General features: G+C 33.4%; 2 protein-coding genes across 2 annotated transcripts; both read right to left on the reverse strand.

The window, feature by feature from the left end:
• Positions 1-26,759: 26,759 nt before the first annotated feature.
• Positions 26,760-28,977, reverse strand: LOC127839706 (uncharacterized). Its single transcript, XM_052368090.1, has 2 exons — positions 28,844-28,977; positions 26,760-28,557 (listed from the first exon to the last, which is right to left on the reverse strand). The coding sequence occupies exons 1-2, from the start codon at positions 28,975-28,977 to the stop codon at positions 26,760-26,762; spliced, it is 1,932 nt and encodes a 643-aa protein (XP_052224050.1).
• Positions 28,978-29,314: 337 nt separating this feature from the next.
• On the reverse strand, positions 29,315-31,336 carry LOC127839707 (uncharacterized). The gene has a single exon (XM_052368091.1). It carries the CDS (start codon positions 31,334-31,336, stop codon positions 29,315-29,317), a length of 2,022 nt encoding a protein of 673 aa, XP_052224051.1.
• Between the last annotated feature and the right edge of the window lie 40,753 nt (positions 31,337-72,089).

Consider the following 72,089-nt stretch of genomic DNA (forward strand, 5'->3'; position numbering starts at 1 on the left):
GAAAAAAATAACGATGATTTTAACGTTTTCCGGTATCACCCACAAAGTAGGTCCCTTCTAAATGGTGAAAACGTTTGTAATGATCGAATAAGTTACTTTCTGCTGGCTAAAAGTTGTTTAAAATAGAATTTAAATTGAATTTTCTTTCGGCTATTTTTAGCATATGTCACCGCTCTGAGGCTACACACCACGTTAATTGCAAAAATGTAAACATTTCTTCTAATTATGAAACGGGTTTATCTTCCATAATTCTTGACAACGTTGTACCTAAGCTGTTTTATTAGCAGTTTTAATGCAAGAGTAACTGAAATCCGGTAAAAATCAGACCAGTTGATATGTATAATAACTAGATTAGTCACCTTTATAGAGCCTTTAATTTACTTTTAGCTTTTAGAGCCTTCATGAGAGTTCGTCAAAAATTAACGAAAAGGAACCCCCAGTGGTAAATACTATACCTAGGTATGTAAAACTATTAACTATATCTACAATGTGTCCTTTGTAATAATAATTGAAATTTTGTCTATTCTGGTCGCCTTTTAAACAGAGGTTTTTATAATTCACATTAGCACATAGCTTCCGTAATGTATAATACTGCTCTAATAAATCTAATCCATTTTGTTGCCAAGATTGAGTGTTTTTTTTTCAATAATATGCATTCCCTTATTTTAAAAATGGCCAAGCTTGATTATTTCTAGTTTGAAATTTAGCATATAATGGGCTAATTTACAGTAAGAACAGTACATATGTAGTACACACTGCTTGAATGATTTCACTAAACGTAAGACAATTATACCCGATATTAAACTGACCACATAGGCAAAGTAAAGCAATTCCCGTAACAATATTAGTCATTTTCTTACGTTGCGTTCATCCGTAAGCTAGTGTCTGATTTTGTGTCTCGTGAATTAGCTTAAGGATATCATGAACCTTATACAATTAATTTAATGTATTGAAATGACCCCAAAATCCAAGCAATATAGACAGTTTCAACTAAAAAACTGTCTTGCAGTCTTCTTATGTAGATTCCCTGAACAATAAATCACCCCCTCCCCTTAACAAAGCGCATGGGATGTTGGGATCAAGGTCACTGCTACGTAACAAAAAGGAAACGAACGTATTTCTTTTTATTTCTCGATGACAAAATGAGTTATGTTAATGAAAATGCATACAGCAATACTCCATATCTGTATCTAGCTCTTAATCGCAAATATAATTCGTTATGTAAAAATGGGAAATATATTTCTGCTGGAAAATTCTATAATAATTTTATTTTTAAAATATATAAATACCTTTTATATAGTCCTCGATAGGGTCGCATGAGGTTAATGTTACAGTCTTTTAAATGTATTAAAATATAATCCGCTTTATTAAAAAACACAATTGTCTTTCAACAACATTTGTAGATGCTTACCATAAATACTCTATAATATAAAATGGCAAACTTACAAATCCATTACAAAAATGACGTATATACTGTTATATTCATAGTAATTGCTTATTAAAGGACCTTAACTTGGCAAATATTTTATCACAGAAATGTTTCAATGCTTTAGAAACTTGGAACATTTCAATAAATGCGATCCAATTAATCGTCCGATGTGGCAATTGATGATGGCAGGACCTAGGATCAATTATTAGGCCACACAATCGGTGTCGAAATCGTGGGAACAAATTATGTCAAAAAATCAATTTGTATTTTAGGCTGCCACTGATACAAATTACAGGAGAAAAACATTTATTTTAGCCTCCGTTTCGTTATTAAAAAGAAAGTTTTGTTGATAACGCGACATATATCACATAAACAAAAATGTAAATGTCATATAATAAGTCATTATACGCCGATTCCAAAGTACTTAATATACTGAATATATGCTACGCGATAAATTCCATGTTTTCGCTGATTTAATCACCAACGTCTTTATATGGCTAAGTTGTAAATCTTTTTGTTGTTAAAATTAAAAGTTTCCGACATTTTTGCCTATTGTGTTGCTTAGGAACTGTAAAATACTTTCACCATATTCTACGTCATCCGACCTATACACACATTGACTTCCGATAAATCTTTACAAGAAATTGCGCATTATATGTATGTGTAAAAAATGTATATTTATTATTAATTATAATAAAAGCCCACACATAACAGTAATACATGTTTCACTTACATACACGTGTAAAGCATCAGATAATTAAAGTGTAGACATATTCAAATAACTTTATATGATAGGTTAGGTAACTTTAGTACAAAATGTGTAATAATCCATGACCATTTTTACGTCTTGAAAATGTACATTAAGCTATATTGACAGGTAACAGCTCTTAAAATTTAATATTTAGACATCCTTAACAAGCACCACTTTACAATTAGAACGGATTCCACATTACTTCGCGATAACATTATTCATTGTGAATATAATACAATTAACTGCAGTATATATACCTAATTGAACATTTCATATAGGATTGATTGGAATTAGGTTGAGGTCACGATAACAAAATACAGAAAGAATGTTTCTGCTCGGTGACTTTGAAATTTATTTTTTTTAAACTATGTATTTAAATATATACAATCCAACAACGTTATGGTTGCTTGTGATATACATGCTGTCAGGGTCAAAACATAATATAATAAAAATAGACCGATGCCATCCGCTCATTTATTCAAAAGCAAATTAGGTTTCTGTCATGCAGATACATAAATTGATGCATTTTATGTAAACTTTATTTCACACTTTAGAATTGGTAAAGGTAAATGTAAATAAAATATAAATATATTGTTATTGCTAAAATATGCCATAACATATTGAGTTATTGTAAATTAACTACGTACATAAATGTCCATAATATTCTGGGATTGCACATGGTGTGGGTGGAGTCAAGCTCAAAGTTTCTCAACGTATTTTTTTAATACTTATTTGTAATTTATAATTTGAAAACAAATTGATCAATTGAAGCAAAAATTGATACAAAGATTCCTTTGATCCAAGGATTTCACATGGGATTTGTGTAAACAAATTCATATTCACTGTGGCTATATATGAAAAAAATGGATTTGCTTAAGATCGCAAGAACGACTTAAGTTATAATGATGAAAAAAATATTATTATTGTACGTCAACTTCATTTGTGTTTGCCCATGGGGCTCATTGTGTCAATTCAACAGTCAGGGTCAAGACCTATTTAAGTAAATTTAGATAATGTGTTTCTGCTTAAAATCCAAGTTTATATGATTTGGACATATTTTTAATAAGATTAATCTAAATACCTCAAAAGCGTAAGTAGCCTACCTAATGTTTATAAATAATAAGGTTTAAAGAATAACCATGACACTTAGACAAGAACAAAAAAGTCGAGTTCACTGTCTTCCGACGTATTGTTTATTGTTAATAAACAAGGTTATGGTAATATGACTATCTCTGCTGATGTTTCATTATTCATGTATTTTACTGCATGGTTTAGACTATCATGTTCGAAAACATACGTTAAGTGCATTCTCAAAACTGTTTTACTTAATAAAAATGTGCAAGTTATCAAAAGCTTTATTTTGTGTGCTGTTTTGGCAGAAATGCGCGAACACGATTTATGTTTACGACTGTCATGTCATGGTTAAATGTTTCATCTACGCATTTGGTAGTTTAATAAACACACTTGCCAAGTTGCTAACGCATTTTCTTTAAATTATGCGACAAAAATAGAGTTTGTACATTCGATATCAAATAATAGAAGTAAATCTATAAACGGTATGCAGTGTAACACCATTAGCTTCGTTAACATCGTTGCATCCATAAACGGCTAAACAAATTCCATATTTTCAAATTTGGTTAGAAAGAAGTCTTAATTACTAGTGTGGTATGAGCATGCGATGTTTCCAACTATCAGACGCAATTATGTGCAATAGTATCTGGGCAACACTAGGTCTAGTGGGAGAGACTTTGGGATTATTCTGTCATGCTTGCCCACGAAAGAACCGGAAATAAGTTGCTTAAAACCATAAACATGTCTGATGATATAATATTACTCTTTGTGTTGATCATAAAAACAAGACAATCAATTTTAAGTCACTATTATCGAAATTGTTACTGCTATTTTTAAGAATGAAAGCGACATAATGTTTTGGAAAATGCTCTATCTGCACCGATAAAAACGTATGTTTTATTAAGGGCAAGCTAGCTGCATACGATTATGCGATTTGAATCCTTAAATCGATTAAATCATTGATCATTTACATAAAAACAAAAGTTAAGCGTACTATTGACAGCTGAATATAGACATTCACAGTATGCACAATCTTACAATGCGGGTGAAGAGTGTGCAGGTTAGGCCTTCCAATATGATGTAACAAGAGCTGCAAGAGAAACCATTGATATCATGAAGGCATTAACACTGTACAGACGATAGTAATAATGTTACTTACCATTTTTATATGCTAAGTAACCTCCTTTCAAATGTATTTATGCGTTTATATTTGCGAATACCAGTACAAAACCAAAACTCATACAAAATGTGTTTGACATTGAACACGAACAATCTTGTCCATGAATATACTTTACTGGAAATCACATGATTACTTGTTCATTTACTAATAAAGTTTTGCCATCAAAAATCTGACTTATGTTCTACCTGATAAAGGTAAGGTTTTAAAATAATTTGTGTGATGTTTAAACGAATACGTTTTACCATGATTCAGATATATGTATGTTGACAAAAAACAAGGGAACGTCTAGTCTGAAACCTCGTTAGTTTTATGTGATTACTATACCTTGCATTTTTGCCCTGTCATAGACATTGCTATACTCTCTTTTGCGAACATTTATTTGCTTTTTGTAGTTTCTTTTGTCTGTTGTTAATTAAACGTGCGTTGCGTGGAGTCATTCGTACAGGAAGGCCAAATTTCAGGCTTAAATTTGCTGACATGGCGATCAAATCGAGTACCTCATTCGTCCGTAACTTCAATACAATAACGGGATAACCGTTTCGAACCTTATGCAGGTGTTTCGTTACAGACTTGTGCTCACATTGTTACAATTTTGACATTTTAATCGTGAAAATATATTGTTATACCATTGTTCTCCTTTGTCTTTTTTAACATGAACACAATCTTGATACTTATTAAATAAATTTAGTGAAAATGATCGAGAACTTAACAATTAACACCGAACATATGTTTAAGTTCGGCGAAAACAAATGACTTTCCGGTTAGTGGAAACATACAAGATGTTTACGCCTGATATTAAATCCTTTACCAGATCGTGTATGAATCAGCATGCAATTGCGGTTACGCATTGATTCGTAAACAAACGAAATGTTTATCCAATTACATTTTCTTGTAATTCAAACAAATTGTATGTTTCCAATAAACGTTTTATGTTTGTATTGTTTCGTTTACATTACCCAATTGGATGGCAATCACCACTCAAGAGTACACTGCTACCAGCGTTATGACTTTTGAAGATAACACAACTGATAAACAGCATACGTTAAACATTATACTTACCACGATGTTGTTCTCAATGATAAAACTTTCATTTTACGTTTTTATAACAATCATTAATTTATAAGCATTGTAAGATGACATGTCAACATGTTCTTAATATATCAAAAGCATAAACTGAATATACATAAAATACGTTTTAATGAAAAAATTAAAAGGCGGTTTTATTTTACAAAGCAACAATTCAAAGACGTGCAAGTGAAGGAGATGTTGTTTATTGTTTTTGCAATTACATTTGTATAAAGTGGTACCGATTTTGTCTTGCTATTCGAAAAAAAAAGTGTGCTTTGAAGTAATTTTCTAAACTCTAAGCCCAATTGACAATTGTTGTCACCTACGATCCGATCACTGGCATAGATTCTTTTCTTTTTTTCATCAGTGTCAAAACATAGGACGATAATATGAGAGTGGATATTCCAGGCAGGCATATCTAATATATGCGTTTAATCCACTGCTTAACCTGAGGGGTCTAGACGGATGTACGGGCTTCTAATGTGGTTCAACCCATCATTCTCTATCAAGGCATTGTATGTGTGTTCTCGGTGTTTTTCTTAAATGATTTTTCCCTCAACGTGATGTGTATATATAGTAGTTTGATATTTATTTGGTTTTTATCAAAATGTACACGCGGTATTTGATAAGACGTGAAATAAGTCTGAAATTGCTTAGTATTAACATCATCAGTTTCACTTATCAACACGTGGGAAAGCTTTCGTTTATGATTATTTTTTATATAACAGAGAAGTAAATGGGATAACGTTTTTCTTTTTATGTCCCGAAGTCTATACTGGGGGCATATTATTTTAGTATATGAATTTCGAATAACACAAATTAAAGTTATAACTTCTTTATTTTACCTTTCTTTTGCAATAGCAAATGACTAGAACATATGGACTAGGTTAAAATAATTAAACGTCAGTAAGAACAAAAATTTAGTTGGAGAGGATGAGCCACAACATCAAATATACGAAACTACATGTCAATCAGGAATGATTACACCCAGTGGCCTTCCTGATTTTAAGTAGCTGACAGTCAATGCAAAATTATTATACGCAATAGTGAGCAAATCCGCAATGTTATCTAAATCCGCAAATTAATTGCAATGTTATCCAAATCCGCAAAGTGTGTATTTAAAACAACTAATCAGTGTACATGTAAAGTCGAGGGAAACAACTGGAATAGGATTACGTTACTCATAGAGTTAAATCATGGGTAACGTCCCTTGAAATCTAATTTTAGCTTCTGTTACCGATTAGTTCCATATCGTGGCTCCAAATTATTTATGAAATATTACAAATAACTTTTTAGTGCATTGTTAAACCACCTTTTTTATACATATTCGTGTAGGGCGGGACACAATCTAAAACTTTGCCGCTGGAACTTCATGGGCGTTTTTTTGTGTGAAAGATTCAGACATTCCAACGTCAGTATGCACCTAGTGCTCAGCTTACTGCCAATGCCTGCTTTGTTGTTTGTGTGTACTGATAGTCTATGTTCCTTAATATGCTTTTAAACAGTCCTATCTATGCGCTTAATGTTTCGTTCCTTATGTGCTTTAAAATGTCTTAAATATGTGTATATGTGCTATGTATTTGTTATTCATGTGCTCTTATATGCTTTTAAACAGGTATTTATGTGCTATAACTGCGGCTTTTGAATGACTTAGAATAAAGCTTCAAATTCTGATGGTAAATTTCATCATTTTTAAAAATAGTTCAATGACGTTCATTAATATGCATGAGCTTTTTCCAACCCGCAAATAAAAACGCAGCTATACATATCACGCGAGGTCAGCGTGTCAGCCGGGACTAGACGGGCGGAGCGTAATTGTCAACAAAGTCGGCGTTTATGAATCGATTGTTTCGTAAGAGAATGTAATCAAAATACGATATTTATATCAAAATAAAGAGAATGCAATTTCCTTTACAATAGTATAACATTTGTTTTCACGAGACAATATTGCATACAGTAAAAAACAGACAAAAGCAACATGGGTATCTGCAATCTATCGATTCCTAGGATTATCAACAGATAATCACCGATAAGCTGGGGTTGCTAATTTTACAATCTATGTTAAATTTACAAACCGGTTGTTCCAAATGCGTTCTCGGAGCTGCATTGAAACATGTCCGAAGACTTCATCGCTCGTATAACGAGTTCGATCAAAAGTGAAACTTGAGAGTGACCCAAACGCACCACCACCACCACACCCTGTGACCATATTGGGAGTTGAGACAGATTGAACAACATGAGATGTCGAGGGAACAATATTCAAATCACGAGTAATCTGCTCAAAATCAATGATATTACCGCAGGTTTTTCTATCGCGGGCTCCATCAATGCTGCTCCATCTCTTTCGCAGGCGTCATTCGCTTTCGTCCTCGCGGCATTGCAATAAATTTCAAAATTGCAACAAGTTTCTTTAGCGCTGGAGAGAAAAGGAAGTGGAATAGGCTATTATTTATACCGTTCCCGAATAATTTCGTCGTTGTCAGCTAAATTGTTTAGTGCCGAAGGTATATGCTAAGAGACGAAAAAGTTCGAAACTTCAACAAAATAACCCGGTTTATTTTTTAAACAAATAAACCACATTGTTTTTGCCCTGTCTGTTTGTTGGTTTGTTGGTTTGTTTGCGTTAAACTTTAATATTGGCCATAACTTTTGCAATATTGAAGATAGCAAGTTGATATTTGGCATGCATGTGTATCTTATGGAGCTGCACATTTTGAGTGGTGAAAGGTCAATGTCAAGGTCATCCTACAAGGTCAATGGTCAAATTATTTTTTTTCGAACCGTTATGTGTAATAATATTTTATTTATTCCAGCACTTTGCTTGGCAAAGTCTCCATAAAAGAGGATGCTTATAACAAAGAATGATCATACTGATTCGATCCGATAGCATTATTGCACTTTTAAATTAGTAATTCAACAAAAAAATTGATAATGTTTCAAGGGGCTAATTGGTGATGACAGCGTATTCCCAGAATTTACAGTAAATTAAATTGGTGGACTGATATATCGGTCGGTAAAAAACAAATGTCTTTGAACGGAACACCTACTATGTTTGTTTGCTATTGCGGCCGACGGCATAAAACTTTGCAATGTATTCGCTCACGACCCTACAGTTAATCAGTAGTTTTTATTGTTTAGTTTTTGTAAGGGTTTGACTTAACATGTCACATTGTGTGAAAACTATATTAATTCTCTAAGAAAATGATACATTTTGTATAATAATTATTTAAAAAGTTTCCTTCCATACACCTTTTGTCATTAAGAACGTAAATAAAGTAATGCAACATGTATAATCAAAACCCAGACAGAACCTTGAGTTTTAAATGTCTGCTTGATTCCAGACATTGTCTGGTCATAACCTGTCGTATGGGAGATTCATTAGTATTGTGTTTCCTTATTCTACGTACCAATAAGAACACTATTATATAAAATTACATATTTATGAAAATACTTATCACGACTTCCGACTCAAGTAACGCTGTTTAATAACAAATGCTCTGATGCAAGGTATCAACTACGGCGATGACCTTCGCACAGAAGTCCGGATGACATTTACTAAAACGAGTTTCTCAACCAGAGTCGCATTTCTTTTAAACATAATGATCACATATTATATTTCTGCAGTGAAATATCAGCAGTGAAAATAAACAAATTGTTATTTTCACCGGTGAAAATTACAAATTTTCGGTACCACTTTTTCTATTTTTAGATTATCATATCAAGATTATCATATTTTTTTATCACGAGTGAATTAAAATCGGTATTTCATCGAATCTAACAAATTTTCTTTTTATTTTATGCTTTTTTCACCATTTATTTACATTGTAAAAGATTCTAACTGGAGAATTTCGCTAGAATAATAACGCCATTTTGTATATTGAAATGTATTGATGAGAGAAAGGGTAACTTTTCAGCGAAAGGGAAACATTTGTAAATTATTTACTTGAAAAAAAGGCATAAAAGAAACAGAAAGTGTGTTCATGTCAGCGTAAGATCGTTTGTCATTTCACTTGTGATCATAGAAAAAATAATATTTTCTATGATCACTCGTGAAATAACAACCGATCTTACACTGACATGAACAAATATCCTCTATTCTATATCTTACTGCTAAAATTCGAGAAGCGAAAGCAATGAACCGTTTCTAGGATTGAAATAAAAAAACGTTAAATGATTAATATTCGATTGATACATTATTCATGTGTAAAACATTTTAGTAAATAAGAATGTAGCTATAGTTTATATAATCATGTATACCAAATATCCATGACAGGTCAGGGTCTTGGCAGCTTGTATTTGTTGTCGAAAATTCTGACAAACAAAACACATTTTCATTTCCAATTACCTTTTTGTGCGTTTATGCACACATGACATGCACGCATGACATGAACTCATGCAATCCGATTTGGTATCAATTTCGGTTATAAACTTCTCACAGAAATCCGGATGACATTTACTTAAACTAGCGTCTTAGTTAGTCTGCATAAATTTGAGAAGCGAAACAATGGACCGTTTGTAGGATTGAGAGAAATACGTCTTATGATTTATTATCAATTGATACCTTTGTAATGTGCATTTGAATATTTAAATTATTTAAAATAAATAAGAATGAAGTTATAATTTACATCATCGTGTATATCCTACATCAACTGCCTTGTCAGCGTGTTATCGGAAATTCTGAAAAATAAAACAAATTACAATTTCCAATAACCTATATGTGCTTTTATTCACGCACTCATTCAATCCGTTTTGCATAGTCCAATTACATTGCATTATTTACAAATAAATAGAATACTCTTGTATCACACTTAGTTACCCGAGTAAGTGATGTTTAATGTTAAAACATAATTATTTCAAGACTAGTAATAATATTTTCCTATAGTACAATATTGACAAAATGTACAATTGCTAACAACATACTAATTGTTTTCCTTTTTATATCAACTTTCTACAAAACGACCTTAAATATCGTGCATTATACACTTCAAATACACTCGTTTTGTTCACATATTATTTGTTAAGCATTCGACTGTATTATTGTGGCAGAGAAATTACTCATAAACGGTCAAGGAGGTACGCAATTCAAGTTCAAACACACTTCCTAGTTTGTATTTAATGCATTTCATTCCCATAAAGTATACAGAACATTATTTTTGTAACAAATTTTCTAAAATTATAACTCATGTAAGCACGATCATGATAAATTGACATTGTTTTACCTTAACTTCAAACATACTTCTAAGCGTAGCGATATGTCGAAAGTTAATGTCTCAACGCATTAACCATTTGACAAATACCTAATTTGTTCTAACGTATCTATCAACTAATGGGGCATTAATGTGACAGTGGGTATTCCAAACTGGCATTGATAATGAATTAAATGAATCCAGCGATTAACTTGATAGATAAGAAATGATCTGTCGTTGACTGGTTCGTTTGAATAAATCATTCGGATCAATCAACTTGACCTTTAGGTTTCTAAAATTTGTTTATGAGATTATTTGTTGTGGTTTGATATTTTTCGCTTTTATTCAACTTGTTACAATAAATAACTTATAAAATTATTCACACGAAATAAAACATGAATGGCTAATAGTTCTTGGAAGGTGTTAATGACGTGAATGCATAAAAGCAAATCAAACAAATAATTTCCACAGTACAAAATGAGAAATCAACAACAACATTTATTAGCTTTTAAGCATAAAATTGCTTTTTAGCCATTACACAAACTATGCAATGGAAGAAGTTAACTTTACTGATTTATAACATAAGATATGCTTTAACATCGATAATGACAGTTGGTAATAAAATCATGTGACACAAATATTTTACTGATTTATAACATAAGATATGTTCCTTTAACATCGATAATGACAGTTGGTAATAAATCATGTGACACAGAATACATTATTTTGCGACTTTAACATCGATACGTATCAGTGCTCATCGAATTCTGAGAGAAAAAATTAGTCTACGTAGATTAATTAATGTGTCTCTAAATTGTTCCGTTCGCAATGATTTCTTTTTTAATCATTCAATTGTTGCATTCTTTCATTAAAAAAAACACAATTATTTATGCACAGATTATGCAAACAGGTATCTCAGATTATGTTTATGTTTGAAATCTGATTTGCCGTAAACGAGCATTCAGATACCAATGAAGGCATTCTTAAAGCAAGAAGATACTATTTGGTCAATCTTCTTACGAGCAAGCTCAATTGAATGCAACATTTCTTAGGTCATTCTAGGTCTCTGTAGAGAAAAAAAGATTAGTGGGTTAGACACTTGATTCCTACACAATGAGGTTTAAATGAGACCTTTAACCATTCAATCTCGACCTAAGCGTGATTGTGTGTAAATTGGGTACATTTCTCAAAGTGTTTATTTTACCTTTCAGTATGGCATACAACAACAACAAATGAACTTGAATATGCCGTATTTCGTATGGATTTAATTAAGATTAAATATTTGGCTTTGCTATAAATACTTTGAATTTGAGAAAATGTTGCAAGATTGACCGTGATTATTTTTTATTATTCGGTTTAAGGTTATCACTATGTATTCATTCATAAGTAAAGTGACATTTTAAATTGAAAACTGCATTTTTCCTTAAAGAACAATAATAATGTATCAATATTCTAGAAAATATGCCTGTCAATCAGACTCGTCTACTACTTTAGTTACTTTTATGAGTTTTTTGACAGGGAATTCTTTTTCATTCTTTTCTTTAGCTTTAAATAAGTATTATTGTTAGGTCTTGACTGAATTAAGTTTTACAAATGAAGAATACACATAAATAATAGCATTAACAATGTATGCAATATATAGAACATTTGTTTAAATAAAAATATTTCATTCAAATGATACAATTGTTTTGTGTATACATTATGAACACCACTCATTCACTCAGAATATCCACACGAATGTAATGTCGATTACGACATCAATTATGACAAAATATATATGCACACAAGTTTGTTTCCTCAAAATATATAAAGTTTTGTTTGCAACAAATTCTGGAAACTGTGAATGTATTAAACAAATCTTAAGAATCGAACGTAAACATTCAAATTTAAACTCTTCTAATACATATCTTTAAAAAATGGGAAAACATGAGCATGTGATTTCATTTCTTATTTACAGTACAGCTCACGCAAAACACATTTTTTTTGTTTTCAAAGTTACTCCGCATCCACAACGAGTATTCCCTCGGCATCATGCCGAGGCACTCCGCGATAATTTGCGGAGTTTCGCCGCGTCTGTTCCTGCCTCGGCATTGATCCGCGGCATCACGCCGCGTCTTGAACACGGAGGTTCGCCGAGAAAAAATATACAAATATTTATTTGTTACTATAACAAATGTTAAACAATTTTTAAATAAACGATTATTACAAACAGATAAAAATAATACGTTGATATGTTTACTTCTGCGTGATTGTGTAAACCTTTCGTCAGCTTTTCTGCATACGGAATTACATACATAATGATTGTGTAGGTCAGTATAACCACATAACTTGCTTTAAACATCGAAAACACAATATTGATTTTCATAAGATTTGCGAAAATACATATGAGAAACAAAGAGCTATACACATAGAAAACAAATATAAAATAATGTTGACAATTTTAATAAAAACATATGTTCGTTTATATTTAAAAATGATTACTTTCACTTCGTCCCGATTTTCAGAAATGGACATGTACATGTTGCATATAAATTTAAATTTACACATTGCATCAGGTGATATACGCGTGTTAGCCGAGAATACCACCGTCTCGATTAGTCTGCCATTAAATAAAACAGTCGCATGAACAAACTGTTCAGGAATATTGACAGAATTTGCTTTTAAAATGGCAGTCGTAATAAATCGAATTATCGGGCAATATAATAGAAACATTAAACCCGGCATAAATGTGACTACCAAAATAATATTGTGACGCAAAACAGTATCATTATTGTGACAATAAAATACACTTGTAAATCTGCAGATCTCTTAGAATTTGCGCGAAAATAAAGATGACTTGTGTAATATCACGTTATCCGCCTGGAAAGCGTGAGCATTTTCATTGTAATTTTAATAATGGAATTTTATAAACGTCTAATGCACTGTTCCAAACGTTCCTATACATTTAATAATTATGTAGAGAAGTGTGCGTGTTCCCCGATTTAGAGCGTGGAGTTTAGACGATATTCAAAGCCGGTAATCAATATATATAATTTGTATTGATGAATGCTAACGATATTTTATACATAACATACCTTTCCTATCACAACTTTGATATCTTGCATTGCCATTTCTAATTTTGTAAATATAAAAGGATGAATCATATACTAGTGATACTGGTGTTGTTTTTTTTTAATTTCAACACTCATTCCAATATCTTATTTTGCCACGTAAACAAAGAAATACGTTTGCGATCCAGGCAAATAACAACAAAGTCGTGAGTTTATAATACTTTTTCAACAATCAACACATATAAAATAAATACACTCTTAGCCATGCTTTCTTTTCATTCGGCAGTATGGAAGAAAATAATGTCGGTTTGAAGTCAAGTACTGCTTTCTGAAATAAAAGAAATAAATGTTTAAACATTTAACAACAAAAATACGAGTGATAAATAAAACGTTTCTTTCCTTAGCTGTTCGTCAAAAATGACTTATTTTTCAAGCGTTTGCATCCAAACCATCCAAACCATCCAAACCATCTACGTGCACTGGAATGTTAGTCAATAAAACATGCCAGTTTGGCTTAAGTGGTATATACCTGTGGCATACATACATGTTTTGCAGCACCATTTTATTTATTACCTTTATGATATTTATCGTTCTCTTACAACCGTTGTCTTCTTCTGATGTTTTCTGAGATCCACATGTCACTTAACATTCAAATTATAAAAAACATATTTGTGTTGATTATATATTTTATTTTCTTAAAACAACTTGTATCTTATTATTGTGTGCATGAAAATTTGGATGGAGCACCAAACTTAGCTGCTAAAATAGAAAATTCAATGTTATAATAGCAACCATGCTTAATTCATAAGCATATTTCGTACATCGTTAGTGCATAAGCAATTTTCGTACATCGTTAGTGAAAATTGTGTTCGTCTAGCATTTCCGTTCTTTATACAGACACTGTAGAAATATTACAAGTAGGGTAGCACTTGTCGCTTATTTTCGGTACAGAAATAATCCAATTTAGACATTCCGTGCCTGGATGAATCGTACAGATTGGCATGGTCTTACTTTGTCATGTTAAAAGGTTAAATGTTATTGATTCTTGTGTGGTTTGTGTTATTTCTTGTTCATTTGTGATGTTTGATATGCCTTTCTACCGGTTTTAGTCACATTGGTGATTTTTATCAACCGTTCAAAAGCAGTGATCCCGGTTTAAATTATTTTTGTTTATTATATGTCTAGCTGTGCGTACTGTTTCTTCTATGATATTAAGTTATCAAAAATATTTCTTTATAAAAATATTCCTATGGATCGTATGTTCAAAAGTGTCAATCTGACTAAACGTTGACAACTCTATCACTATTGAAATAAAAGATAAAACACGTTCAATTGTTCTGTTTCTCGCCACACAATCTTTTAAGTGACTTTCTATTCTCTGGCGCAAGGATAATTGCAACGGACAGACACTGTCGCAAGATATTAAGCAGTGGACAGAGTTTCCGATTCTTCTCAAATAAATGTATGCCAATAGATCTGTTAATGTGACTGCGGATATTCCACGCAGGTATTTATAATCAATGTCATTAATCCAAGGATTATCTTGATGGATAAGAAAAGAAATATCGCTGTCTGCTGACCGATCATTCTCGAACAAGGGTTTCTTTGCTTGAGCATAGTTTTGAAACATAAGAAACTTTGAAGAGATTTCAGTATGCAGGATAAATTTTTGTGTTTTTTTTCTTTATATGCTCAATTATTACTCAGAATGTAGATTGCGTTCTGATGTATAAATAACTTCCAAATATATTTTAGAACGTTTTAGACTCTTAATAAGAAGGTTTGCCTAAAATGCTTTGTTGCGAAATATTTGTTTTGCTTTTGTAAAATTGTATTCTCTCAACAGCTAAAGTTTTGTGCTCTAACTGAAATTAATTGGAATGATTTTATAAAGGTGCTCAACAACGGGTAATTCATTTGTTTGCTTCACGTTTGACAAAATATTTTTTTTATCTACTGAACTCATATAATTTTCAAAGAGTATTAAACCATCAGAAAAATACGTTTTACATTACGCCACGAACACCTGTTTATATGTAAATAGCAAATACACTAAAAGAAACAGAAAAAACAACAAACGTTTCAGAAAAACAGCGAGCAACTATAAGACAAACACAAACAACATTAGCACAATTTCAACAAACACAAAGAAAACAGCAAACAAAACGACAACAACCATGATTTCTATACAATCTATGTTTGCAAGTGCCTGTTTTTTTATTTTCTGGATTGATGGATAAACAGTTTCCCTCCATGGCAACATAGATAAATAAGCGGAGACAGGCCGAGCATACATGAAGAAAACAAGTGTATGTGACCATGGTCTAGTACAAAGAGAAAACTAAAAAACTCCGGAGGCTACCAGAATTGTATAAAACAATTTTCCGCTTCATTTTTAATTATCAAGCACAATTATGTTCAATAGTTCTCTACGTAATAATCGGTCATATGGGAGAAAAACATGTTTTTAAATCTTACTATGTCTCGCCAATGGCCATAGGCAATGGTGTTTTGGAAATTTTGAAATATGTCACGGTCACCAATGCTCCTTGAGGCAGAGGCCGGTTACTTGGATAATTATCTATTTGCATATCCATGTGTTATTTGAAAAATACACCGACGAAATAAGCGTTAAGGTTGGTTATTTTATGTTATTGAGCATGTTTGTCTCTTTGTTCACGATTCGATAAAAAATATCGACATCAACAATGTTCTATCTTTTTTAAAGTTAAATGTAAACCTATTTACTTTTGATCTGTGGAATCTAAAGCCTAAGGCTGATTTAAAAAGCTTTTTAGTCCGTTTTCTGGGATTAGAAGCAGTCTGTGTGGGAGATCTTTGAGGAACGTTCCCACAGTGGGGATCGAACCCGTGAACTCCCGGTCGCTAAACTGGCACAATATAAACTACGCCACGGCAATCTTCTTGCTTTCAAACCATTTATATTTAAAAATGGCGTAACTAGATCAATTTGCTATAATAACAACGCATAACGGCGATATAATGACAAATATTCCCAGACGAACAGTAAGCATATTTTGTTAATATTTGCAGTATTTTTTTTCTATAAAAAAGAGTAAATAACTATTTTAAAGTCACTGATATTTTCCTATAAATCAAAGGAGACCATAAAATACAATATCACTTAACCTGTCAGAAATCTTCGGTACATCACATTCCGCCATTTGCGTTACAATTAAATATGAAATAAACCAAGGCCATAATTGTCATGATCAATATTGCTTCTTTTATATTGCCACTCATGCAATGTAGACATATATTTAATGCTATGTCTTGTTTCAGGATTACATGTGCGTGGCGGCCAACTCAACGAGAGTGGTTCCTAGATTATAGCTACGGAATAATGGATTGCATTGTCAACAAGAATGTCGAGGTGGTATGTTCAATTGTTAAAATAACTGTTTGGTTTTGAACTAAATGCATTGATGACACGGTCTCTCTTAGTATTTATTATATATATGAACATTTTGATGTATGTGTTTTCAGGACAATAATTGCTCGTATCATTAGAACTGACAGCAAACTATAATCTGAAATGTAACTACATGTAGTTATCAAACAATAGATAACAAACACTAAGAGTATAAATGTTAATACATTGACGGTTCATTAAATACATATTACATACATAACCCCAACAATAGCGTTATAATTGTTAAGTACAGCCGTTTTGAATAAAGTCAGTGATTCAAACAGTGATCATGTTTACGCCGTTAAAACGTATCCATTAAGGCTTTGATTGTGCCTGGAATGCGCACAAGAAATTGCCCTTTGCGTCAGATGGACGTTACGAACATTTCCTGCAAAACATGACTTTGATTCAAATAACGAGCTTTTTGTGAAGAAATTTAAAATGGACCCATGTTAAACGTTTCATGTTATCATTATTATGATATCTAAAAGTTTAGTAAGCTTTTATAGCTAGAGCCTTTTTTTACTTGTTTAATAAAATAAAGTTATTTATGTTAGAAAACTGTTAAATCCTAATTTCAGGTTGGCTATTGACAGTTATTTGATGATAAACAGTACAACAATGTATACTTTTTAAGAAATTAGTAACTTAAACACGCAAACGGATGTCTGTCATTGGATGCAAATATTGGAACTGAATATGTTTGGGACAAACGAATTTAAAGGCACGGGGTCACGGGGACTCTGGTAATCAGGTAAAAAGTAAAAACCAATTTATATTTAAATTTATTATAATGTAATCATTTAACATATTCATAGGGTAAATATTGCCAATTTGTTTTTTGCTCAAGGGAAAAGCTTAACGAGTCTAACCATGCTGGTAAAATGTGCGTTAATTACCTTTTAGCGAATTTCTTAAAATAGTTTACGAAGCTTATAAAAAAAGTACACGGAACTTGTGAGAGGCCCACCCATCGCATGTATTTGCCTCATTATATAATTAAACTGAGCTAGGCCCATGTTTAGCTAGGTATAGGTATATATACCAATACGAATATAGGTATACGGCATGTCCAAAGTTGTTAGTTTTCATAATCCGGTCTACCAGCGGACGCGTTCGCAAACAGTCTTTGCACCAAAACAGATTCATATTTTATGCCACAACCATGCCATCGTTTGTTGAGTGAAAATGTTTTGTTATGAAAAGTGTATAGGAACATCACGTTCAGCATTCCAATATAATTGACGTCTTTTTATATTATAGCCGAATAGTAACGGATAAAAATATAACGTAAATCAGTAACCACACATCATTTACGATTATCACATTGTGGAAGTGTCGTGATCTCTGCCAGCCATACCTGAGCGCGACTCTTTTATTTTAAAAGTTGGAAAATAGCACTATTTAGAATCATGTAAATTATTATTTAAAATATTAATATGTACAACACAATGTCTCCACAGAAAATTAGTACTGGTATCAACTGTTCCGTTCACAATTTCAAAAACGTGCATGATTATTAACTGAAAGATGTATTATCATTGGATACAAAAGTAAAAAATATCGATTAACAAAGCACGCACGTTACATTATTTGCAAGATTGTGTGCTATTTAAAACGGAGTAAATGCGAATCTTGATTAATCATTCATTATAATACACGAAGAACGATTTATTACAGTGCGTCGAGTTCAGAAAAATGACTAAATTTTTGGTATCACAAAAATGTTTTTTATGCGTCCAAAGTGAAACTTTGCAGTACAACTGTAAAGTGTACTAATTAATTAAGCATCCATAAAAATAAGGCGGAGAACCTCCGGATATCTGATTATAAGGCGAATGATTTATGTCGTATCATGGGCTATACGGCGCATTGCCATTATCTCTGCAAGCCATTTGTCATTGTTAAATTATATAATAGAACTAACGCAGCGAGAGTTTTATCAGAAGAAGGACATTTTGGAGCATGTTTTACCCATCCGGGGGCCGTTTCATAAACGATCTCACGTCAGTTTGAACTTACAAGAGAATTTTGTAATTTTAATAAGTAGACGAACTAGCTCGCCATGCTCGTCAAATATATACGGCGCTTGGGATGCCAATGTAATTAATTAAGTAATGAAAATTTATAATCATATGATATTGACGTTAACAATTATGTATCTTCGAAAAATGTATCGTATCGTAAATGTGTACTACGATGTTTATTGAAACGGTCCCCTGGATATCAGAATAGAAATCAACTAAATTTTAAATTTTAAGAATCATTCTTAATTAGTTATTTCACCCTAGCCATGGGGTTTATTACCGGAGTTTGGCGTATGAGGTTTACTGGAAGCATATACATAAAGGAAATTATTGCCAACATATAATTTTCTGCATTAATAATCTTCAAGCATCATCATTTAGTTCACACAACTGTTTATAAAATATGTGATTGGTTAATGGGAACATGTACAACCTCAATCAAAAAATCCTGCTCTTTATGTGTTATTTATTTACGTCAAGAAAATGCAATTATTCATAACATTTTAAATACTGGTACTGCATTCTTTAATGTTGAATACACTATGGTTTTCAAAATTGTGTATTTCAAAATACTGTTAGTGTGTTAATATAAATGCATTTTTTTTATCAAATCTTAATTAACACACATACCATAACTGTGCATGTATTATTCATATTTTTAAGTTGCTCTATGAACTTATTGTAATATTCTTAAGTTTACATTGATCAGAAGTCTGAACGCATAAGGGAAACAACCATGTCAAATACTGTATTTTCTTTTTTCCTTTCGCAGAAGTTGTCTACCTTGAAAAAATGTAAGCTATACATCACTTTAAATGAAAGGTATGAACTTCTTATTAAGCATATGGTTTCTTTAAGCGTTGACTTGGAAGCTCAACAGAAATAACAGCAAGTATTTATAATTGTGTTATTGAATCTTTAGAATTTCGGACTTTAATAATACTTGCGGGTGAATTTATAATTAAAAAAGATTTGTTTGTGAAACACTATTTCCCCCCCATATATTTGACCTTTGACCTTGAAAGAGGACCTTGACCTTTTACAACTCAAAATGTGCAGCTCTATGAGATACACATGCATACCAATAATATTTCAAACAGTTATGGCCAATGTTAAGTTGACGCAAACAAACTAACAAACTAACAAACAAACCAACAAACAGGGAAAAAACAATATGTCCCACAGTATAGACTTGGGACATAAAATGAATGAATACATAATTACTATGTAGAATTTGAGGTACAATATTAAGTTACTTCTATAAAAGAAATTCATTTATTAGTGAACAGAATATCGCAGTGAACAGTATATCGCTATCCTTTATGATTTTTAAAATATCCGCTTTTGAGTTGGTAAAACAAAAGAAATTCACTTATTAGTGAACAGAATATCGCAGTGAACAGTATATCGCTATCCTTTATGATTTTTAAAATATAAGCTTTTGAGTTGGTAAAACAATAATTTAAATACGACCTGCCTTTGCCTTTAAGCCAACATTTAATGGTCTTCGTAAAATTCGAATTTAATGGATTAAAGCATTGTATATGTTCCAAGCTAAGTTAACATTATTTGCCACTTGCCTTCGATAAAATAATAATATTTATATTTTAATGTTTTTGGAGATGAATTAATCTTTAAATAAGACTGCAGCTAGGCAGTTTTAATAGCATGTATTACATTGGCTAACCTTCGAACAATTAAATTAAAACATTGTGGATGTAAATCTCGTAATGGGAACACGAATACCAAATAAAGTGAAGTTGTACTTAATTACCGTAACAATGTATGTGCTATGTATATATGGTATGAACCCCCAAAAATCGCTATTGATACGATCTGGTAGCTGCAATTATACAAAGTATTGCGCTGTCATACCATAGCATTCTTGTTATGAGAATGTGGCGATGTTAAGTTTAATATATGCAGTAGGTTAACGAATGCAAACGGATAAAATAATGCACAATGATAAGAAGTAATCCCCAAGCATATTGATTTTATTATGTAAATCGTTTTTGCATTCGAAGAAAACCTGATATTTGCGTATAATATCTACAGAAATAGCTTCTCGTATTTTAATAGGGGTTTACAGAGTACATTAGCACAGTGAATTAAAAACCATTTGTGTTTTTTCACTGTATCAAAGTTTGTTAATTGATCAATCTTTGCTAAATATCAAAGGTGGTATCGTCTCCGCACCTAAATATATCGCTATGATTGATTTTCACAACCTTTTGTCACCGGCAAACTTAGTCGATATGCTAAGACTGTTTTCAATAGAGACTGGCGGTTCAGTTGCAAAATGCTCATTGGGTATCATGCCAATGCAATCGCTATCGATTCCTGGCCACGATTGCACGGTTAGATGACGACTTTGTTTGTCTCCTTGTCTATTTTCAAGTCATAATATCGATTTCGACGTTCTTTTCAGCTTGAAAGCAATACACACCCAAAAGTAGAAACAAGATACTACATTAAAGGAATTCTGCCGTTTTGTTTAAGCGGTCTAGTGTGCTGGTCGATCAAAATATACAGTATCCAAACGGTTACTATGGTTATGCTCATTGAAAAAAACAATTAAGATTGAATTGAATTGTTATGATTCTGTTCATTTCTGTTGTTTGTCATTGTTATTATCCTTAGGCGCCAAATATATAGGAAACATTAAACTTCAGAAAATTAACTGGAGATTTATTCGTGTCCTCTACTGTAGACAAATGGCAGTTCAACTATACAATACAAGGACATACAAACAGCGCGACATTAACTAAATAAAACATATTGAAGCCTGGATAACCGCCTTTCGAACGATCAAAATAAAGCATTTGTGATTTCAACCAGAAATACGGTATGCATAAACTTTCACTCATCCCTCGCAATAAGACATTATTTTATAACACAGAAATTACATAACAGACACACATAAACCAAAACCCGAAAATATAAGTTTTAGGGCCGCCTTCTTAGAACGGTAAAATGAAAATCACATAAGGAACTTAATTCTGATGTTTAAAAAACATACTCGAACGGTAAACTGCAAATAAAATATGTTAGAATAGCAATTTAAATTTTAAAAAACTAGACAATTTAACTTTGATTGAATTTATTTTGTCAATGGTGTAATATTCACCACTGTGACAACAGCTTTCTGAGGACTGATGCCATGAATAAAATTATCAGCGAATTCCCTCCTTGGCGCATCAGTTATAGTAAAACACCCAGGTCTTCATTATGTAAAGAAGAAGACGAAAAACAAGGTATACCTTGTCCTTCCTACATTACGTGTGTATATATGCATATCGGGAACAATGACATAATGTTAGGTGTCTATCTAATGTGGAATTTACCAAACAGGTGTTTGTATTTGTAGAAAAACAAGAAAAGCGAAGGCGCATAGTTTCACAGCCCAGGGTATTTTCCTAAATATATTTGATGAACAACCGAAGCTGCAGTTATACTTCTATTGATAAATCAGATTTTGTTAGAAACTCGCAAGTGTGATTTTATGTGTCAAGAATAACGGCATGTTTAATAACAGTAGTAGTGCCCAAGTTCTGAATGTCTGGTGCTATAACGAGTTTTATCATTTGCTTTCCTTGTTTGTATAATTCCACAGCTTATGATACATTGCCCTCCATAGATGGGATTGACCTTACATATACTTGTATACTGCGTTGCCTTTCACAAAATCAGCAGAAATCTTGATAATTTGCGATCAAGTACACCACGTCTAGCGCGATTTCTGCCATGCACCTCACTCCTACCGTGGACAATTTTTCGTGAGCGTGGAAAATCACCACGATCGGAAGGTGTTTCCATCATGATAGATCGCGTCGACAGAGGCTGAACACCGCGGGCGTTATCGGGAAATCGATCTCACGATGGACCACCATGATCGCGGTGGACCACCGCGGCCTCGCTGGTTCGCGGTGAAATACAGGTAAATGTGAGAACATGTATATTTCGATATTGCAGACCGTATAATTTGTGCAAATTTCTAGAATGTTTTGTTTCATTTGTATGTACATGTGTATACATTGTAACTTGATTGTTAACAATCGTAATTATTTTCTATTGTTTACCCTCGTTCCAGAATCATTTGACATGTCGTACATCCAGCGTGATGAGATTTATGTTTTGTTTCTACAGTTTCTGCGTGACGATTTACTTGTTGTTTATTTAAAAAATTGTTTGTTTTTGTTAAAGTTACAATGCATACAAATGTACATACAAATGAAACAAAACATTCTAGAACTTAGCAAAAATTATACGGTCTGCAATATCGAGATATACATGTTCATTCATATTTACATGTATTTCACCGCGTACCAGCGAGGCCGCGGTGGTCCACCGCGATCATGGTGGTCCACCGTGAGATCAATTTCCGGATAACGCAGAGACTGACACCGCAATTCGCCTCTGCGAAATCACCGTGGTCAACGGTGTATCGTGGTGAGATAGAAATTGTCCACTCTGGGCTGAATCACAGTGATGCGATGTGGATGGCAGAAATCGGGCTTAAAAACATATGATTGAAGATTAATAACCTGCACGCAAGCTACATTTTTTCCGCTGCATTTGAATGTCGCCATTTCTAGAAAATGATACAATTGTTCAATTTAAACGTATTTCTCTCTTAATCCGTAAGGCCAATATGTTAAATATTTGATTTGTTACCTCTTATAGTGGCTTTACCTCTGTTGCTTCGAGTTTCACATGGTCGTATATTGGGAATCCCGTTTAAATTTTCTGAAACAGTCACTCTCTTAACCTTCATATTCGGTCTGTAGCATCTTCATTTGCCCTCAACCAAATGTATTCATAAAGACCTCCATTGTTAGAAATTGGCCTCGCTTGTGTGTTTGTTTAAAATATATTAAGTAGACTTGCATATTATGATGCCCTTATTGTCAAAATGAGCCGCAAGCCAGTGGCCTGGAATATTATACCACTGAGCAACATTTTCTCAGGTGAGCGTTCAAATATCGTATCCTTTTTATTTCCCCCATAGAGAGGCATATAGTTAAGCACTTCTGCCAATTAGTTTGTATGACCGTCAGTCCGTCCGCACGTTTTGGTTTCCATTCAACCAGTTTTTTATTGATTCTTTCACAACGTTTTGCAGATACGAATTATCATAGAACAGTATACAAGTTCAATAACCAATCAAATCTCACCAGAAACTTCAGAATTAATTTCTCAACGTAGGGATCTTTGATTATTTTCGCTCTCGATCTCAACCACTTTTTTGTTATTTCCGCAATCGTTCTCAACCAGTTTTCATCTTTCACCAAACTTTCTTTTAAATCTAAAATGTTTTTTAAGACGACGGGCTAGGTGAAAACCCCGTCTCTATATCTCTTAGTCAAGTCACACTTTTTAAATATAGCAATAAATAAGCCTGAAAACTTCTTTCTCAGCCATGAACGTGCCACATATTCATGGATTTGAAAATAAATTGGCGAGGTAGTTTAAATACAAAGCTCCCAACCTCACCGCTTATAGTTCAAAGGTCGAATTCGGCATTTAAACGGCTCCTTCGGTCTGTAACGTTGTCATTTATCATGTTCTTTTATAATAACTCTCCACGAAAGACCACCATGGTGTGACTCAGGGTAGCATATATTTAACGTCTCAGTTCTTAAAAGGTAAAGGTCCCACTAAGAGGTCAAACGTCACATTTAACCTCAAACAAAGCTTTTGTTTAAGTGTAGTTTTGCGGCCTAAGTGGGCAACATTCTGAGTAAATGATCACACGATTTCTTTATATATGTTAAAAATATATCCACAGACGCGAATAAGTAATTTATATTATACAATGTGCGTGACGAATTCTTCCATACGAAGTCTTGCATTGGTGCAATCGGTGTTGGCATGCAATAACGCTCAACGACATTGCGTGACATCATTAATGCACTAATAATGTTCGTCAGATAATTTTCTCAATTTATGGTAGTTTTTGATATCAGTGATATGTCCATATTCTATAACAATATTGAATCAACCAGAAAAACGAGCAAGTATCATATTATTCGAAAATAAATCATTAATCTCAATACAACAAATGTTCGTAATTCGCATTAAATTAAAAAAAAAACATATGCAATGTTATATTGAAAAAGCTTATAATCTAACCAAGCTAAAATTGAAGTTTTGCTGAACATTTTGCACTTAAACGTGTTTGAAATTTGATATCCAAAACACAAGAATTCACGCTGAACCACTTGCCTCACATCGATTTCGACCATTAATTTGACACGTTTCGGAATATTTGGCGTGTATTATTAATATTGTCAATAATATTAGTGAATCGTAAAGTGTACATACTTCTCAAATATACTATTATTTATTATAATCCTAGGTGGATTAAATATTATACGTTGTAATAATTGAAAAAAATGCTCTTATTAAAATTTGATGCCAACGATTTTCTACCCACTTCTTATGGTAATTTTTGGTACTAAAAATCATGGAAAGTCAAACAGATTCATCATCATTACTTTGACAAATGCTTATAAAGCTGCTAGGCGGCCATGTTATATGTATTTAGATAGACTACGTCTTTAATGTGTTTGACTATTAATTCATTTGTGCATTAACAATTTAAATTTCAAAGATGCAATGTTTGTATATAGCACAGGTCATTCTACCCTGAACATCGCATTGAAAACAACTGAGGCGAGGCTAATATATAATTGAATACTAGTATCTGCGTCTTGCATAACACAAATTATGGTTAGTTGTCTCCGAATTGAGGTCTAGCAACGTGGATGAAAAGACATATTATTGCGATTCTTACATATTTAGTTTCGGTTCAGACAGTGCATTTGCGTATTGCAATTATTAAAGAAACTTAATCGTTTGAAAAAGCCAAAAGAGGCAACTTCTTTCAAAAATCGACATTTGACAAAACCAATAATGGTTACATTTTGCTGTATACATTAGTTACATAGATATGTTTTTTTATCCCTCGCAAAATGTTTGAAGACCAGAAGAGAAAAGAAAATAAAAATATATGGTTTGCCAATATATTTTCTGACGCGAACTAATTATCTAAATGCATTAACTTTCCGGTTGATATTGCATTTGGAAAGATATTAGGCTTTTGTTCGTCCGATTTTTTTAAGGGTCTACGTTGGCTTCCCAAAAGTTTCAAACATAAAGCTTTTTAAATTTACTTAAATTACCTACACGAAAGAAACATTAGTTTGTATTCACCCCTTCATTGCAATAAGGTTGTTGGGTATTTTCACGAAGGTATACTGGTGTACTTTGAGTTGATATGCAAAACACGACTGTTCAGGTTCGATCCTTGAATTCAACTGCCCGTCAACAACAATACAAATCTATATGACGTCAAAATAATAATAATAATAACGTGCTCATTCGCGGCAACCGCCAATCAACGTTACGTCTAAAATCTCATATAATATTCACGACATACTGGGGGCCGCAAAATGATAAAACAGAGTTTTCACATAAGTATACGAATACGATAATCATAACAAAATGCTTAAATATTTAAAAAAAAAAAAAAACAGTCCATCAACAATATCATGATTGTCCATCAGTTTCCATTGGCACTTATCACTTCCAGTGGATAAAGTTTTGCTATTGGCCTAAGGGTATACAGTCCGTTACTGGTTCGCACTTTGGCCGCGCGAACATGCCCGTCCCTTCCGGTTACAACATCGACGACCACGGCAAGTTTCCATCGACATCTAGGGCCATCATCATAGATCTGCACCACGTCCCCGGTGTTGATCGGCTGCGTGTTGGAACCAGACATTCGGTGGTGCTCGCGGAGTGACGTCAGGTACTCAGTCTTCCAGCGTCTGTAGAACTGTTGTATGAGCAGCTCACGTCGCCTTGCCATGCGGTTAAATGCAGCATGGTCGGCTGCAGCGACAGTACTCCCGGCATCGACTGTGACGTCATCGTGAGGCAGCGTTGTAACTCGGCGACCGTATAACAGCTGTGACGGCGTGATGGGCGCGGGGTCGTTAAGATCTGTTGATGCATATGTCAATGGCCGATCGTTAAGTACAGCCTCGATTTCTGTGACGATTGTCTGTAGAGACTCAAGTGTGACGTATGCTCGACCAAGTACTTTTTTCAGAGCGACTTTCGTTAAACCAATAAGTCGCTCCCACCATCCCCCGTACCATGAGACGCGTTGTGGAATGAAACGCCACTTTATTCCCATACCGCTCAATGTTTCTTGGACTGATGTAGACTCCATTAGCGTCTTCAAATGGTTAGACGCTGCTACAAACGTGGTAGCATTGTCGGAGATTATTAATTTCGGCAGTGACTTCCGGTTAACAAATCTTCTAAATGCGCATAAAAACGATTCCTTTGTTAGATCGGTGACAACTTCGAGATGGACGGCTCGAGTAATAGCACAAGTGAAAAGAAAAATGTATGCTTTTGTTTCATTTCCGTTTGTCTGCTTTACGTATAGAGCGCCCGTGAAATCTACCCCCGTTACTGTAAAGGGCGGCGTGTCTTCAACTTTCATCTTCGGTAATGGCGGCGGCTCGGGGACTCTGAAGGCTCGTCCAACGACTCTGCGGCAAGTGACGCACTTCCGGACGACTGTCTGCACACACTGTCTTATCGCTGGAATCCAATACTTCTGTCGTATATGTGTCACAGTTGCGTTGACACCCGAGTTCAGATGTGTGATGTGCGCATCTTTGACAATCAACCGTGTGATGTGGTGTTTTTTCGGTAACAATATCGGAAACTTCGTCATCTCCGATAGTGGAGCGTTATTAATTCCTCCACCACATCGAATAATGTCGTCACTGTCGATAAACAGACGAAGTTGTTTCACAAGCGGGATGCGAAACATTCGTGATTTCAAACTTTTTTTTTCATCATTGTATTCTGTGGCTTGACAATGCCGAAGTAACAGATTTTCAGCACATCGGAGTTCATTTGCAATTACTGTTCCGTAAATTTGTTCTTTGTGTGGAAGTTTGCAATTTTTGACAAATCTTTGTACAAGAGCTGTCACGCGCAGGAGTCTTCGGTAGGAACTGTAGTCAGAAATGTTGATAACGCTCTGAAGGTTAAGTAGAGACCCGGTAGATATATCTGTATGTAGCACGTGACTCGGCACCATCTCTGTTCCGGCGTGTTCATCTAAAATAGTGTTGACAAGTAGCGGTTCCGTCTCCCATATAGGCCACCTCCTCGTGTCTGTGATCCACTCGGGCCCCCCGTTTGCCAAATGCTGCTCTTCATGAAGACGTTTGCTGATACCCCACGTGTCAGCAGGTCTGCGGGGTTGTCGTGTGTTGGACAGTATTTCCAAGTGTTTGTATTGGTCAACGTGTTTATTTCGGACACTCTGTTGGCTACAAATTTCTTCAATTTATTCGTTGTGGAGAGCCAATGAAGGACTATCTGGCTGTCAGACCAAAACGTGATATGCGTCGTGTGCAGGGAAGATTGAATGTTGGTAGCTAGTCTCGCTCCGATCAAAGCAGCCATCAATTCTAACTGTGGAAGCGATAGTGATTTAACAGGAGTGATTCTGCTTTTCGCTATCACCAATCTTGACTCATTTCTGTTGCAGATATATACCGCTGCGCCATACGCCTTGTTACTTGCATCTACGAAGACGTGCATTTCCGGTTTCACATCACTTCCAGTTCCTTCAACAGATTGTATGAGCTGGCGGCGCAGTGACGTCTCTCAAACAACAGTGTTGAGATCTGTGGCGATTTCTGACCATGTTGCATGTAAACTGGACGGAAGAGGCGTGTCCCAGTCATATTTCTGTTTCCACATTTCTTGTTAGAGAATTTTCGCTCGGACTGTAACTGGACTCAAAAGTCCAAGCGGGTCATATATTTGTGATGAAAATTTTAAAACCGTTCTCTTCGTAACTTTTTCTAAAATTGGTATCTGTTAGTCTACGAAGTTTATTGTGTCTAACTTGGGATCCCATCTCAGCCCGAGCACCTTGGTGACGTCACAAGAATGCGGAACGTTTCCGTTTTCCGCGGCTGTTCTCAGACATGCGCTGTTTGATATCCACGACCTTAAATTCATCCCAGCTGTGGACATCAAGTGTCTTGCCTCTGTGAAGTATTCAAGTAAATCCTTTTCTCACTTAAAGCTGGAAATTACGTTGTCTACGTACAAGTCCCGTTCAATGACGTGTGCAGCGTTCACATTCATATTCTTTCTGAGATGTTTCAGTAATGTTGCATTCAAAATAAATGGCGAACAGGTTGCACCAAACAACACTACTTTGAATCTGTATGTCACTAGTCGACTATCTGGATCTAACGGATTTTCAAGCCAGAAAAACCTCGTCATGTCACGATCCTTTTCGGGTAGCCCGACGTGTAGAAAAGCCCTTTCTATATCTGTGGAGACAGCGTATCGATTCAACCGAAAACGAACAAGAATCGACGTAAGCTCGTTCAATTCCGGTGGCGTTGATTGCAGGCATTCGTTCAAGCTTGGTGAATCACGTGACTGACGGCAGCTACAATCGTAGACGATGCGTATGGATGTCGTTGATGATTCTTTTTTCACCGGGTGATGAGGGATGTAGTGCACTTGTTCAGCTGACTCTTGACCAAGTGGTACCCGCTCGATAAAGCCACGTCTTTCCTGTTCTGCTATGATGTCACCATATGCCCGAAGCACTTCCGGTTCGTTGCGCAACCTCTGAATAGTCCCAACAGTTCTCTTCAAAGTTATATTGTGGTTTGTTTGTAGAGCAGGGTGATCTTGCTTCCATGGTAGTTTGGCATGGTACCTTCCGTTGTCGTACTCAATAGATGTCTCTTGGTATTGCTTTAGGTACTCGACAGACTTCCGGTCAGGTTCACAAGGTGAGATACACATGCTCTCAAGACTCCAGAAACGTTCTAATATGCTGTCTTCTGGGGCGCGCGATGCAAGTACATTTAAGATGTGCTTATCAGCTGGCACATAAGACGTGGAGGGCATCGGACCGGACAGTAAATAACCAATCTTAGACTTTACGGCGGTCGGCCCGTTCCCTCGAACAACATGATCTTCGACCATATCCCAATAGTGGTCAGCTCCAACGAGTAATGAAATGTGAAATAACGTGTCACCTGTAACGGGATGAGCCAACTTTAATCCCCGCAGATACGGAAGTTCCGCAGTCGATCTAAGATACCCACAGTTGATGGGAGCCGCAATAGTGGGGACAATGAGCACACTAACAGGTATTTTCTTTTTCTTCGATACTATGTACACTGTCGTGCGTTCTAGTTGCTGTAAGCTTCTGTTATTACTTCCTCCGAATCCCGTCAGGCTCAGTGTCTCTATTCCATCACTCTCTAGTTGAAGAACGTCAGCAAGCTTTCTGGTGATAAAGTATCGCTGTGCGCCCTCGTCGAATAATATGGCGGCATCCGTTGTAGTGTTAGACGACGATACAGTGGCAATTGCGGTCTTCAATACAACGTCTGCATTCGACCTCTTTGAAGACGAGAAGAATACGGCGGCTTCTGATTGCGGCGATTCAACTTCCGGTTTTCTTTGTAGCTCCTTACAGATAGAAGTGTGATGCTTCCGGTGGCAGTTTTGACAGCGTCCGTTTGACTTGCATTCTGTGATTCGGTGTTTACCCAAGCAGTTAAAACAAAGCTGTTTCTGTTTCACAACATTCATTCGGGCAGCAGTGTCAGGAAAGTTTTTACATTCACAACTTAATTGTTCTTGATCACAAAATGCACATGTTCTAGAATAATTTTGCGTTTTCCTTTTGCCACACTTTTTGCTAGGAGTGTATGAAGTCTTCTTACCATTCGCACTTGCATGAAACAATGCTGTTGAGTTGTAGTCGCTAACTTCCGGCAACGCATAGGAATTTCTGGTGCCGATCTCGAGAATGTTGATTTCCTTGTTAATCGCTCGTCGCAGATCTTGCAAAAACCAGTCATTATTCTCGATTACGCGGGCGAGATTTTTACGTATATCCATCGGCAATTTTTCCAATACAACTGTCACCAATAGGCTACCGTACATATCTTGATGTTGTCCTAGCGACTCAAGACCCCGGATATACGTTTCCATGCGGTCGTAATACCCTCTCAAACTCGCGACTGTGGAAGTTGGTGATGGCAATTTCAATAACGCTTGCATGGTTGCATGAACAATTTTGCAATGTTGACCATACCTTTCACGTAACAATTCGACTGCGCGCGTGTAATTTGCATTCGTGAGTGCAAATCCTTCAATAGTCATGGCGGCTGTACCCTCCAACTGTGCTTTCAAATAATTGAATTTCTGCACATCAGTCAAGTTGACATTGCAATGGATTGACGATTCGAATGAATCCCAGAACGATTGCCATTGTAATATATCACCGTCAAATCGTGGAAGTGTTAATTTTGGCAATTTATGAGTACTAGATGTACTTATCTCGGGCGCTGACTGGCCGCTGTTGTTTGACGAATTGGTGTTCATCCTGCGTTGGTTGTTTGGTGGTAGTGGACCGGATGCCTGCTGACTACCGGAGCCGGATGCATGCGATAATAAATCGGCGGCGTCTGTGATGCCAATGTTAGGCCGCTGTAGACGCTGCTTGTATCTTCGAAGTTTGACCTCTACGTTGAAGGTATACTCTTCTACCTCGACCATCTCCTCTGGCGCAGCGTCGGCGTCGGTGAGCGAGAGAATTTAATCATTGTGGACTAGCAGACATGCCACTTTTTCTTCTTATTTCTCGATAAGCGCTTGAAACTGAATGTCATCGTCTTCATCGCTCGCTTCTTCTATTTTACTGACGAAACGGTCAATAATATTTTTCAAACCTAGCCGCTGGCCTAGTAACTTCTCTATTGTCGTCGGCATTTTACTGTTTGTTCACGGCACCAATTTCACGAAGGTATACTGGTGTACTTTGAGTTGATATGCAAAACACGACTGTTCAGGTTCGATCCTTTAATTCAACTTCCCGTCAACAACAAAACAAATCTATATGACGTCAAAATAATAATAATAATAACGTGCTCATTCGCGGCAACCGCCAATCAACGTTACGTCTAAAATCTCATATAATATTCACGACAGGTATTTTATGCTCAGCAAAAGGAAATAACAGCGTCTCCACTTTGTCAGTCCGTCCGGACTATTTTTTTTCTACAATTTAGTTTGCCTGACATTTTTCTTACGCAAAAGGCCATAACACACTTTATCGGCACAGCATTTATTCAAGACGCAGGTTCCACATAAGAACCGCCAGAATTCAGTTGTTCACAAAAATTGCATTATTTAAAAAAAACTACTTTTCTTCAACTGGTTTTATATACGTATCTTGTTAATATATTATGTTGCCATATGAATGTTTGGTAATTTTAAAAACAATCAAAATTATCACACATGTTCGAATATGTTGAAGGGTGTTATACGCAGTTAATACTTACATTTCACATAGAAAAAACCAACGCCAAATGACATTAGTCAACATGTGTTCAGATCACAATTTTGTTATAAATACTGTATTTGGCCTTCGGCTGCAATCGCTATCAATTCCATGACGTGACAGTTCATTGGAAACTTTGTTGGTCGTTCCATTCGTTCTCAAAATCGTTGGTCAGTATCAACCTTTTTAAATAGCCTCTTAACTTAAAAAACGAAACTACACGAAAACCGAATGTTTTGTTATGTAGCCTATTATAGGCCAATCTTCATCTTCCTTGCGTCATTAGATTACCGTTATTGTTTATTACACTGTTTTGTCTCAGGCCTCGTGTTACTATATTGGAACGGGTTTTAATAGACTGACATTTCAGATGTCAAGTACTCCTTGTTAACCATGCAACTGCAATCGCTAATGTTTAATTAAAGTATTTGTACGGTTCGAACTCGGTCTTTTATTTCCAAAATTTGAAGTCGTTTTCGTAAAGCGTCCATTTCAAAGCTAGAAGCTTTGCTATCAGTATTGTCATATTGCTAAAGCACTGCTAATAAGGCAGAACACCAACTTGTATCATACGAATAAAGATAATTCACTTTAAATGAATGACTTTGTTGTAGTTATCATAATTTTAAATCAACAATAGGAAAATAACTGTAATCCGTTTATAGATTATAGATTTTCTGAAGTTAAAACCTACACACATCTAAACCAACATACGCCGATTTACATCGCGGTTGCATAATATTGTTTAGAAGAGAGTACATTAAACCTCCTAAAGTGTTGTGGATTTTGTTTTTATTGCGCGTAAAATGTAACACGCACAAAATGAAAATACACACCCTATATTCCTTGTGTTTTCTTTCCCGAAATTATTCGCACAATTCTAAAGCTCTTAATACGCACAATTTTTAAGCTCTAAACAATATAATAATTTTAAATCATTTTCATTTTTTGTGCAAAAAGGTATGTATTATGTAGGACAACCGAACTCAATATGTATTACCTGTTTGTATACACGTGATGCAAAGGATTGTTTATCATATGCAATTCACCATCTTCCTTGCGCCTCAAGATCGTCGTGATAAAATATTGCTTTGTTTTGTCTCGGACCATTATGTCTATCCATAACGATCGGTTTCAATTGAGACGGACCGTTTAGCTGCCGAAAGCTAATTGTTTATCCTACTACTTTGATCGCTATCGATTCCTGTGCATGATTGGACGGCTGTGTGGCGACATTGTTGGTCGCCGTAACTTTCAAGATCTATCAATACCTAGCGTTCATGACCTCTACCGACCTCCTCTTTTAGTGTCAGTTTTAACTTATTTGTTTTTTTTTTAAATTCAAGAATGTACTTATTTTCAGGCGAACAAAGCAAAAGTGTAATGACTATAAATATATTAAAGAAATCGCTTGAACAAAATGAACTACATTATGTTTTCAAATGTAATTTTACTTTTATGCGTTAGCTTTATATTTAAAATCTTCACCGATATGTTCAGACACTCACTTCCACGTATATTGACTACTTACGTACAGAATTAATGCAAATGGAAGCACATAATAGTTCATTCAGTACCTTCCAAGCATAGCAACACCGGAATGATTAACTTTCATAGCCTATTATTACAGTCTCAAGTGTGTCAATTACTTGAGACATGTTTCAAAAGAGTCTGACTGTCAAGTTGCAAATAGAAATGTGGATCCCACTTTCGCAATCTCTATTGATTTCAATGCATTGATTTAAAGAGTTGAAGGAAACTTTGTTTTACGTCGTGTATACAGCACTTTTATATCAGTATTGCCGTCAACTGATCGTTTTTCTATTGGGTTGGGGGGGCATTCTGAATTAGGAAGTCCTAAAACACATGATTTAATCTGTTTACCTTTTTTACGATGATTTGAGAAGAGAGCAAACCATATGTTCTACTTTATTGTAAATCCATGTACAACCATTTGTTTGTAATGTTCCACAGGGCACAACAAACAACACTGTTTTTGACGTAGTGGCATATTGGCTAAATGATTGGCCTCAATGTGCCTGAAACATATGGTCGGTATCGTACCCAATATCAATGTTTTCCCGGACAGCGATGTGTGTATAAACATTAAATACTCAAGTTAAATGTTTATAAGTTTATGCTTGCATAAAATTAATTTATCAAAATAAATTTATTAATTATTTTTTATTTACAAATAAATGTATACACTGCGTATTAGCATTGCTACTTACTAAAACATGTGTACAAACTGGAAAGCAAGCGATTCCTAAAACTCAAATCTGGTAAGTGGTCGATTTTTAGGAAGAAATCAACACAAAGTCAATACCGTAATTACTCTATGTTTTCTTACACTTAAAAAAAAAATTTTTTTCGTGTCCGGAAACTTAGATACGAAAAATATTCACAAAATACAGGTGTCCGAAAACTTAGAGTAAAAAATTTAAGTGTCCGAAAATAGCGTCAATTGTATCAATGACTACCGGTAATAGCACGCTCTTGTAAATACCATGCCGTATAGTATAAATTACAGTTATATATGTTTCCACTGCATTTTAGATATTTTAAATGCTTAATTTCTTTGACAGAAAGTTACTACAAGGTTGTACTTTAACCAACGAGTTCAAAGATGAGCATGTGATGTACCGATACTCGCTAGTATGAACCTGTAATTAACGCAACAAAAAAGCAATGAATTCTTTGTTTGTTCATTTCCGATAGTTGTTGTCTAACACCTTTCATTGTTCGTAAAACTTGCAATTGGGTGTATCACACTTTGAAGCGTTTATTATTTGTCACAGTGATTTTACTGAGAAGGGGTAGTACCATTGCGGTAGATAATTTAACTGTTAATTGGCACTACCCCTGGTCATAACGCTTAAGCTATCGGGCGCAGCCATTGTTTAATACCGGTTTACAAGGTTATTTACCCAATAACGCAAATGTAATGGTCCGTTGCCCTCAGGCATGCACCTGCCATGTTTTATGATGTTAATCTGGTTGTAAAACCCCATGATCGAAGTGTCATTAGATATCGAAATCAGGACCGAAATTTGGTAAAAAAGCGCTATAAAATATACTGTCCGAAAACTTAGAGACCTTAATTATGGACGAAAACTCGAGTGTCCGAAAATTTAGAGTCACAAAAAATAATTATTTTTGCTAAAAAAAGGGTGTCCGAAAACTTAGAGTGTCCGAAAACATAGAGTAATTACGGTACGTGTTGTAACAATCCGTGTAGGTATTCTATAGAAAAAGAATGATATAACAACGTGTTTTATAGTCGAAACTCGCGCAATGATATGAATTGTCATTGTTTACAAGTTTTGTTTAAGTAAAAAAACACAATATTATGTTTTTTTTAACGTGTTCGATAGTGAAATACCACTGAGTCAAACCGTGTAATAAGCAAAGATCGAATAATAATAACTAAATAAACGTTATCAACATATTTTTCTTATAATCTCAACAAACACTCAAAAATAAGTAAACATTACATTTGACATACGTACTTAAACGGTAGTTGTACTATTGTTTGTAAAATAAGTCGACCCAAATAATAAGGAGAATGTTTGAAAACAAGAAGTCACGTTACCATTCTCGGCAATATTCATATATGTGATTTCAAAATTATTATTTTTGATACTGACATTGTTCAAGAGGATTGTCTGTCTGTGTACATATGAACTGTTTTGTTGACATAATTTCACAACTAATCAGTACTTAATTGACTTAAAGTGAAATGAAGCATATAACGTCAAGTTATTGAATATCCTGTGCAAGTTCTTATATATCAACAATGTCACAATTCCTGGCGTTTGTCAATTGTTTTTTTAGCAAGTGTACTTACAATAAATAATCTTATCGAGTAAAATGTTGTATAAATATTTTACTGTCATTTTTACACAGTTTTATATACTATATTAAATGAATGCACTGGTAAAGACGTTCACATTAATTTTAATCTAACACGTGTAACTTATTTAAATCAATCAGCTTCGGCAAATTTATTGTTTTCCTTGAAAGAGATATTCATAATGAAACTTATATATATATATATTTCTTGCATTCCTTAAAACGGAAATTACCATGCTCAAGGCTGCAGACCAAGACATGAACATTAATTCAAGACGTTTTCCGAATGAGTAAACTTTTATAATTAGCTAAGCTAAGATCTGTTATAAGTCTCTTTTGTAATGTCAGAATGCCTCGTAGGATGCTGCCAGCGGAGTTGAATTCTTTCAAAAAGGTGTTTGTTCAATCGAAATCCATTCAAACTCCATAAAGGAAATATAAATTGACCACATGGATGTGTACATCATCATCAGCATCATTGGCAGTAAGAATGCTTATTTTCCTATGCAAAATTTGAATAGAACAATTAACCTTGAAAAAGCATTTTCTTTTATCAATGTACGTCTATAATCACGTTTGTTTACTTTGTATTAATGTGTAACAATGGGATGCAAAATCTAATAAGATAAAAACTATGATGCATCATAGAATAATTATGTAATATGGTAGTTATATTTATACCAATTATGGTGCTTATGTCAATACAATCTTGGTAATGACATTGATACTTTTCGCTCTAACGGATTCACGATTACTTTTATTTTGAAATGTAACTATTATTGCATGTAAAAAAGTCACACTCCAGCTGCTGGAGCAGTATTGCATTCTCATTATATACAATAAGTTGGTCCTTTATTCATGGCAATTGACCAACTGCCAAAATTGTACGAACCATCAAAATACGAAACAACAAACACACATTGAAGAATACAGAATGCATGTATTGTCATGATACATTATAAAAGAAATGTCAAGAAACAGCAAATGCTACAAGTTCAGTCACTTTTTTTTACAAACAATATTGAATGAAATAATACATTTGCTATATAAATGCAAACAAATCTATACACAGAATATTTCAGAAGCAAATTACATGTTGACATAAATGTAAAGAGACGACACTGACCTTTTATCAAGCAAAATATAATCAGCGTAGGCATGCAATACTAATACATGGAGAAATAGCGTGATAATTTATTTTTGCTGGCGGAAAGAACCCACTATCTTGTTTCGCAATTTCGTTATGTACCTTTGTATGCATAAACGAATTAAACAAACATGTACGCAAAACGAAAAAATGATAAACAAGTGTAATATTAATATTATGTGTAGTGTCTAAAACTCTATTGAACGCTAGAAGCAATTTTTACACAAATAAATGCAACAAAGCTGATTGTTCTATGGTTATAACAGTTTCAGTTTATTATCAATCTGCAATATATTTGCCTTTAGACATTTACAAATACAAAAACAAACTTCAATCGGCAAAGACAATCATATACATATATACAAATACAATGTATATTGAACTAATTTCATGGACACATAACAAAGAACACAACCGAATATTACATTACGATCAGAGAACAGTTAGGTTTTCAAGGGCATATTGTCTTAATCAGAGAGATTCTTTAAAATATTTGGCAAGATTATACATACATTTTTTACTTTTTGTTGACATTAATAAAATGAATTTTTGAACAGTAGGCCATGCAAATTTCCAATATATTTTGATCTTATACATCTATACTTTGAGCAACATTAAATGAAATGATTTTTCGATTCTACAGCATTTTGATTATCTTCTATCAATACTAATTCTTTCTCTAAACTATGGGGTCATAATTGCATACTTGTCAATAATTTTCGTAACTTGTCATAAGTTATGACATCTTAATATTTTTCAAAACAAAATTCGGTTTTATAATTGCAATAACTATCAAGTTTAGACATAAAACCAATAAGAGCCAATACTCAGAAAGTTAGCTTTTCACACATATATCACCGTTGGGTAGATGCTCTACAGTTAACTATCGATCACGTGAGCCTTTGGCGTCAAGCATAAAAAGGCGCCCTCTAAACTTTATATTACAACACAAGTACAGCAAGAATAGGCCAGATCACTGGTTTTCAACATTATACCCATGATGCGTTACTAATTGTGAATTGATTACAAGAAACAACGCAATTCTATCATGCTTGAAATAACACAAACACGTTTTAATCCAACCTGATAAAAAGCATTGTTTTTATGCAATTAAGGTTACGTTGGTTGTATCAAATACCGTCCCGACAGTAGGGTTCGTGGATGTTGGTGAGCAAACCCCAGTCATCTATACAGCATTATGTCCCAATAGGCGCTATATATGCTAAGTTAGTTGTAAATACTTTTTGCGACAACAGGGTTTTAAGAATTGGTCGCATGTTTAGTCTTATTACTTATGTACATATAACAGAAAAAAGAAACCAAGGGATCATTACATCACACCTACACACAAAAACCTGTTGTTGTTTGTTTTTTTTAAAAACGTTGAATAAATAAAAATAAATAAAAATGTTTACTCTAGCAAAATATGTAATTACCAAAAACATAGTAATACAACAATTTTTAATACGTTAACGGCTAGTTGCATCAGTAAACAGTGGCTTTGAATCGATACAATCTGGAACAAGTGTTTTTAAATTAGGATTTCCAAATGCATTATGCACAAACGATTAATATTATTATAAATAACATCAATCTGTAAAATGACAAATCAGCAACACCACGGTTGTTTGAAGTGTCCAGTGAAGAAAATACATGATCCGTACAATTAAACAAAAAAATTAAGTTTTTTATACGTTTTGATTGCATACCTTTTTTAAAGGTACTGTATCTAATAACTTCAGTTATGGCACTTGTGATAGTAGATACCGTATGAATACATAAACAAACGAAACATCGTATTCGTTTTTCAGATTTAAGTAGTATGGGCTTTATATGTGTTCAAATCAAAATTGGAAATCACAAAATTATCGTAACGTTTGAAAGATGTCTTTAGGTAATAATTGTGTTTGTACACTAACCGCTGCATGATTCCGTTTGATAAGGTATTATATATGCAAAATTAATATATTATTCAAATTATATGTATTTAATATTTGGTGAAAAGATATATCTCGTTATCATTAATTATAAAATATACTCATGTTGATAATTTTACAAAGTCTTTCCGGTGACAGTTTTGACAGGAATTGGAAAATCGGTAGTAATAGTAAACATGTTATGTATCATGTACACGATTTACGGCTTAGCCTATTCGAGTGCACACTATATACGAGGTCGTTTTATAGTAAACACTTTCATTTAAAACGTTGTTTGCTGTTTAATTTTTCTTTTTGTTTTGGTGGGAGGGGTGGCGTGACTTCGAATCCGATAAAACATTAAAATTTCTTCAGTAAATTATTGTTTATTTAACTATATGAACATGAAACTTAGGACGACATGAAAGAAACCATGTGTTGCCAACTTAAAGAACATGTCATCTGCGAAATTTCCTCTTGGGTATATTATCAGGGAACACTCTGCATATGATACACATTGACAAAAAACAACGAGCACATAAATCAATTGTATGCTCTATTTATGGCGTTATTTTCCAATCGTTTTTGATATATTTGTATCAAGTAATTGTTTGAAATAAGAAGATAAAAGAGTAACTACCCGATGCAAGGTTGAAGGGTTCATAACAACAATTGTAACGTATTGTTAGTGTGTATTTCTTAATTTAAGTTTTAATCCAGAACAATCAAATTTACTATGGAGTAACTATTGCATAAAAACAAGTGTTTGACAAATTATTACCGCTTCTCAGCGAAGTTTATTGGTTACACGAAAATAAATACATGTTTATATGCTTTCCGGGATTCCTTTCAGTGCCAGCAAAAATTAACCTCTTTATTGTTCGAAACCAGATATAAGGTGTATTGGTTGAGTTAAGAAATTTAAGAGGCAAATTTGAAATGTGAGGGCTTTTAGCGTTATTGTTAATTGACGTTGCTTGTGGCCCGCCAGCACTCGTGTCAGACAATGTATCTGATGATTACAGTTATTAATAATTTACTGTAGCACAGTGGTAATGGATCTGCCTGAAACAGAAGGAGAGTGGTATTCTGGAGTTCGGTATTATGTGTTCTGTCTGAAAAGTGAAGGTTTAAGGCTCGTAATATTGCTATATTTGATCATGAATATGCCGAGCACAATGGTCCCTGTAATTTTATTATCAGTTCGACGGGCACACATCTATATCATTCTATTATCTCGAGATAATACATACTCATGAATAAATAAATACTGTATTATTTGTTCTGTACAAAATGCATCTTGTTTCCAACTTTATGTTGATCTTTATGATTGGTTTGCCATTCAGTTAAAAACAGTTATTGTCACTATTTCATCAATTTATTTGATAATAATCTTAAATTATTAGTCAGGCTTTGATTAATCAAGTTTTTATATAATCTCTGTATTCGAGAGTAAGTGTATACCTTTCAAATTTGTAATTGCATCTTAAACAAAACATTCATAAATACATAAGAGATTGCTATGTTGATTAAGAAGATATGCATACGACAAGTATACATGTTTCTTCTGTTTCAACATTGTAGACAGTAAAAAACATTAAGGTTAAACATTTTTGCGTCAGAACTAATCTAAACAAATCGATTAAAGTATAAATTTTATGTTTGTGTTTAGAAAACGGTACTTAAATCGATGTGCACCTACGTTATCTCTGTCATTAAACTAATTGGAAAATAGCTGCTTTACAAATCACTGACAAATCAGTCAATATAACCTCGTTTGTGCATATCAATTATTACCAATTTTCCCGATCAGACGAACGCGCTAAATTTAGATGTTCAAAGAAGGGCGAAATCAGACTTAATGGATGTTGACCGGTGTTTACTCCAATGCATATTTTGAACTTTAAGTTGGATTTACGTAAAGATATGTTTGCGTAGAAATTACATGAATTCAGATCAAAGATAACCTGTGTATATTTATGTATATAATATTTTTCTATAATTAATATAATATTATAATAAGTACAATTAAACTTCTAAAATTATAGTATTTCTAAACGTTTGTGTTAATGTATCTTCGTGCATCCAACTTGGTTCATATTAACTTGCACGGTGATAAAATCAATAATCCATTAATTAATTACAAACCTTATATATATCGTCACTGTTTTTTATGATTGAATCAAGTTAATTAAACCACTGATATCGCAAGCTAGTCAGCAAAACAGTAAAAACATTTATGCATGTCTGCATGTATATATATTACATACGATATATGTGGTTTACGCACCCACCCTCAGTCACCAGGGTTGATAATTTATATTATATCATATTGTCCGATTATTTTCGATTGGACGAGTTATTTTTATAAAACAGTACTTTTCAATCAAGCCATGTATAACATGATTGTCTTTAGCGATATAAAAAAACGAAACACGACCGTTCAATACTTCTTCATCAATTGATTGCACAATTTAAGAGTATTGATGTTTGTCAGCTTTAGCTAGTTCTAAATCAAATATGCGTCAATACTTAAACAATAAAAAGTAAACAAAAGCGTCATATAACACTTGCCTGGATACATATATAACAATCAGCATACAATATATATTTTAGATTCAGATGATTGAATCTTCTAAGGTTAATTAAAAGGGGCATACATTTAAATTATTGGGAGTTATAATACAATTATGTAGCTTATATATTATAGCTTAGAACTTACAGGTCCGTGTTTGTAAGTATGCCATATAAGTTTGCCCCTTTCGAGTCTTTCAGGTTAGACTCACCACGTACAGAACCCACTCTTTAGAATGACTTATTGTGTAAATACAAGAGAATATGACGTTACGCAAATCAACTAGCTTACGTCACGTATTTAGTCTCCCCAATATTGAAATACTAAATATTCAATTTAATCAATAACATAAAAAAACAACTGAGCGCTTGAGTTTGCTTTGGTCCGTTGAAGAAGGCTAGACAGAAGCGGAGGTTTTGCCCAAACCAGTCAGAATAGCGTCTAACGCCAACGATTGCTTTCGAATCGACCTAAATGAAAGCAACCAGTCAGCATACTACAGTCGAATCAGACGATAATTGAAATGATGGGCGTACTCGTGTCTTGGACATAGTCATGTTATGTCTCGACCATGAACATACAATGTGTGCGCACGAAAATATACAGCTTTGCCAATGAATTTTTTTATTAAATACCGAAAACGCAAATACAATGATCAAATATTAATACAAAATATTATTATCTTGTACATTGACGAATTATTTAAACAGGCGTTAATACAACACTTTTGTATTTACCAGTGCCGTTTAATAAATACGGTGAACAATGAAAATACACGTTTCGTATTATGATCGTTAATGTATATACCGTTACATTTCAATCTACTTCTTTTTTTCATAACTTTAAACTTTGCGTTCTAGCGTTATTATGATTTTTTATCCTATGCATAAGACACGAGTCATTCAGTCATTGGCAAAAAACATCCGTGCCAGCCAGTGCAAGTAGACAACATGGAAAAAGTTTAGAAGCAGATGTAACATTGTTTACATACCTAAACACGATTTCAATGATTGTGAATACGAGCTATTTATAAGAAATGGTTATTCAGTATAGATTTTTGAAACGAAACCCTTCAACTACATTAATTTTAGCCTATAATGTACGATGTGATGTCAGGTCAACATTTGTTCTGGAATTTACTTCATTGGGTAAACAGCTAACCATGCGAATGAAAATATAAGCATTATTTCATTTACTTTCTGAGCAATAGAAGAAACCAATTGTTACCGATTTCCAGAGTGACTTGCTTAAAAACGTACTAGATAAAAGACTATTTTGATTTATTTAAGAAGAAATCAGATAATATTACAGACGTAGTAATGCTGCAATATCGGCTTTCATAGCTTCCTTTATCAGTATATGGCTATGAAAGAGATCTGAGCTTGACAGATCGATAGCTTTCACAGTGTGCTTTAGTATGTAACTAATTTAGAACTTGATGGATTTAATTCCAAAGATACATTTTTTTAAAGTGGGAAACCCTGGATTCTATCAGCAATATACCAGCAAAATTATAGATGGATTCAATGGATTAAATTGGTTAGTAAGGAAATGTTAGAGATGTATATCAAGGACTAAACGTACTTTTTTCTGGATATTTAAACAATCTATATTGATTTTCTAGACTTAAGATACTTGTGAACACATCTCTTTCAACATTGTTTTTCAAATGTATAGAAAAGCTGTGTTCACATAGACGTTTATTTAATTTTGAAATCAATTCTTTTTACAAAACTTATAACATGGAATTTAATGTTTGTTTCTTATTCCAGGCAACATAAAATGTTATTGGCGTGTGTGTCAATGTGTGTTTCGATCTAAAATAATATATGTGTAATTGCTAAAAACTAATGTATATTAAACAAATAAACACCGATGACGTAATTATGAGAAACGGATATTACGTCAGTTCCGAAGAAAGTGGCGAAAGTGTTCCCGATGACTGGGAGGACCAAGACAGAGGTAATCAATATTATCAGAATTAAATACTATTTTTATATTGAGTGATACTTCTTCGTCATTTACCTTTTTCTAAAATATGGTGTGTGAATGTTTCTTGTCTTTGTTATTGTTTTCAAAATGGTACGAAACTGAGTTGACTATAATTAAATTAGTCGAAAAACATGAAACATGCTCAATCTTAAATATTCCGAAAACGTACTATATCGACCTGCAATGTAAACTTCTATAATTAATAAGTTTACTTGAATCAATAATGTTTATGATCTTTTCCGTGGAGTTTGCACATATATCAAAATGCCCATGATTCAGAATACATAATTTACCTTTGTTGTTTTTAAAAGATAAACAGGTCAACAGCATTTTTCTGCTCGTGGATAACTGTTAATCATAAATAGTTTACCTAGCTGACTCATTCTCATGGTTCTGTTTCTTGCTATAAGTACATACGAGAAAGCAAATAATAGTAGAAAATAATAGTTCTTTTTATAAAAATGTATTTTAATGAAAAAAAAATGACTACAAGCTATGCTGATATAGCAGCACAGTTTGATATACATAATGAGTTAAAAAAAAATACAAATAAACATCAGACATCATCAGGAGGGTGTTTCTGTCTAGTGTTTCATGATACTGTTCATGATTGGCAGTTCTTTTACCTGTTAAAGTATGGTCTTTCCGATTTATCTCAATTTCAGAGTGTAAGTGTTTTGTATTATTATAGTGTTTTTTATTTAATTTTAATAAATTCCTTATATTTGCCCAATTAATGTTTTTTAACAAATAAATCAGATAATTACGGATACTGCAAGGTATACATTATTTTTAGTTTTGTACTAATACCAATTACATGTTTAATACTACTACTACTTCTACTACTACTACTACTACTACTACTACTACTACTAATAATAATAATAATAATAACAATCATCATCATCGTTATCATCATCATCATCGTTATCATCATCATCATCATCATCATCATCATCATCATCATCATCATCATCATCATCATCATCATCATCATCATCATCATCCAAATTAGGTATTTTATAGTTAGAGGTTGCGATATACATCTTCACTTGTTATTTTCTTCTATTAACTGAATGCAAACACACACATACACATATTTCAGAAGCATAATTACATGTAAACATATATTAAGAGAGACGACACTGACCTTTTATCGAATGAACTATAATCAGCGTAGGCATGCAATAATAATATATGGAGTAATAGCTTGAAAATTTCAAAGTTTTCCTGTCGGGAACAACCCGCTATCTGTTACAATTTTGTTATGTACCTGTGTATGCATAAACACATTAAACACACATTCATGCAAAACGAAAAAAATGAGGACAACATTCGATATTAAGATTATTTGTGTTGTCAAAGATTTCTTGAAGCCCAGAACCGTTGTTCGGTAGCAATGTTTATACAAATATATGAAACAAAGATGATTGGTCTATGGTTTATTACCAGTAAGAGCCAAAGCTCATAAAGTTTGTTTTCGTTATTTCACACGTATATGTCACCGTTGGATAGATGGCCTCTAATCAAGTATCAAGCATGTGAGCCATTGATGTTAAGCATGAAAAGACGCCATCTAAACATTATATTACAACAGAAATACAGCAATATTAGGTAAGCGCATTGCTTTTCAACATTAAACATTACCCGTGTTGCGTTACTAATTGTGCATGTATTACAAGAAACAACGCAATATATATCAAGCTGAAAAGAATAAAAACATGTTTTAATCAAAACTAATATAAGTTTTTGTTTTTATGCAATTAATGTGTTTGTATCAAATACCGTCGTGACAGTAGGGTTCATGGATGCTGTGGAGCAAACCTCAGTCATCTATACTGCATTATGTCCCAAAAGGTGCTATATATGCTAAGTCAGTTGTAAATACATTTTGCGACTACAGGGTTTTGAGGATTGGTCACATATACAATCTATTGATATCAACAACCTTACCTTTAGCAGAGGATGTTAGACAACTTTAACCATTCTTTCTATGAAAATAATTGTGTGTTTCGACAGATCTGAAAAGAAACAAACACCGTTTGTGAAAAACTGTTTTTACAATTAAAAACAAAAGTACATAAGCAAGATTTGGGTAAATGAAATGAACGAAAACAGGCCGATAACAAAGATCGAAAAACCTTGTTTCCCTCCGAGTATTTTCACGCAAATAACGACAAATAAATTTCACGCAATCGAATCAATGAAACTATTCGACGATCACACACTAAAACCTAATTATTTAAATAAAACTGTGGACAAATACATTAAGCATTCAACCTAAGTGTATGCATTGCATTTTCTTGCGTTGTTGGTGACCTTTTTCTGACGGTTCCAATCTAGCTGATTGGACTTGCCTCCAATAATTGTGGTTCACGATCTATCTTTACACTGATTAAAACTGACAAAAACGATATGTATAAAACTGTGGCATACCCAATAGTAAGTAACAGTTTTATTAAGTACCGGTTAACAATCTAAAGATAAAAAAGCAAACGCAACCGCATGTACATTAAAATATGCATAATTTTCTGTTGACCCTTTATCGAAATAAAATAATTAATGTAAACAAACGAAAGTGACGCCATTCAATATTTAACAGATTATTTGGCGGGAAAATTGTATAACTATAAGTTCTTACACATTAGAACAATTATCAAAATATTTACTGAAAAAAATATGTCATTACCAAATACGTAATAATACTGTCACGTTAGTTTTGATCAGTTAACAGTGACTTTGAATCCATACCATCAGAAACAAGTGTTTTTAATTTGGGGTTTCGAAAATGCGTAATTGTTCATAACATCAATCGTTACAATTGAAAAATCAGCAACACTACGGTTTTTGGAAGTGTGTATTGAAGAAAATGCATGATCCGTAAAATTAAACACATAGTTTATGAATATTCATACGTTTTGATTGCATTTCTTTTATTCCAAGATATTGTTTCTAACAACTTCAGTTATGGCACTTGTGATAGTAGTTGCCTTATGAATAGTTGTACAAACGAAACACCGTTTCCTGTTTCAGCATCAAGTAGTTTACGCTTTATATGTGTTCAAATTCAAATTGGAACTCAATAATCGTAACGTTTTAAAGATATATTTTGGTAATACTTGTTTTTGTACACTAACCGCGGTATGTGGCCGGTTGATACGGTATTATATTTGAAAAATTAACATATTCTTCAAATTGTGTGTATTTAATATTTGATGTAGAGATAAATCTCATAATCATTAATCATAAAATATACTCATGTTGATAATAATACCATGTTCTTACCGGTGGCAGTTTTAACGGAAGTTGGCAAAATCGGTAGTAATAGTGAACACGTTATCTATAATGTACATGATTGCCGCTATTCGAGTGCGCAGTATAGATGATGGCGTTTTATAGTTATACATTTTCAATAAAAAAAAAAATTTGTGTGTGTATTGGTGGGGGGGGGCATGACTTCGAATCCTATGTTGTATTTAATATGTCATCAGTAAATTATTTTTACAAAACATGTTTTCTTCAAAAAAGTTTTTAATTGTTTTAAAACATGTTTTTATTTAGGGGAAAACACCGCCGGTATATATTTTCAATTGAATGTTGTAGGTTGGAATATTCGATACCGACATTTGTTATGTTCTTGTTTTAATCAAAAATATACATCTTCTATCTTATTCGATAATTATTATAAATGCGACGACGATATAATAATGATTGCAACATATTGAACTAGGTAAAAAATGACATGTTTGTTACTCGATTGCTTTGTGTACATGCAATTATCAAGTAAGATTTTAATCATATTGTATACTGTAAAAACATTTTCATTAAGGTTACATATACTTGTACACACTTTTCTAGTATTTTTTTCTGGCATAAATATATACATTTAATTTGTATCTATATGTATTTAATGTATTATCCAGAACAATCAAATTTACTATGTGAGTAACGATTACTAGACAAACTATTGACAGCTGATCAGCGAAGTTTATTGGGTACACGAAAATTAATGCATGCTTATATGCTTCCCGGGCTTCCTTCCAGTGCCAATAAAAATTGACGTCTTCATGGTTCAAACCCAGATATAAGGTAAGTTGAGTTAAACAATTTAAGAAGCAAATTTCCAATGTAAGGGCTTTAAACGCTAATGTTAAAAGACGTTGCTTGTGGCGCGCCAGCACTCGTTTCAGACAATGTATCTGATGATTACAGTTATTAATAATTTACTGCAGCACAGTTGTAATGAATCTGCATGAAACAGAAGAAGAGTGGTTTTCTGGTGTAAGGTATTATGTGTTCTGTCTGAAAAGTGCTTGTAATGTTGCTATATTTTATCTTGAATATGCTTATCACAATGGTCCCTGTAATTTCAGTATCAGTTCAACGGGCACACATCTATATCATTCTATTATCTCGAGATAATACATATTCATTGTATCAGTAAACAGTGTATTATTTTTTTCTGTACTAAACGGTTCTTGTTTCCAATTTTATTCTGATCTTGATGATTGGTTTGTCATTCAGTTGAAAGCAATAAGTGTCATTACTTCATCAACTAATTTGATAATTATTTTAAATTATTAGTCAGGCCTTGTCTAATCAAATATTTATATAATCTCTGTTTTTGAGTGTGCCTTCCACATTTAAATTGCACCATTAAGAAAACACTTTCTACTACATGAAGTTTTGCATTTTTAATGATAACATAGGCGTATATAATTATGTTTCTTCCGTTTGTTTAAACAATGTTGACAGTAAAATACTTTAAGGTTTGACATGTTTGTCTAAGAACTAATTTAGTAAATATACATAACATTATTGTGTAAAGATAGCGGTACTTGTGTGTAAATATGTGTTTTCTCTGTCATTGAACTAATTGGAGAATCGCTGCTTTACAAATCACTGACAAATCAGTGAATATAACCTCTTACATACGCAATTTCAATTGTCTAAATCAGAGAACCATGCTTAATTCAGATGTTAAAAACGGGCTGAATTAGACTTAATGGATATTGACCGGTGTTTACTTAATGCATCTTGTGAACTTTCAGTTGATTTAACGAACATAATCCATCGCATAGAAACTATATATATATTTCCCCTTCTCAACATGGTTTAGAACATTTATAATATCATATCGATCAATTAATTTTGATTTGGCATAATTTGTAAAACACATTACATGTCAATTAAGTCCTGTATATGATTGTCTGAAGGGAGATAAAAATACGAAGCAAGACTTTTCACTCCTACTTCATTAAAGAATTGTACAATTAAAGAATATGTATGTTTGCCAACTATATTGAGTTCTAAATTAAATATGCTTCCATTCTAAAATAATGAAAACTTAACAAAAGCGTCACATAGTTATGCTGGTAAAATATAGAACAATCAGCATGAAAGATCTATTTTATATACACACAGATGACTGGAGTTTCTAAGGTAAATTGAAAGAATTATTACTCTATAGATTGTGAGATACAATTCAATAGTGAAGCATAATATACTATGACTTAGAAACTAAAGGTCCGTGGATGAAAGTATGCAATATAAGTAAGCCTATTTCGTATTTTTCAGGCCACACTCACCACGTATAGGTCGCACTCTTTAGGGTGTCTTTAATTATTCAAATAAAACATAAACTGACGTTACGCAAATCAACTAGCTGACGTCACTAGTTAAGGCAGGTATCCTGTTTCAACATTATTGTCATACTTAATACTGCAATTAAGCTCAAATCAAGTATAAAATATAAAAACAACAAAACTGAACACTTGATTTTTCTTTGATCCGTCTGCACATAAGCGCAAGTTTGGCCTCGACCAGTCACAATAAAGTCTGACGCAAACGATTGCGTTCGAATTTACCTTAATGAAATCCACCAGTCAGCATTATACAGTCGAATCGTAAGATAATTATATTCAAATGTGCGTCCTTGTTTCATAGACACAGTCATTGATGCTTTGTCGACTACGAGCATATAAAGTGTGCGCACGAAAAAATACCACTTGCACATTTATTTATTTTTAAATTCAAGACTATAAAACGCGAATAATATAATCTCATATTCATGCAAAATGTATCTTGAACATTGACGAATTGATTAAAAAGAAGTTAATGCAACACTCTTTTATTTACCATTTCCGCTAAATTAAAACGGTGACAAAACTGAAAATACATATTTCGTATGGTGATCGTTAATGTGTACCCCGTTTCAATCTACTTCTCCTTTAAATAACTTTAAACTTTTCATAATAGCTGTATTACGATTTGTTTTATAATGCATTAGACATGAGTCATTAAGTCCTTGGCAAAAAACATCCATGCCAGCCCGTGCAAAGAGACTGCATTGAACAAGTTGGTAGCAGATGTTACACGTTTTACGTACCACACACGATTTCAATAGCCCATTTCACCAGGAGATCGGCAATATTCCCAGAAACTCGGAATTCTACCTTCTATCAGCTGACCACGCTAACTAATCAAATTCTGGTGGATTATGTTTACATTAAATCAGCATGGCGTCTGCTTTGCCCCTGCTTCTACCGTTTCCTTTGTTGAAATAAACAATCCCTTTGCAATCGGTAGTTTGCCGCAATGACTTAAAAAAATTAATATAACATCAATAATTAGTTACGTTCTCAAAATACATTCGGACTTCCGTTCAATCAGAGAAGTTTCTGTATCATACGAGCTGTTAGCAACGATCGTATAAACTTGAAGTTAATACAATCGCTATTTTTAGATCAGAATTGGGTTTTTCCAAAAATAGGCGAATCTGTTTTTGTCAACTACGGACACTGTAAATCGTCCAAAAATGCGATATTTGATAATTATTACTGGAAATAAGGAGGAAATAATAAAATAAGTAGAATATTATGTGAGCTTTGGATAAAGATGAAGTTTACAATGCTCGGCTCGAATCATGTTACCGCTCGACAAGCCTCGCGCTGGTACATCGGTTCTAAGCCTCGCATGATAAACTTTATCTTTATCCGAAATTCACAAACTATTCTCTATTAACATCGTTTCCACCACCGCCCATATTCTTGCATCTTTTCCCATGGCACATGTGCGGCATTTTCTTCGGTGTATTCTCTATTTATCAGTAAAATATTCGCCATGATTTTACAAATATTGCTACTATTAATATATTAATTGTACATGTTTCCACCAGCATTTCATTGGTCAGCCAGTTACCTGTTCGGAATCTTATCGGCTGAAAGCGTAAATGTTCGTAACTACTCAGAGTGAAATGGTCAATTGTAAATACGAGCTATTTATTAGTAATAGTTATTCAGTATTGATTTTTGAAAAACAAACCTTTCAAACTACATTCATGCAATGCGATGACAGACCCACATTTGTTCTGGAGTTTACATCTTTGGGTAAAAAAGTTAATCATGCGATTGAAAATAACAAGCAGTGTTTCATTTACTTTTCTGAGCAATAGAATTGTGATACCAATTGTGGCCGATTTCCAGTGTGTCTTGCTTTAAAACGTACTATATTATAAAAGACTACTTTGATTTGTTTAAGAAGAAATCAGATAATATTATAGATATAGATATATATCTATATAGATATAGATATGCGGCAATATCCGCTCTCATAGCTTTCTTTGTTGGTATTTTGTTCTTAAAGAGATCTGAGCGTGACCAATCGATAGCTTTAATAGGGTGTTTTAGTACGCAACTTATTTAGAACTAGATGGAATTAATGCCAAAGAAATATTTTTGTAAAATAGTGGAAAACCCTGGATGCTACCAGCAGTGTATCAGCAAAATTATAGATGGATTAAATGGATTAGAAAGGAAAATAAATATTTTTGTAAAATAGTGGAAAACCCTGGATGCTACCAGCAGTGTATCAGCAAAATTATAAATGGATTAAATGGATTAGTAAGGAAAAGATTTAGAGGAAATTTAAAAATAATATATGAGTATTTGCTAAAAACGAATGTATATTAAACAAATAAACACCGATGACGTAATTATGAGTAACGGATATTACGTCAGTTCCGAAAAAAGTTATGGAAGCGTTCCTGATGACTGGGAGGACCAAGACAGAGGTAATCAATATTATCAAAGTTAAATGCTATTTTCATATTTAATGATACGGAACTCACAAAATAATCGTAACGTTTTAGAGATGTATGTAGGTAATAATTGTTTACGTATACTTCATGTAACTTTGCATGTGACCGGTTTATTAGTTCTTCTCGAATGTTTTGAGCTTTTATGAGTAACTACGTACAGTTAAAAGTTGTTCTTAATAACACCACATTCCATGTCAAAATATAAAGTCTAACTTTTGTCTATAAAATCGAATTTATTCAACTTCAAATATCGTTACAAACACAATACCTGCTCTCATCGACATAAATTTGTAAAAATGTTTTTGTGGATAAATGCCTATACCTAAAAGTTGATAAAAACCGTAATCAAAACCAAAAGCCGAAGTGTTGAATCAAATTTGAAAGTTTAATTTATGCTACGAAGAATCCAGAGATAGTCGATGTAGCACGATTGGTTTATTAGAAACAAGATCTATCTTGTCGAGGATTCCGGATATATTTATATAAATTAGCATATTTCAAATTTATTAATACTCGGCGCTCTCCATTGAAAAATCATAATACATTTTTGTGAACGGTTGACGTTTTTGAAACTTGGATTAATATCATTATTCTGCGAGCACACCATATCAAGTTGACTAGTTTGTTTTGATTTGCGCATTAGGGATATATTTATGATCTGTGTGTAATATTGTTGCAAGGACATAGCTTTCGTTGCTCATTTTACCTATTAAAGTGTCGCCTGGATTCCAGGCGTCAGACTTGACATGAAAAATGTTGTTACCAGTTTCAACTCTCAGCGACCCCGACGGTCAATATATTGTTTTTGGAGTGCTGCAACTAGCCAGTTGATACTTTATTATATTTGCAAAAATAATATTATCTTGAAAAAGAATGTATTTTATATTTGCTGAACAGATATGTCTCGTTAGCATGAACTCTAAAATATATTCATGTTGAAAATTATAGAACGTTGTGCTCGGTCACGGTCTTGACGGGAGCCTTAAACATCGTCAGTAGTAGTTAACACGTTTTGTTTAATGTACATGAGTTACCGCTATCGACTGCGCTCTATAGATGACGGCGTTTTATCGTAAATCATTTCCATTTAAAACGTTTTGTGTTTGGGTAGATGGCGTAACCTTGAATCCCTTGAGGCGAATATTTAATATTTCATCAATAAATTATTGTTGAAGAAACTTCATAACTGCTTCAAAAGTTTTCAATTGTTTTGAAAACATGTATTTATTAAAGGAAAACACCGTCGATATATATCTTCAACTGGACGTCTAAGGTTGAAAAATTCAACTCCGAGATTTGTTATGTTCAAGTTTTCAATAAAAAATATACATCTGCTATCTTATTCGACAATTATTATACATATAACGCCAATATTAAAATGTTTGAAACATATTAACCTATTGAAATATATATAAAAAAAGTGCAACTCGATTGTTATGTCTACATGCAATTATCAAGTGAGACTTTGCGCATATTGTTTTCTATAAGGCAAAAACATTCAGGTTACATATACTAGTATACACTTGTCTGCTGGTATAAATAAATAAATTTAAGTCTGAGCAATATACGGCTTATGCAATGATACAACTATGTTTGAAACTTCCAAAATAGATGTTGCGTTGTTTTGTTCTTATATACTTTGCGAATAGCGATTATATTTAAAATATATATGAAATATTAATGGCAAACATGTTAGGCTCTATAAATATTAAATAAGGTTTTGTTAGCGTGAACAAATGCTAGTCTTTTAAATTATATAATGTTGAAACGATTCTCCTAGCGATGATAAAATAAAACAAAATAATTGCACATACGTTGAACATCCGTTGACACTCACGATCGACACGAAGCAAACAATTGTAAACACACTTAGAAACCATGTACATTTCGCCCTATGTCATCTGTGCAAATTTCTCTTGGGTATCATATCAAGGCACATACTGCAGATGATACTCATGAACAAAAAACAACAAGCAAATGAAACAATTTAATGTAATAACTATGGCGTTATTTTTCCCATCATTTTGTTATACATTTGTTTCATAAGTTACTGATTGAGTAAAGGAAATAAAAGAGCAAATATATCAGGCTCTTGTGCTATCGTTAAGTTTCTTAAACTGTTGCGCTTGCTAAATCATTCAAGAATTTGCGTCAAAACTTAAAAGCAGATCAGGAAAAGAAACTTGAAAAAGCTTGAGCACAGCTACTGTTTTTTTTCCGGATTGATGACGCATGGTAAGTTCTTACATAATTCATCTTTGCATAATTACATTTGTTATGTATTTTTCAACGTGTTGTGTATTTTTAAATTAAATCTATAATCCAGCACACTCGAATTTACTATGTGAGTAATGATAGTATATAAAAACAAAACAAAAATTTTGACAAACTAAAAACCACTGCTTACCGAAGTTAATTGGTTACAGTCAGATTAAAATTTGCTTATATGCATCCCGGGATACCTCCCAGTGCCAAAAAATAGTGAAGTCTTTATTGTTCAAAACCAGATGTAAGGTTCACTGGTTGAGTTAAGAAATTTAAGAAGCAAATTTTCAATGTGAGGGCTTTTAGCGTTATTGTTAATTGACATTACTTGTGGCGCACCAGAACTCGTATCAGACAATGTATCTGCTGTTTACAGTTATTAATAATTTACTGAAGTACAGTTGCAATGGGTCTGCCTATGACATAAGGAGAGTGGTTATCTGTAGTTAGGTATCGTGTGCTCTGTCTGAAAAGTGTAGGTTTCTGGCTCGTAATATTGCTGCTATATTTTATCTTGAATATGTCAAGCACAATTGTCCCTGTAATTTCAATATAAGTTCAATGGGCACACATCTATATCATTATACTATCGCGAGATAATACATATTCATGTTTTAATAAACACTGTATTATTTTTTGTATAAATCGACGCTTGTTTCAATCTTTCAATCTCTATGATTCAATGTGATTTTTAATATGTGTTTGCCATTCAGTTGAAAGCAATAGTTTTCAATATTTTATCAACTTATTTGATCATAATCATAATTAAAGCTTTTTAAAATCAAGTGTTTATTTAGTCTCTGTTTTCGAGTCTAAGTTTATCTTTCACATGTTTAATTCGATCATAAACAAAACACTTCGATTGCTTTCTAATAAAATGAGATTGGCGTAAACGTGTCTTGGACACAGTAATGTTATGCTGTCTCGACTATGAACATTTAATGTGTGCGCACGAAAAAGCAAATGCATTTTTTTTATTCAATACTGAAAACGCGAATAACATAATATAATATTCATGCAAAATATATCTTGAAAATTGAATTTCTTAAAAATGAGCTGATACAGCACTCTTTTGTTTACGAGTGCCGCTAAATAAAAACGAAAAAAAAAACCTGAAAATATGCATTTTGTATTATGGCCGTTATTGTGCAACCCCGTTAAATTTCAATGTACTTTATTCTTTAAATAAAATTAAACTTTTCATTATAGCGTCATTACGATTTTTTATCCTATGCATTATAAGTCATTAAATCCGTGGCAAAAAACTTCTATACCAGCCCGTGCTAACAGTCTACACGGAAAAGGTTTGGTAGCAGATGTTACATGTTTGGCGTACTTAAAAAACGATTTCGTTAATGGTTATTACGGGCTGTTTATATATAGTGGTTTTTCAATAGAGATTTAAGAAACGAAACTTTAGAGCAACGTTTCGTCTAGGATGTAAATATGGCTGTCAAGTGGACACCACTCTTTCAATATCATATTAAAATGCGCAAGTAAATGTTAATGCATTATTTTTTAATGTGTTAACATATACTGGTTTTACCTACATCAACGAAGTAAAAGCGAAGATAAATGTTTTTCAATTAAGCAATTAAGCAGATTATCGCATTCGGCATTTGCTTAAATTTAACCTTAGATTAATCATAGTTAAGCAGATATGAGAAGAGATAAATGCACAAAAAAAATATCGCAAAATACAACAAGAAAATGCGGCATTGTATTATTTAATTCATTTCTTACACTACAGAAAGGATAATCAGAGACGACACTTTCCGTCTAAACTTGATTTTCGGTAAGGAGGGACTTCCTTGAAAGTAAAAATACCATAAAAGCGGAAAGTGTCGTTCCTGATAAGCCTTTGCGGACTGCAAAGGCTAATCTGGAACGACACTTTACGCACATGCATTTAACCCGGTTTTCTCAGAACGCGACTCATATGTTAATATAGATACTCACCTATACACAACACCTAGCCTCTTGTTTAACAGTACGTATTATTCTTCGACGTCAATATACAATATCATTTCCAATCGATGTACTTTGATTAGCATACCAGCATGACTTCAGGTGCATGCCATCATGCAAAACCACGAAACTAGCATGAATCGTGTGCTTGAACAGCCATATTTTTACAGGGCATTTGTTCATGTATGTCTGCTGACACCACCTGCGCTTAATTGTTACAGCAATTTGTAGCAGATACATGTTCTCCATTGTTAAGGGAAACAGATATGTATTCTCCATTTTAATGGGTAACAGATGTATGTTCTCCATTTTTAGGGGAAACTGAAATGTGTTCGCCATTTTTAGTGGAGACGGATATATGTTCTCCATTTTTATGGGAACAGATATGTGTTCACCATATTTAGGGAAAACAAATATATGTTCTCCATTTTTAGGGGAAAAAGATATATGCTCTCCATTTTAAGGGGAAACAGATATGTGTTCGCATTTTTAGGGGAACAGATATATGTTATCCATTTTTAGGGGAAACAGATATATGTTTTCCATTTTAAGGGGAAACAGATATGTGTTCGCCATTTTTAAGGGGAACAGATATATTTTCTCCATTTTAGGGGAAACATATATATGTTCGCCATTCTTAGGGGAAACAGATATGTGTTCTTCATTTTTAGGGGAAACATATATGTGTTCTCCATTGTTCGGGGAGACAGATATCTTTAACTATTCAAATGAAACATAAACTGACGTTACGCAAATAATTTAGCTGACGTCACTAGTTGAGGCAGGTATCCTGTTTCGACAGTATGGTCATACGTAATACTGCGATTAAGCTGAAATCAAGTATAAAATATAAAAACAAGAAAACTGAACACTTGATTTTTCTTTGATCCGTTGAAGCAGTCTGACTGAAGCGCAAGTTTGGCTTCGACCAGACACAACAATGTCTGACGCAAACGATTGCGTTCGAATTTATCTAAATGAAATCCACTGTTATACAGTCGAATCATAAGATAATTTTATTCAAATGTGCGTACTTGTTTCGTAGACACAGCCATGCTATGCTTTGTCGACTAATAACATATAAAGTGTGCGCACGAAAACAAAACGCTTTGCATTTTTTTAATTCAATACTGAAAACGCGAATAATATAATCTCATATTCATGCAAAATATATATTGAACATTGAAGAATTGATTAAAAAGGAGTTAATACAAAACTCTTTTATTTACCAGTGCCGCTAAATTAAAGCGGTGAAAAAACTGAAAATACATAATATTTATTTCGTATGATGATCGTTAATGTGTACCCCGTTTCAATCTACTTTTCATTTAAATAACTTTAAACTTTTCATTTTAGCTGTATTAAGATTTGTTTTATAATGCATTAGACATTAGTCATTAAGACCTTGGCATTAAACATCCAAGCCAGCCCGTGCAAAGAGACTACATTGAAAAGGTTGGTAGCAGATATTATATGTTTTACGTACCATACACGATTTCGATAATTGTTAATACGAGCTATTTCTTAGTAATGGTTATTCAGTATACAGTTTTGAAATACAAACCTTCCAACTACAGTCAGACTATAATGTACGATACGATGATAGGTCCAAATTTGTTCTGGAATTTACATCTTTGGTTAAAAAAAACTAATCATGCGATTGAATATAACAAGCAGTGTTTCATTGACTTTTCTGAGCAATAGAATTGTGAAGCCAATTGTGACCGATTTCCAATTTGTCTTGCTTTTAAACGTACTATATAAAATACTACTTTGATTTGTTTAAGAAGAAATCATATAATATAATAGACGTAGTAATATCGGCTTTCATAGCTTTCTTTGTCGGTATATTTGTATGAACGAGATCTGAGCTAGACCGATCAATAGCTTTACCAGGGTATTTTTGTACGCTACTTATTTAAAACTAGATGGAATAAATGCAAAAGAAATATTTTTGTAAAATAGTGGGAAACCCTGGATGCTACCAGCAGTGTATCATCAAAATTATAGATGGATTGAATGGATAAGTAAGGACAAGATGGAGAGGTAAATATAAAAATAATATATGAGTAATTGCTAAAAAACAATGTATATTAAACAAATAAACACCGATGATGTCATTATGAAAACCGGATATTACGTCAGTTCCGAAGAAAGTGATGAAAGCGTTCCTGATGACTGTAAGGGCCAAGACAGAGGTTATCGATACAATCAAAGTTAAATGCTATTTTCATTTTTAATGATACGGAACTCACAAAATGATCGTAACGTGTTAAAGATGTCTGTAGGTAATAATTGTTTTTGTATACTAACTCTGCGTGTGATCGGTTGAATAGTTCTTCTCGAATGTTTTAAGCTTTCATGAGAACATACGTACAGCTTAAAGTTTTTCCTAATAACACCACATTCCATGTTAAAAAATAAAGTCTTACTTTTGCCTATAAAATCGAATTTAATCAACCTAAAATATCGTTACAAACACAATACCTGTTCTCATCGACATCAATTTGCTTGTTGATGTGGATAAATGCTCATACCTAAAAGTTGATAAAAACCGTAATCAAACCGAAAGCCGAAGTTTTAAATTAAATTTGACAGTTTAATTTATCTTCCATTGCAAAATCGTTATACATTTTTTTGTGAACGGTTGACGTTTTTGAAACTCGGATTAATATCATAAGTGTTGCCTGGATTCCAGGCGTCAGACTTTTACATGAAAAATGTTGTGACCAGTTTCAACTTTCAACGACCCCGAGGGTAAATATATTGCTTTTTGAGTATTTCAACTATAATGTTATCTTGAAAAAATAATGTATTTCATATTTGCTGAACAGATATGTCTCGTTACCATGAACTCTAAAATATATTCATGTTGATAATTATAGAAAGTTGTGCTCGGTCACGGTTTTAACGGGAGCCTACACAATTGTCAGTAGAAGTAAACACGTTAGGTATAATGTGCTGGAGTTACCGCTATTGACGTCGCAATGTAGATGACGGTTTATCGTATATCATTTTCATTTTAAACGTTTTTTGTTTGGGTAGTTGGCGTAACATCGAATCCTTTGAGGCGAATATTTAATATTTCATCAATAAATTATTGTTAAATAAACAACATAACTGATTGAAGAAGTTTTTAATTGTTAAAAAAAACATGTATTTATTTAAAGAAGTCGATATAAACCTTCAATTGGACGTTCAAGGTTGGTAAATTTAACACCGAGATTAGTTATATTCCAGTTTTTAATAAAAATTTAAATCTGCTATCTTATTCGATAATTATTTTACATATGACGGAAATATTAAATGTTTGACACATATTAACCTAATAAAATATATGACATTTTTTTAACTCGATTGTTATGTTATTATCAAGTGAGACTTTGAGCATATTGTTTTCTATAAGACAATTACATAAAGGTTACATATACTAGTATACACTTTTATGCTGGTATTTATAAATACATTTAGGTCTAATCAATATGTAGCAATTTTAATCAAACAACTGTGTTTGAAACTTCCAAAATTGATTTGCGTTGTTTTGTTCTTATATACTTTGCGAATAGCGATTATATTTTTAATATATATATATATATATATATATATATATATATATGAAATTTTAATGGCAAACATGTAAGGCTATATGAATATTAAATAAGGTTTTGTTAGCGTGACCAAATGCTAGTCTATTGCATTATATAATGTTGATACGATTCTCCTAGCGATGATGAAATAAATCAAAATAATTGCACATACGTTGTACATCCGTTGACACTGACGATCGACACGAAGCAACCAATTGTTAACAAACTTAGAAACCATGAACATTTCGCCGTATGTCATCTGTGCAAATTCCTCTTGGGTATCATATCAAGGCACATACTTCAGATGATACTCATGAACAAAAACAACAAGCAAATGAAACAATTTGATGTAATATCTATGGCGATATTTTCCCATCGTTTCGTGATACATTTGTATCATAAGTTACTGATTGGGTTAAGGATATACAAGAAATATCTTTAAAAAAGATATACGGCGTTGATTGAATGCGATCAAGGATAGCGAATGTCTTTTTCTGTGCAGTTCTTAGCTGCATCACACGCAGTACGGAATGTTACGCGGAGTTTTCGCGGCTTTTTTTACATTATTACATATTGCTGGTCATAAACCTATAGATACAAAACAGAAAACCAAAAGAAGAATGGAAGTGAAATTAAAACATATGAGTCAACCGGCCACACGCGAAGTATCCGTACATATTTTAAATATTTATACGCGCGTTCTTCGAACAAACCTGTTTTAGTGGTTTGTCGGGCATTGCTTTTTGATTCGATTATTAACAGTATCGAGAATCAACGCGCTCATGCTTAATACATTAGTCAATATGGTGAAATAATTCTTGTTAATTTAATTAAAAATAATATTTATCATGGTATTGTTGAAAACACATTAACAACCTATTATTGACATACCATAATTATATCGCTGGATATCTTAATTTCACATCTTTCTGGTCGCAAGAAAATTCCAGTTCACCTAGTGCACTCTATAGCGTCTTTATTATATAACGATTATTTTACTGGCCGCGAACTCCGGTCAACACATAAGGTAGTCTGACATTTACACAAACTGGCCGCGAATTGACCCGACACCTCGAGGGTTGATATGCAATGCATTAAAGTGAGGCCTCGCTTTCACTGCTCTTTATACTTTTACATGTTAACATGTTGACAGGAATATGGAAGTTAGTACTAAATATGAGAACATAGCCTTTAAGTAAAAACGTTCTCGCGCTGGCAATTCTCTGAAAATAGTAAAACAGTGTTACAAAGACGCGGACATGATTCCAATGTTCTGGTCTTATGATCAAATCAGCCTATGGGATAAATGAAGTGTATTCATTCTGACCTAGCCGCGGGAAATTTTATTTGAATTTTATTGGACAGTTACAAAGGTCAGGTAAGGTGAAAAGCTTGCGTTTACAACTACGTCGAAAAAGTGCTAATATACCAGGCTCTTGTGCTATCGTTAAGTTTCTTTAACTGTTGCGCTTGAAACAGTCATTCAAGAATTTTCGTCAAAACTTAAAAGTAGATCAGAAAAAGAAAATTAAAATAGCTTGAGCAAAACTACCGTTTGTTTCCGGATTTATAACGCATGATAAGTTCTTACATAATTCAACTGTTCATAATCACATTTTTTATGTATTTTTCAACGTGTTGAAATGTATTCTTAAATTAAGTTTATAATCCAGCACAATCAGATTTACTATGAGAGTAATGATCGTAAATATAAAAAAAAAAGTTTTACAAACTATGAATCACTGCTTAGCGAATTCAATTGGTTACACTCAGATTAATATTTGCTTAATGCATCCTTGGACGCCGTCCATTTAAAAAAAAATAGTTACGTCTTTATTGTTCAAAACCAGATGTAAGGTGCATTGGTAGAGTTAAGATATTTAAAAGCAAATTTTCAAGTTAAGGGCTTTTAGCATTATTGTTAAGTGGCATTGCTTGTGGCGCGCCAGAACTTGTGTCAGACAATATATCTGATAATTACAGTTTTTAATAGTTTACTGTTATACAGTTGCAATAGATCTGCCTATGAAAGAAGGATAGTTGTTATCATGTGTTCTGTCTGAAAAGTGTAGGATTCTGGTTCTTAATATTGCTGCTATATTCTTTCTTGAATATATCAAGCACAATGGCCCCTGTAATTTCAATATCAGTTCAATGGACACACATCTATATTCTTCTATTATCGCGAGATAATACATATTCACGTATTAATAAACACTGTATTGTTTTTTGTATTAAATCGAACTTGTTTCAATGTTTTCAATCTCTATGTTTGAATGTGATCCTAATTAATTGTTTGTCATTCAGTTGAAAGCAATAGTTTTTTTTAAATATTTTATCAACTTATTTGATCATAATCATAAGTAAGGCTCTGCAAAATCAAGTTCTTATTTAGTCTCTGTTTTCGTGTAATTGTATAACTGTCACATGTTGAATTGGATCATAAACAAAACACTTCGATTGCTTTCTAATGAAATGAGATTGGCGTAATCGTGTCTTGGACAAAGTCATGTAATGCTGTCTCGACTAAGAATTTAAAATGTGTGCGCACGAAAAAATACCACTTTTCAAATGCATTTTTAATTCAATACTGAAAACGCAAATGACGTAATATGATATTCATGCAAAATATATCTTAAACATTGACAACTTTTAAAAAAATGAGCTTATACAACACTCTTTTATTTACCAGTGCCGCTAAATTAATACGATGAAAAACTGAAAAAGATACAGTTCGTATTATGACCATTCATGTGCACGCCGTTAAATTTCAATGTACTTTTTCTATAAATAAAATTAAGCTTTTCATTATAGCGTCATTACGATTTTAATCCTATGCATGATACATGAGTCATTAAGTCCTTGGCAAAAAATGTCCGTGCCAGCCCGTGCTAATAGTCTACAAGGAAAAGGTTTGGTAGCAAATGTTTCATGTTTGACGTACTTAAAAAAAGATTTCGATAATAGTATATACGGGCTGTTAAAATATATATTGGTTTTTTCAATACAGATAAAAGAAACGAAACTTCAGAGCAACATTTCGTCTAGGATGTACGATGCGATGTAAGATCCACATTTCTTTTGAAATTCACATCTTTAAGGAAAAGATAATCATGTGACTAAAATAACAAGCAGTGTTTCATTTACTTTCTGGACAACAGAAGAATCCAATTGTGAAGCTATTTCAAGTGTTAATTGCTTTTGATCGTGCTATAAAAAAATATGTGTTGATTTGTTGAAGAAGAAATCAAATAATATTATACACGTAGTAATGCGGCAATATCGGCATCCATAGCTTACCTAATGTCGCTATATTGTTATGAGAGAGATCTGAGCTTGACAGATCGATAGCTTTCACAGGGTGCTTTAGTATGTTACTAATTAAGAACGAGATGGAATAAATGCCAAAGAAATATTTTGTAAAATAGTGGGAAACCCTGGATGCTACCAGAAGTGTAACAGCAAAATTATAGATGGGTTAAATGGATTAGTAAGTAAATTTTGGAGATGTGAACTAAGGACAACAAATACTTTCCTTCTGAATAAAAAAAAAGATTTTCTAGACCTTTGATACCTGTGACCTTAATTATTTCAGCATTTTTTCAAATATATATAGAAAAGCTGTGTTTACATAGAAGTGTTTTTTTTTTAATTTAATTCTTTTTCAAAACTTGTTACATGGAATTTACCGTTTGTTTCTTATTCCACGAAACAAAAACGCGTGATTTGCGTATGTGTCGATGTTTGTGTCAATCTTAAAATAATATATGAGTTATTGCTAAAACCAATGTATATTAAACAAATAAACACCGATGACGTTATTATGAGTAACGGATATTACGTCAGTTCCGAAGAAAGTGATGGAAGCGTTCCTTATGACTGGGAGGATAAAGACAGAGGTAATCAATATTATCAAAGTTCAATACTGTTTTCTTATAAAATAATATATCTCCGTTTACATTATTTCGGAACATGGTTTATAATTGTTCCTTGTCTTTGATTTTGTATTCAAAATGTTACGAAGCTGAGTTGGTTATAATTAAATTAGCAGAAAAATGAAACATTCTCAATCTTAAATATTCAGAAAAAGTACTTAATCAACATTCACTATTTAACTACTATAATTGCTAACTTAACTTGCATCAAATATATATGTTCATGATATTTACCATGGCGTTCGTACACTTGTGAAGTTTTTTTACCTGTTAACGTATTATCTTTTCGATTGGTCTTAATTTCAAATTGATTTTAGTATTTTAATACCGTTATGCACTTTTAATAATTTTCTGATATTTGCACAATACATGTATATTTTATGTTAACTTAAGATTCAGATTGAAATAGTTATGTTATTAAACGAAAAGGTAGATGTTTGGTACCTACTATCTTGGCAATATACCCACGTTTCGGACAAATAATTCGGATACTGCTTCGTGTAACGTTTTGGAGCTCATCATCATCAGCAGCAACACCAGCACCAGTTACAGCACCATCAACAGCAGCAGCATGCTCATAATAATCAACAACAGCATGACCACCAGAATCATCATCAGTACATGAATTAGCATCAGCACCCTTACTATTGTCTATGCGACATGTGAGATCAGCAAAATGAAATAGGAATGTCTAGCACCATAATAATAATTTCCAAACCATAGTTTATCATATTATTAGGAATGCTTAGTGGTCAATGAAACAGGTTTGAGTTTTTAAGAAGCACGAAACAAAATTAACATTGGTCTTAAAAAGTATTAATTTGACGTTATATACACATCCGAATAATTGCACATAGAAGTTCATGTAAGCATTTATGTCAAGATACATGCTAACGTAAACAAGCAATACATATTTTCAACATTTTGTAATTGCCTTCCTATACTATATATTTAACTGTCCGTCAAGAATTATGTTCTTAAAACATTCATTATAATCACTTATTACCAAAAGTTGAGTACAAGCGTAAGATTCTCATATTTTTCGATGGTTTGAAAATGGCACATCATTGTTGAAGTGCGCTCATTAAATGATTATCAGATGTACTTCTCCAGGCTAAGGTGTCTGCTGGGTGTAATTTTCAGATTTATTTGGCCGCGATTAAATGCGGATGCCATTACATCTGATGCTGACATAATTAAAGAGACATTAAATTGGCAATTGAAATGACTTAAGCTTAAAGGAATATCATGACATTGAAATTTGGTATCGATTAGAGTCGAGACCTTGCCAATTAAAGTGTGTAAAGTGCGAGACTTCAGCTCAGTTGTAACGTTATATATTGATATAACATATGTGTGATATTATTATACATACATTTTGACAATATAATAATTGTTTAATAATCTCTCGGACTAAACTATATTGTATGACTGTTTGGCCTAATTTACTTGATTTATCCTGAACTGAAAAAGAGGTTAGTCAAACGCTATTGCATTACACCTAAATAAATAGTTATAGTATTGTGTTTTTACCATTGATTCTAAGATACCTTTTCTTAGATCAAAGATCGTGCGGATTTCACGTAAATTGACACCACGCGTCAGTTATAATTATAGACCACACAATTAACGGGGCTTTTCGTTCCTTATACCGGGAAGATTTCGAGAAAACCTTTATGGAGTGTTATAACGGTCTAGTATATTTAAACTTCGACAGTCTAAAGAATGGTATCATTATATATGATATAGTAACATTGGTAAGTATCATGCTTATCGATTTCTTCACCATTTAAAGCGTAAATGTTCAACAGTTTATGACATTTTATTTCCAAATAAACAGGTGAGTGCTCAATACAAAACACTTGCAAAAACATATAAATATTGCTGTTCAGTGGACACCTCTCTTCAAAAACATTTATTAATGCTCAAGTAAGTGTTAATGCATTATTTATTAATTTGTTAACAAATGCTTGTTTTAACTACATCAACGAAGTAAAAGCAAAGATACATGTTATTCTTTTAAGCAGATTATCGCATTCGACATTTATTTAAAATCAACATTAGATTAATCATAGTTATACAGATAAAAGTAGAGATAAATGCACAAATCAAATATCGCAAAATACAACTAGAAAATGCGGCATACTATTTTTAAATTCAGTACTTACACATCAGAAAGTTAACATGTATATACATATTAGCCTTGTTCTGAGAAAGCTGGGCTTAATGCATGTGCTTTAAGTGTCATCCCAGATGAGCCCCTGCAGTCCGCACAGGCTAATCAGGGACGACACTTTCCGCCTTAACTTGAATTTCGGTAAGGAGGGACTTTCTTGAAACTCAAAATACCATAAAAGCGGAAAGTATCGTCCCTGATAAGCCTGTGCGGACTACACAGGCTGATTTGGAGAGACACTTGACGAACATGCATTAAACCCAGTTTTTTTTCAGAAGAAGGCTCATATGTTGATATAGATACTCACCTATACACAAAACATTGTCTCTTGTTTAACAGTATGTATTATTCTTCGACGTCAATATACAATATCATTTCCAATCGATGTACTTTGATTAGCAAACAAGCATGACTTCATGGATATGCCATCATGCAAAACCACGAAACTAGCATGAATCGAGTGCTTGAACAGCCATATTTTTACAGAGCATGTTTTCATGTATGAAGTGTAATAAAATACTCATTCCGATATTCATAAACCATATCTGGTTAGCGGGGAATGAAAAATATTTCTGCTGAAACCACCTGCGCTTAATTGTTACAGCAAATTGTAGCAGAAATATGTTCTCCATTTTTAAGAGAAACAGATAAATGTGTTCTCCGTTTTTAGGGGGAACAGATATATGTTCTCCAGTTTTAGGCGAAACATAAATGTGTTCGCCATTTTTAGGGGAGACAGATATATGTTCACCATTTTTAGGGGAAACAAATATATGTTCTCCATTTTTAGGGGGAAAATATTGATGTTCTCCATTTTAAGGGGAAACCAAAATGTGTTCGCAATTTTTAGGGGAAACAGATTTGTGTTCTTCATTTTTAGCGGAAAAAGATATATGTTCTCCATTTTTAGGGAAAACAGATATATGTGATCCATTTTTAGGGGAAACAAATAAATGTCCTCCAGTTTTAGAGGACACTGATATATGTTCTCCATTTTTAGGGGAAACAGATTTTAACGTCAGGTGACCCTTCCGCAAAGTTTCGGCATCAAAGTTCGATTATTTGTGGTTGAATATTCAATGAAAGTGTATATAAAACTATATTAACTGCATTGTTTTAAAAATGTTTATATTAAGGCAATAACTGAGAGGTATGACTTTGCTAACTGTCTTTTGCACATTAGGTTTAGCGGATAAAAATTATAAATGTTCTATGTAGTGGTATTTCTATTGTGAGTATTGTTAAACGTAAACAAGAAGACATGCAATTGTAATAAAATACTACAATAATTAACAATATTAATTCCAAATTTTAAATAAGGCTATTGTCAAGCAATATGGTCCCCTACCGGTGAAACTCCACCACTGTCAGATGTTTTTTTATTTGTTGCCATAGAATTTTCGACGAAGGAATAAAACGTAATGACGTGCATAATCTCCATATTGCCATCTAGCCATGTTTCAAGTTTCATGAAAAAATATGAAGAACTTTTTAAGTTTTCGCAGGATCCAGAAAAGTGTGACAGACAGACTGACTGACGGACACACAGAGCGCAAACCATAAGTCCCCTCCGGTTTCACCGGTTGGGGACAATACAACTAAATTCACATAAATGCAAAATAGAGAATAAAGAAAAAATCTCCCTAGATACATTAAATATAATAATAATACCGAACATGTAGAACAAGTTACAATAATTTAAGCAATTTAAGAAATGAGATTTCAAACATGATTGCATTCGAACGCCTAATTTGTATTAATCATTAATACTCATACAGATCTGAACTATATTGATTGCATATCTGTTTTCAGCAGTATTACAAACTCGAAATAGCAATATAACGAAAAAGAAAGGAGCAGTCTCGTCATTTTCCTTTTCCCTGAATGTGCAAATGTCCAGTAGATGCTCATCATATAAATAGATATACTTATTTATCCAGGAAAAACACTATTTTATCAAGCATTCAGTCATACGAATCATAAACTATGAACTAATTGTAACCAATGCATAAAATTCGTGGCTATCAATCATATTTATTGCGACACCGCTAACACCGACGATTTACGTGTGGGTCAAAGTATGTAGTAACGTAGAATAGGTACCTATACTTTTGTCTGATAGCAAAACAGATTAACATCAATTTAAACCTAATTGTATATGTTTTCTTATCTTCCAACTTCTGATTAAAATAAAGACATATTGAAACCATTAAAAAAGATCCAGGGAAAAAATCATCGCATACCTAAAGTCATTCATTTAAATGAAGTTACCAATACAAACCTATTTCTGGCATATGTATCGTGTAAGTACCTATTATCGAACAGAACCTGATATCGGACGGTTTGTTTTGGTTCTATATGCGCATGCGCAAAAGTGCGCATGACGTCACATCCATAAACAAATGGTCATTTATGAAGTCCGTGACCTACTTGTCCACTAAGCTTGCAACAAATGCGCCGAAAACAGGTAAAAGAAATGCATTTATTGTTATTTACACGGTTTTATGTATTTTTTGCTATTACTTTTTGAATGCATTTATCAAAACGTGCATTTACACACCAAAAAGCGTATTTCCATTTGCAATTTTGGTTGCAGCAGACGTAGATTTTTTCGTCGAGTCCGGGTCACGTGACAGTCATGTGATAGTCATGTGACTTTGTTTTATTATCGCTCTTAGAGCTACAGCACAGTTCCGAAAAAATATTCCAGCTTTTCTTTCTTGACAATTGATCATCATAAAGTTAAGTTTGTTTTTCTTTTTTTTCAGTCTAATCCTAAGAAGATAATTAAACACAGAGGTCTTTACTCACCAACAGCTCTTCACAATGCATACCTTAAAGTAAAAGACAGTGGCTTGCCAGTAAGAACTGTTGCAAAACAGTATGGTGTTCCTCATACTACACTATGGGACCGTGTGAAAGGGGTTATTGACCCTGAATGCCTCAAACCCGGACCAGCTCCACTCTTCTCTCAGGAAGAAGAGGTCAAACTAGTTGACCATGTCAAGACAATGGCTGCCCTTGGGTATGGTTATACCATCAGTGAAGTTGTAGCAAGTGCTACAAACTATGCAGTGTTCCTTGGTAAAAGGCCAAATGATAAACCTTTGTCTATGAAATGGTTTAAGGGTTTCCAGCAGCGATGGCCTGAGTTGCGAGTTGTTCGTCCGAGGGCACTGTCCAACTACAGAGCTGAAGCCACATCAGAGGCCAATGTTCATGAATATTTCAACAATTTGATGAGCGTTGTTGAAAAACATGACCTCCACAACAAACCTGAGTGTGTCTATAACATTGACGAAAAAGGTATCCAAACAGAGCATACCCCACCATTCATAATAAGTGGCACATTGAAGGCACCAGCAGTTACTTCGTCAAGGTCCTGCGTTACAACAATAATTGGATGTGGAAACGCATTAGGCACACAGCTTCCACCATTCTTTGTTTTCAAAGGGAAACGCCTGAATGCAGATCTGTTACAAGGGTCTACACAAGGGTCATCAGGGTGTATGTCTGACAGTGGCTGGTCAAATTCAGCTGTGTTTTTACACTACATGGACACCCATTTCCTCAGATATGTGCAAAGAGTGGACAAGTCACAGCCTATCCTTGTTCTGCTTGATGGTCATAAAAGCCACATAAATGTTCCAGTGCTGGATTGGGCAAAGAAGAATAACATTATTCTATTCATCTTACCGGCCCACACAAGCCATGTCCTTCAACCCCTTGATGTGGGTTGTTTTGGACCCCTTCAAAAAATCTACAACTCCATGTGTCACAGATTTATCAGAGAAAATCCCTCTACAAAAATAACAAGGTACAATGTTGCTCCTCTTGGATCTGCTGCATACGTAGCAGCATTGTCTGTGGAAAATCTTCGATCTGCCTTCAAGAAATCAGGTGTTTTTCCTGTTGACGAGTCAGCTGTTAGCAAGGAGCATTTTACCACTTCGCTACCATATGTTGCTGAACCATCTGTTCCTGAAATCAACAAAAACATGCATGAAAGAAATCCTGATGTTTTCTTCTATGAAGCAGAAGTTGTCATTAACAAAAAGAAAGAATTCAACAATGCAAAGAAAAAGAATAACATTCTTGAATTTACATCTGGCAAAGAAATAACAGATCCGATAATTGAACAGAAACTCAGGGAAAGAGCTGAACTAACAAATGAACAGAAAAACAAGCAACAAACTGAACAATCCAACAAACATTCGAAGCTTATGCCCACAAAAGAAACAGCTTCACAAACAAGGAACAAACAACTGAAAAAAAAACAATCAACAAAACAACACACTCACCCAGAGCATGGACCCTCCCATCTAAACACTGATGTTGAATCCTCTGAAGATGAAGATGATGATGAAACTTGTTGTGTATGCAGCCTCTTTCAGCCAAAAGAACTTGCTAACTGCGTATCATTGATATTTGTAAAGTGGGCCAAGTGTGACTTTGATAACTGTAGCCACTGGGTGCACTTGCAGTTTTGCACAGCCACAAATGTTGTTAGGAGAAATGACCCGTTCTATTGTCCTTGCCACAATATTGCAGAGGAATAGACTTGTGTTTTTGTGTTCAAAGCTACATGCTTTTCTAATTTTGTTAATTTTCATGTTTCAAAAAAAAATGTTCAGTTTCATGTTTGTTTATATTCACTGGAGTAGTATTTATGAACTGTTCGGTAATAGGTCATGTTTACATCGGCCGCCATTTTGTTTTGTCTGCTAGAGGTGACAATAAACAAGGAATCATTGTTATGAATTCTTGACGGATATTTGCTTGAAAATTTTACAGATAAGTTATTTAATGATTGAACTGTTAGTTATTTGTTAAAACAAATTGTTTTTGTTATTTTAAGTGTTTGCAAATTTAACTTAATTTCTTAGGTGTTCGATAACTGGTTCGTCCACCATAAAGTGTATCTGTGTTTGCTCTAGAAAAAATAAGCGGGCGGATGTTTTTCAAATGTATTTCCTTGATGTTTTTATTTAAACGTATTTGTGACAACAGTGGCAAAACACAAACAAATCTTTAAAAATGACAATTATTTTATAATGGCTTACCATCATTTACATGTACTTTCATAATTATTAACGTTGTGTTATATGTTTATATTAAATAATGTACGCTATATACCAAGCTGAAGTTTTTAAATGTAATGTTTCTGCAGGGCAAAAAGCTGGCAAAAAGCTGTCGACTATCCCCTCAAATTGTAATTACCTTAGGTTGAATTACTTAATTATTGAAGTCGTATACGTAAAATATAAAGCATCGTTTTCTTCGTTAGTTTAATAAGGCTTTTGAAAGCTGAGTGTAAAGACAAGTTTGTGGAGGAAATTTCAGAACTCACTTCCAGACAGACATGTCCAATTATGGGACATATGTGTTTGTGTATATGGAACGTTACCTCTACCCCACACAAACTACATACATAGTGGTCTTTCTTTACCATCTCACGCGCATGGCTATTAAAGATAGACAAGTCTCTGAGAAATCAGGCTTTTAAACCTTTTATCTGCAGATCAATTATTTAAGAAGTGTACTGTTCACAGATCCGCTATAGTTCAGATGTTCAAGGAAGGGACAATGACTGCATTGAATGGAACATTTACTGGAGTATGCATCTTTGTTTATGCTGGAATTTTGAAGGACATGTTAGTATTAAACACATTGGATTGTTAAGCTACTATTAGCATATATAAAAACTATATTTGGGACAAAAAATAAAGTTGTGAAAACAATTTATATTCTTTAAACATACCTTCATAACTTGTGCATGAAGAAGCATCGTTGCAATAGTATTTATCAATATTTCATTACAATATGCAATACAAAAATACTTATTTAAACGAATAACTTATTGAAAACGTGAAATCACTGTACATGTAAGTTATAACAAACTTACAGATTATTGTTGCTCAATGTGGAAATACTTATTTTTTTCTGTATGTATTAGACTC

The sequence above is a fragment of the Dreissena polymorpha genome, chromosome 7, assembly GCF_020536995.1.
Source record: "Dreissena polymorpha isolate Duluth1 chromosome 7, UMN_Dpol_1.0, whole genome shotgun sequence".
NCBI lineage: Eukaryota > Metazoa > Mollusca > Bivalvia > Myida > Dreissenidae > Dreissena > Dreissena polymorpha.

Excerpts from the sequence above, each read along its gene's own strand:
- LOC127839706 (XM_052368090.1), bottom strand. The coding sequence starts at position 28,977 with ATGACTGGGACACGCCTCTTCCGTCCAGTTTACATGCAACATGGTCAG. Across the intron at positions 28,558-28,843 it reads TTGAAGGAACTGGAAGTGAT|CCAACAGAGTGTCCGAAATA; the intron begins GTGAAACCGGAA and ends AGAAATTTGTAG.
- LOC127839707 (XM_052368091.1), bottom strand. The coding sequence starts at position 31,336 with ATGCAAGCGTTATTGAAATTGCCATCACCAACTTCCACAGTCGCGAGT.